Genomic DNA, 65,709 nt, shown 5'->3' on the forward strand with positions numbered 1-65,709 from the left:
TATGAGTCATTCATCAAATTATTCATCCACTAACCTTCAGCATGTTGAAATTAACAACATCCATATGGTAACCTGTACCAACTTTAACTTTATTTCCTTTTCTGCCCTATTACTATTTGTTGCCATTTTTCTAGTATTTACCATGGATTTGTAAATAAACATATTTATGTAGTCCACTCAGAATCACTTGTAAATATTTTTCAACAACTTTCACTCTATATAAAAGTTCAGGTCTTTTACATTTTTTGTTTACAATTGCATGACGCACTTCCCTGCATGAGGTCTTCTACAAGCTCTGCTTTCCCTTCCAGAAGTGTTCTTCCTATTCTTCCTGTCACATGAAGCTATCTTCCACTCCACCCCCATTCTACCAGACCTCTCCACTCCCTGGGGTCTCAAGTCTCTTGACAGTTAAGTGCATCTTCTCTTGTTGTGTCCAGAACCAGCACCCCAGTTTTAGGGGCTTCATATTAGCTGGTGCATGATGCCGCATTGGTGTCTCAGTGTCTAAAAAATCACTGAGGTCCAGGTTAGTTAACACTGCTGGTCCTTCTACAGGGCTGCTCCCCTACTCAGCTTCGTCCAGTTTTTCCCTAGTTTGACCACAGGGCTTAGCAGCTTCTGTTCAATGGCTGAGTGTAATTGTCTGCATGTGACTCTTTCAGCTGCTTGTTGGGTCTTTCAGAAGGCAGTCATGACACGTATGTTGTAGGAATATTGCAAAGCATGAGTAATAGTGTCAGGCCTTAGGGGCCTCTACTTAATCTGCTTCTCAGATATGGCCGGTCACTGGAATTTCTTTTATTCATGCTCTTCTCTGGTTTTGTCCCTGAAGTTCTTTCAGAGAGGATTGTGGATGGCAATCTTATCCCTCACTTGATGCTCTCTCTTCCTCATGGAGTTAGTCTCTACAAGTTCCCTCTCACCACTCCTGGACATTTCACTGAGTCCTGATAGTCTGTTACGTCTCAGGTCTCTGGAATATTCTAGAGATACCACCCACCCCCAACCTTTTAGTTCCTGAAGTTGCCTTTTTCCATTCATTCTGCTGGCACTCAAGGCTTCAGTCCTACTCCCCATCCATACCTGACCATGTTCTCCTCTTTCCCTTACTGTCTCCTTTCTCACCCAGGTCCCTCACTCTTCTCTCCTGGGGTTTATTTCTTCTCCCTCTCATGTGGGATTGAGATTCGTCACTTTGGCTCTTCAGCTTGTTAAACTATTATTTTTTCCTGTTATAAAAATTGGATATTTTTGTTTAATTTCAAATATTATTCACTTTCCCAGTTTTCCAGTCATAAGACTCCTATCCCTTCCCCCACCAGTTCCTCTATAAAGATGTTCCCCCTCACCAACTACTCCCTTTCCCAGCATCCCCTGACATTCCCCTACACTGGGGGTCCAGCTTTGGTAGGCCTAATTGCTTCTCTGCCCATTGATGTCCAAACAGGCCATTCTCAGCTACATATGCAGTTGGAGCCATAGAACTGTCCATGTACAGTGTTTGAATATTAGTTTAGTATCAGAAAGCTATAGGTCATTGTCATTGTGTTCCTATGGGCTTGAAAGCCCATTCAGCCCTGGTAATTCTTTCTCCAAATTTACTAACAAGAGGTCCGTTTGCATTCCAATGGTTTGCCAATAACCTTCACTTCTGTAATTGGCATGCTCTACCTGGGTCTCTCAGGAAAGATCTATATCCTTTTCCTGGCAGCATCCACTTCTTAGCGTCATCAATTTCATGTAGTTTTGTGGCAGATCTATCTATCTATCTATCTATCTATCTATCTATCTATCTATCTATCTCTATATCAATTTCCAATTTCTATATCTTTATCTATATCTTTATCTATATCTATATCTATATCTTTCTCTATATCTATATATGTATATATTTGGTGGGTCCTACAGCTATGTGGTTATGTGGAATTTTAGGATGGATTCTGTGCAAATAGGTAAAAATGTAGAATCAGCAAAGGCCAGTGCCAATGAGATTCCCTCCTGTTATTATGAACCTATTAAAGGTGAGGATTCTCTGGACATCAAGCCATTTCTCTTCCTGCTCATCCCCCTGAGACTTGTGTTTGGCCTGAAGAAAGAATCATGGTAAAACCTCCAAAATCTTTAAGTCTGGCCCTTTGAACATAGGAAGGTAGATATTATAGAACTGATATCTAATGAGACTAGAGACCTGCATTCTATAGTCCATGATGTCCTTTGCTTTACTGATGTCTCATAAATTTTGGGTAAAATAAGTATTTAAGAGTTTATCATTTGAATTAGGTATACAATATTTACACTGTTATATTCACTCTATTGCTAATTCATTTCAAAAAATGGAATTGCAAAACAGAATTTTTGAGTACATATTCAGGAAAAAAAAATATATATATACACACATATAGTCTCTTATAAAGGAAAGGACAATGCAAAAATGAAATACTATTCAATCAATTAAAGGTCTGTAAGGAAAACACTGGACTTTTGGAAAGAGAGAAAACCTAGGAAACTGAAGTGTATGTCACAGGAATGGACCAGGGAATAGAATTATTATCCAGAATAAACTCCTCCTCCCCATGTTCCTAGATCTTTTCCACCCATGGCAAGTGCCTGAATAACTTTCTCCATTCAGAGCATGAAACCACTAATGAAGCAAGAAGAAGTCTCTAGCTTTAGAGTAATGGAGTATGTAAAGTTTTCCCCTGTGTCACAGGAGACACTCCTGGAAAAGGCACTCTCAAAACTGGCCAATGTAAGGAAAGCTTTTAAGCAAGTAGGCCAAGGCAGTTCTCAGAGACATCATCATTAGGCCTTCCTGAAAAATCTCTTTTAACCTGGAGATCCCTATCTTCTGTGATGTCACAAGTGTTGTCCTGACAGCAACTGCCTCTCAGGTATTCCTTCAGAACCTCTAGGGTTTATTACTTGGTCTCTACTTCAGAGTAAACATCAATTTGGGAGGGTGAACAAAGAGGATGAAGAGATCAGAAATGGGGAGAACGAAGGAAGCTGGCCTTCTGTCTTGGTATAAAAAAAGGAAGAAATACCTGGTCCTTGGTACAGCTCAGTGAGTACTTGGTAGGGATTTAGTGGGATTGCTAAAGGGATAGCCTTGAACTGAGCCTCCCACCTATGGGAATCAGGAACTTGGAGTCTCTCAGAAGCATCTGGACTTCCCTGTTCTTACGGTTTCTGGAAATCAGAGAGTTTATATCATTAATTTCTTTATTCCTAAAGCCAAGTGTTGGGAAGGACACAGTTATTTTCCTGAGAGCTCATGGCCGTTACACTTTTTGAGAAGAATAGAATGGTCCTAAGGAAAAATGGAGAGACCAGTATTGTGTCCATAGCTCAGAGTAAACTCTGCCATATTTTGGGTATCTATAGTACAGTCTGGGAAGCAGCAGTATTATTAGTTGTGACTTCATCATGTCAGTCTTTCAACTAATATTTCCACTGACTAACACTTTACTTTTCTGAGTCAATAGGTATGATTAGCTGTCAGTTTCTCTTCTTTCATTTCTTTCATTTTTTATGTTTTAGCAATTTTTATTGCTTTTTTAACTTGATATTTACCTTTAATGTTATTTCATTTCCCATTTTATTACCATAGGATTCCTAACCGTATCCTTCTCCTTCTTCTCTAACCCCCCTGACTGTGCCTTCACATTACCTTGAACTGGGAGACAAACCTAGAGAGGAACAATAGCTTCTTCTTCCATTTATGATGCACAAGGTCATCCTGTGCTACATGCAGTTTGAGCCATAGCTCTGTCAGAGTACATTCATTGAATATTGGTCTAGTACCAGAAAGCATTGACATTATTGTTCTTGTGGGTTTTAAAGCTCCTTTACCTCTTGAAATTCTTTCTCAAAATCTGCCAACAAGAGGTCTGTTTCAGTTCACTGGTTTGCCACTAGCATTAATTTCTGTAGTTGACATGATCTACCTGTGTCTCTCAGGAAATACCTATATCTGGTTGCTGGCAGAATGCACTTTTTAGCTACAAAAATCTTATCTAGTTTTGGTGGCTGATGTACATATATACTTCTGGTGGCTCCTACACCTATGTGATTAGGTGGAATGGTAACATGGATACTGAGCAACTAGGTCAAGAATGTGGAGTTCAGAAATGACAATGCCAAATAGACTCCCTCAAGTTCTTATGAACCAATTGAAGTTGAGGTTTCACTGCTCCGCAAGCCATTCTTCTTTCTGCTCGTCCTCCAGTATCTTATGTTTGTCCTTCAGAGAGAATCATGGTAAAACATCTGACCTTCAAGTCTAGCAATGGGAACCAGGAAGGTAGATAGTGTAGTACTGATACCAAATAGGACTAGAGAACTGAATTCTATAGTCATTTTGTCCTTTGCTTTAGTGAAAATGGAATTGGAAACAGAATTTTTGAGTACACATACAGGAATATTAATAAAGTCTCATATCATGGAATGTACAATGAGAAAGTGAAATACAATATTTATTCAGTTAAGGTCTGTAGGCAAAATACTGTCCTATGGGAAACAGAGAAAAACTGGGATATTGAACTGTATGTCACAGGAATGAACCTGGGAATAAAATGTTATCTAGAAGAATCTCCTCCACTCTATGTTCCTAAATCTTTTCCAGCCATGCTAAGCACCTGACTAATTTTGTCCATTCAGAGCATGTATCCACTAATGAAGCAAAGAGAAAACTCTAGCTTTAGAGAAACATAATATGTAAATGATTCCACTGTTTCACAGGAGACACTCCTGGAAAGGGCACCCTCAAATCTGGTCAAGGTAAGGAAAGCTGGTTAGCAGTTAGGCCATGGAAGTTCTCAGTGACATCATCATTAGGCCTCTCTGAAAAATTTCTTGTATCTTGGAGAGCCCTAGCTTCTTCTGTGATGTCACAAGTGTTGTCCTGACTGCAACTGCCTTTAAGATATTCCTTCAGTACTTCTAGGATTTACTAATTGGCCTCTAATGCCGAGTAAACAGTCATTTGGGAGGGAGAACACAGAGGATGAAGTGATTAGACATGGGGTGTAGGAAGCTGGCCCTTTGTCTTGGTATGAAAATGAAGAAATTTGTGGTCAATGGGAAAGCTCCTTGAGTCTTGGGTAGGGGTTTAGTAGGTTCACTGAAGAGTTAGCCTTGATCTGAGTCTTCCACGTATGGGAATCAGGTATTGGGATCCTCTCAGAAACTTCTGGACTTCCCTGCTTATTATTTAACTTGGAAGTCAGATAGTTTATATAATTCATATCTTTATCCCAATAGCCAGGTGTTGGGAAAGGCACTATAATTTTTTCTGAGAGCTCATAGCTTTTACCCTTTTGCCAAGAAGGAAAAGATCCTAAGGAAGAAAGGTAAGACAAGTAACGTGTCCTCAGTACAGAGTAAACTCCTCCATGCATTGGATTCTAATAATGCAGTTTGTGTGTGGTACTGATATCGGAGACGGAGAAGTGCTTATAGATGAGACTTCATCATCTCAGTCTTTCCACAAGTAATACTCTGACTACCATTCCCTGACAGTGACCCCTTAAAATTCTGAGTCAATAGGTGTGGTTGGCTGGTAGATTTCTTTTCTTTTATTACTTTCATTTTTTAATTTTTAATAAATTTTATGGCTTTTTAATTGTATATTTCTAAATTTACATTTAAAATATTATTTACTTTTCCAGTTTCCTGATTATAAGATCTATTACCAGTCCCCTTATTCTTCTCTTATATACCCCCTTACTGACCCTTGACATTCCCTTGAACTGGGAGTCAAACCTAGGCAGGACCAAGGGTTCTCCTTCCACTGTTGACCAACAAGGCCATCTTCTGCAACACATGCAATCGGTGCCATAGGTCTCTTCATGTACATTCTTTGAATATTGGTCTATTACCAGAAAGCTCTGTTTCATTGGCATTGTTGCTCTTATGGGGTTGAAATCACCTTCACCTCTTCTAATCATTTCTCAAAATCGACCAACAACAAGTTCGATTTCAGTTCACTGGTTTGCCACTAGGGTTCATGTTGTGATTTGCCCTGAAGTTATCTGTGTTTGATGCTAATTCCACTACCCCAAGGTCAGCTACATAGTTCTCTACTCAGAACTCAGGTGAATTCACCAGAACCACCTCCCTATTGAATTTGTAAAGTATATGTGAGTGGCAGGAATAGGATAGAAGGACGGTTATCATGGAGGAGAAGGAAGAATGGGCAGGAGAGATATTTGAAGGAAGAGGAAGAGACAAGAGGAAAAAAAAGAGAGAAAGGAATGTGACAGAGTGAGAAGCCATGGCAGGTGAATTTAAGATTCTGCTCTGTGTATTTACAGGTCTTTATTAATGTTCCTAAGTGATGGATAGTACCCGACGTTGTATGTTTCAGTGGGCAACTATATCTAATCAACTAAATCAAAGATTATTGTGCTGTGTGTTTTTTATGTGAGGGTTTGAGTATAGGAGAGTGTGTGACGGCATGAAACACTCGGTAGCCGAGGAGCAGGGTGGTGTTTCTCCCAAGATATCTAGCAGAGAATTTCAGACTCTTCAGTGCCAGAGTTAGCAGGGTAAAACAAAATTTTACTTTTTTTATTTTATTTTTATATTTTTAAAAGAACACATTCAGTTCTGTGTATAATATGCTCTAGCTGTTTCTCTCAGGAAATATCTATATCTGGTTCCTGGCAGAAAGCACTTCTTAGCGTCATCAATCTTATCTAGTTTTGGATATATATATATATATATATATATATATATATATATATATATATTCTTCTGCTACTTGGGTAGGGGGAATTTTCACATGGATTCTGTGTAACTAATTCAAGAATATAGATTCCACAAAGAACAATGTCAAATCCCTCCTGTTCTTATGAACATATTGAAGTTGAGGTTTCACTGGACGTCAAGTCATTCCTCTCACTGTTCTTCGTCTTGTATCTTATTATTCCTCAAGAAGGAATCATGGTAAAACATCCACAAACCTCAAGTCTGGCCACGGGAACACAGTGAGGTTGATAATGCAGAACTGATATCAAATGGGACTAGAGAACCATTGAATTCCATAGTCCATGTTGTCCTTTGCTGTACTGATGTCTGGTAATTTTGGGATAAAAATAAGGATTTGGAAGTTTATCATTTCAAATAGGTACACAATATTTACACTGTTATACTCATTCTATAGCTGGGCCACATTTGTTGCCAAAATCATTACAGAAAATGGAATTGGATAACAGAATTTTTGAGTACACATTCAGCAATATTTATAAAGTCCCATATCGATTAATGTACAATAAGGAAGTGAAATACAATATTCATTCAATTGACGGTCGGTAGGGAAAATACTGGCCTTTGGGAAATAGACAAACCTACAAAATTGTACTGTATTTTTCAGATTGTACCTGGGAATAAAATTAATATCCAGGAAAATTTCCTCCTCTCCATGTTACAAGATCTTTTCTACCCATTCCTAGCCTTGACTAACTTTTTCCATTCAAAGCATGTAACCATTAATAAAGCAAAGAAAAGTCTCTAGCTTTAGAGAGATGGAGTACATAAAGGTTTCCACTGAATCTCAGGAGACATACCAGGAAAGGGCACCCTCAAATCTGGTCAATGTAAGGAAAGTTGTTTAGCAAGTAGGCCATGGCAGTTCTCAGTTACATCATCATTAGGCCCTGCCTGAAAATCTCTTGTAACCTGGAGAGCTTTATCTTCTTCTTTAATGTCTCAAGTATTGTCAAGTCTGCATCTGCCTCTCAGATATTCCTTCAGTACCTCTAGGGTTTAGTAATTGACATCTAAGTCTGAGTAAACCCCCATTTGGGAGTTAGAACAAAGAAGTTGAAGAGATCAGAAATTGGTAGAAGGAAGCTGCCCTTCTGTCTCGGTCTAAAAAATGGAAGAAATATGTGTGTGTGGGAAATCCCAGTGAGTCCTTGGTAGGTGTTGACTGGTATTGATGGACAGATACCACTGATATGAGCCTCCCACATATGCAATCAGGAACTGGGGTCCTCTCAGAAGCATCTGGACTTCTCTGTTCTTATGGTTCCTGGAAATCAGAGAGTTAATATCATTATTTTTTTTTATTCCAAAGCCATGTAATGGGAAGGGCACTGTTGTTTTCCTGAGAGCACATGGCCTTTATTCTTTTTGACAAGAAGAAAAAGGACCTAAGCAAGAAAGGAAGGAAAAGTATTGTGTCCCTTGCTTAGAGTAATCTCCTCCAAGCTTTATATATCCTTTGGGCAGTTTGTGTCTGACACTGATATCTGGGAGGGAGAAGGACTTCTAGTAGAGACCTCACCATCTCACTCTTTCCAATATTATATCATTTATTTCTCATATTTTTTATTTTTTACAAATTTTATTTGTTTTCTTAAACATATAAATTTCTATATTTACATTTAAAATATTATTTCCTGTAAGAGTTTCCACCCATAGGGGCCCTAACGGGTTCCTCTCCACTTCTTCTATAAACCACCTCACTCTCCCTTCACATTTCTTTTAACTGCGAGACAAACCAAGGGAAGACCAAGGCCTTCTACTTCCATTGGTGCCCAACAAGTCTATACTCTGCTACATATTCAGTTGGATGCAGAGGTCTGTCCAATAACAGTCTTTGAATATTGGTTTAGTGCCAGAAATCACTGGTTTTTGGCATTGTTGTTCTTATGGGGATCAAAGCTCCTTCAGCTCTCGTTATCCTTTCTCAGAATCTACCAACAAGAGGTACATTTCAAGTCACTGCTTTGCCACTAGCATTCACTTCTTTATTTGACATGCTCTAGCTGTGTCTCTCAGGACATATCTATATCTGTTTCCTGGCAGAATACACTTCTTAGCTTCATCAGTCTTATCTAGTTTTGGTGGCTGATATATATGTATGTATGTATGTATGTATGTATGTATGTATGTATGTATGTATATACTTTTGTTGCCTCCTACAGCTATTTGGTTAGGTGGTTAGGTGGAATGTTTACATGGATTCTGTGCAATGAGATCAAGAATTTAGAATTTACAAATGAAAATATCAAATAGAAATCCCTCCTGTACTTATGAAGGTATTGAAGTTGAGGTTTCACTGTTCCTCAAGCCTTTCTTCTCCCTGCTCATGCTCCTGTTTATTATATTTGGCCTTAAGAAAGAATCATGATAACACATCTAAAACCTTCAAGTGTGGCCACGGGAACACAGGAAGTAGATAGTGTAGTACAGATATCAAATGTGTCTAGAGATCCGAAATGTATAGTCCATGTGGTCATTTGCTTTATTGATGACTGGTAATCTTTGGATAAAATAAGGATTAGGAGTTTATTATTTGAGTAGGTACACAGAATTTACACTGTTATACTCACTCTGTACAACAGCCTATTTCATTGCCAAAATCATTGTGGAAAATGGAATAGAAAAACAGAATTTTTGAGTACACATTCAGGAATATTTATAAAGTCCCCTATCAAGGAATGTACAATAAGAAAGTGAAATACAATATTCATTCACCTAAAGGTATATAGGGAATATACTGGCCTTTACAAAACAGAAAACCTAGAAAATTGAACTGTATATCACAGGAATGGACCTGGGAATAAAAATATTATCCAGAAGAATCTCCTTCACTCCAAGTTCCTAAACCATTTCTACCCATGCCAGGAACCTGACTAACTTTCTCCATTCAGAGCATGCAACCACTATTGAACCAAAGAGAAGTCTCTAGCTTTAGAGAGAAGGAGTACATAAAGGTTTCCCATGTGTCACAGGAGAAACTCCTGGAAAAGGCACTCACAAAACTGGTCAATGTTGGAAAGCTGTTTAGAGGTAGGCCTTGGCAGTTCTCAGTTATATCATCATTAGGCCCTCCATGAAAAATCTCTTGTATCCTGGAGAGTCCTAGCTTCTTGTGATGTTACAAGTGATGTCATGTCTGCAAATGGCTCTCAGATATTACTTCAGTACCTATAGGGTTAACTAATTGGCCTCTAGTTCACAGGAGGCATCAATTTGGAAGTGAGATCAAAGAGGATGAAAGGCTCAGAGTTGGGGAGAATGAAAATGGCCTTCTGTATTGGTATAAAAATAAGGAAGAAATATGTCGACCCTGGGAAATCTCACTGAGTCCTTGGTAGGAGCTGAGTAGTTACGTTGAAGAGATAGAATTGATATGTGCCTTCAACACATGATATAAGGAGCTGGGGCCTTTCACAAGCATCTGGACATCCAAACTTCTAGTGGTTCCTGTAAGTCAGAGAGTTTATATCATTAATATCTTTATCCCAAAAGTCAAGTGTTTGGAAGGGCACTGTTCTTCCTTTAGAGCTCATGGCTTTTATTTTTTTTGCCCAGAAGAAAAAGGTCCTAAGGAAGAAGTGAAAGACAAGTAATGTGTCCTCAGCTAAGAATAAACTCCTTGATTATTTGGATACCTATAGTGCAGTTTGTGTCTGATACTGGTTTTGGGAAAGAGACGTGTTTCTAATTCATCATATCAGTCTTTCCTCTAGTATTACTCTGACTCCAGTTGCCTGATAGTGACCCTTTATATATCTCAGTCAATGTGTGTGATTAGATAGCAGTTTTCTTATCTTTAACTTATTTTTTTATTATTTAGCAATTTTTTAGACCAAGGGCATCTCCTTCCACTGGTGCCGTACAAGGCCATTCTCTGCTACATATGCAGTTGGAGCCATAGGTCTATCCATGTACAATCGTTGAATATTCGAACAGTACCTGAAACCTCTGCTTGGTTGGCATTGTTTTTCTTATTGGATTGAAAGCTCTTTCAGCTGTTATAATCCTTTCTCAAAATCTACAGACAAGAGATCTTTTTTCAGTTCACTGGTTTGCCACTACCATTCACTTCTGTATTTGACATGCTGTAGCTGTGTCTCTCAAGAAAGAGCTATATCCGTTTCTTCTAATCATGGAAGTCTATGCTTCATCAATTTTATCTAGTTTTGGTGGCTGATATATATATATATATATATATATATATATATATATATATATATATATATGTGTGTGTGTATTTACATATATCTATATATCTATATTTATATCTATCTATCTATATATATACATATATATGTATGCATATATATGTATGCATATATATATATATATATATATATATATATATATATATCCTATAGATATGAGGTTAAGTGGAATTTTAGCATGGATTCTGGCAAATAAAGTCAAGAAAGTAGAATCCACAAATGACAGTGCCAAATAGACTCTCTCCTGTTCTTATGAACCTAATGAAGCTGAGGTTTCAGTGGACCTCAAGCCATTCCTCATACTGCACATCCTCATGAATCTTATGTTTGGGCTATAGAAAGTATCATGGTAAAACATCCAAAAACCTCAACTCTCTTCCTGGGAATACAGGAAGGTAGATATTAGAGAACTGATATCTAATGGGACTACAGAAACACATTCTATAGTTCATGCAGTCCTTTACTTTAATGATGTTTTGTAATTTTTGGATAAAATAAGAATTTTGGAGTTTATCATTTGAAGAAGGTACAAAAGATTTACACTTTAATTGTTGGTAGCCACCCATACCAGCTGTTGTCTGTTACTACAGGGTACAGCTATTGTCCCCCCCGAAGGACGAAGTGCGCATGCGCAAAGGTTTGTTCACGCCAAGTCGTTGCCCACTCTGGGGCGTTCCAATGAGAATACGGCTATGCAGCCAATCAGGAAGGAACACGTTGCTTTGGGGGATAAAAACTAACACTCTCTGGGGCCGCGGTGCCGCTCCTCTTCAAGATGCAATAAATGCTTTCCTGCACAAGGATCCTTGTGGCCGCGTGCGTTCTTGCTGGCAAGACAATAGCACGGGTCATTTAATATTCACTCTATAGCTGTTCCTCCTTTGTTGCCATAATCATTGCAAAAAGTCAATTGGAAAACAGAATTTTTGAGTACACATTCAGGAATATATGTAATGTCCCCTATCAAGGTATGTAGAAAAAATTTAAATCAATATTCATTCAACTGAAGGGCTGCAGGAAAAAATAGTTGCCTTTGAGAAGCAGAGAAAACTTAGGAAATTTAAGAGTATGACACAGGAATGTATCTAGGAATAAAATTATTATCCAGAAGATTCTCCTCCAATCCATGTTCCTAGATCTTTTGTACCCATGCCAGGACCCTGACTAAATTTCTCCATTCACAACATGTAACCACTAATGAAACAAAGAGAAGTACTTAACTTGAGAGAGATGGAGTATGTAAAGGTTTCCACTGTGACACAGGAGAAACTCCTTGTAAGGGAACCCTTGAAATTGGTCAATGTAAAGAAAGCTGTTCAGCAGGTAGGCCATGGCAGTTCTCAGTGACATCATCATTAGGCCCTGCCTGAAAATTTTTGTATCCTTGAGAGCCCTAGCTCCTTTTGTAATGTTACAAGTGTTGTCCTGACAGCAACTGCCTTTCAAATATTCCTTCAGTACCTCTAGGGTTTACTACTTGGCCTCTAATTCAGAATAAACAGCCGTATTGGAGGGAGAAGAAAGAGGGTAAAGAGAATAGTGATGGGGAGAAGGAAGCTGGCCTTCTTTATTTGTATAAAAGAGGAAGAAATACTTGGTCCATTGGAAAACAGAGTGAGCCTGTTTAGGGTTTGAGTGGGTTAGCTGAAGAGTTATTCTTTATTTGAGCCTTCAACATATTGGAATCAGGAACTGAGAGCCTCCCAGAAACAGCTGGACATCCCTGCTTGTTATGGTTCCTTGATGTCAGAAAGTTTATATCATTAATTTCTTTATACCAAAAGCCAGGTGTTGGAAAGGACCCAGTTGTTGTCTGAGAGCTCATGGCTTTTATAATTTTTCCTAGAAGAGAAAAGTCCCAAGGAAGAATGGAAAGACATGTATTGTGTCCTCAGCTGTGTAAACTCCTCCATGATTTGGATTCCTATAGTGGAGTTTGTGTCTGACACTGATATCAGGGAGAGAGAAGTGCTTCTATTTGAGACTTCATCATCTCAGTCTTTCCACTAGTATTATTCAGACTATCTTTCCCTGACAGTTACCCTTTAGATTTCTGAGTCAATAGGTTTGATTGGCTGGCAGTTAACTTTTCTTTTTTTTTTCTCTCATTTTTTTAATTCTTAAGCAACTTTTATTGCTTTTTCTAATTGAATATATTTAAATTTACAATTCAAATGTTATTTCCTTTCCCATGTTCCTGACCATGAGATCCCTAAACAGTCCCACTAACCTACTTCTATAAGCCCCCTTACTGCACCTTGACATTCCCATGAACTGGGGAGGCAAACCTAGGGAGGAGCAAGGGCTTCTCCATCCATTGGGGCCCAACAAGGCCATCATCTGTTACCTGTGCAGTTGGAGCCATAGGTCTGTCCATACACTGTCTTTGAATATTGGTTTAGTACCAGAAAGCTCTGCTTAGTTGAATTGTTGTCCTTATGGGGTTGAAAGTCCTTTCAGCTCTTGTAGTCATTTCTCAACATCTACAAACATGAGGTCCATTTTCAGTTCTCTGGTTTGCCACTAGCATTCACTTCTGTATTTGACATGCTCTAGCTGTGTCTCTCAAGAAAAATCTATATTCAGTTCCTGGCAGCATGCATTTCTTAGCTTCAACAATAATATCTAGTTTTGGTGCCAGGTATATCAATATATATATATATATATATATATATATATATATATATATATATATATATATATATACTTTTGGTGGCTCCTACTACTATGAATTTTGATGGAATATTTATTGGAATATGTCAAGAATTGAAACCAGGTCAAGTATATAGGATCCAAAAATGACAATTTCAAATAGACTACCTCCTGTTCTTATAACCTATTGAATTTGAGGTTTCAGTGGACCTCAAGCCATTCTTCTTGCTGCCCACCACCCTGAAACTGATGTTTGTCCTGAAGAACGAATCATGGTAAAACATCCAAAAACCTCAAGTCTTTCCCTGGGAACACAGGAAGGTCGATATTAGAGAACTGATGTCTAATTGAACTACAAAACCACATTCTATAATCCATGTTGTCCTTTGCTTAACTGATGTCTGGTAATTTATGGATAAAATAAGGATTTGGGAGTTCATCATTTGAAGGACCTAAACAATATTTACACTGTTATATTCACTCTATATCTGGTCCCCGTTTGTATCCAATTTTATTGCATAAAATGGAATTGGAAAAATGAAATTTTGAGTACACATGCAGGAATAAATTATATATATATGTATATATATACATATATATATATATACATATATATATAGTCCCTTATCAATGAATGTACATTCAGAAAATGTAGCACAAAAGTCACTCAATTAAAGGTCTCTAGGGAAAATACTGACACTTGGAAAACGAGAACACCTAGGGAATTGAACATTATGTCACAGGATTGGACCTGGGAATAAAATTAATCTCCAGAAGAATCTCCTTCTCTCCACATTCCTAGATATTTTTTACCCATGCCAAGCACCTGACTAACTTTCTTCTTTCAGAGCATGTAACCACTAATGAAGCAGAGAGGAAGTCTCTAGCTTTAGAGAGATGTAGCTTATAAAGGTTATCACTGTGTCTCAGGAGACATTCCCGGACAGGGAACCCTTGAATCTGGTCATTGTAAGGAGATCTGTTCAGCAGGTAGGCCATGGCAGTTCTCAGTGACCTCATCATTAGGCAGTGCCTAAAAAAACCCTTGTATCCTGGAGAGCCCTAGCTTCTTCTGTGACATCACAAGTGTCATCTTGACAGCCACTGCCTCTCATATATTCGTCCTTATATCTATGGTTTACTAATTGGCCTCTAATTCAGAGTAAATATCCATTTGGGAGGGAGAACAAATAGGATGAAGACATCATAGATACAGAGAAGGAAGCTGGGCCTCTTCTTGGTATAACATAAAAGAAGAAATATGTGGTTCTTTGGAAAATACCCTGGGAAGATGACTTTAGTTCATAAAAATCTAGGTGCACCGAGCTCTTGGAGAAGTTGCTGAATATCCTTAAGACTTTTGGGCAGAAGAAGACTTTTGGTAAAGTTTGTAGATACCCCTTTTTAGATTTCAATTGTCCTGGGGATTGTATGGCTAATGGTAAGTGTTTCCCAGGAAGAGTGCTAGAGCCCGATTGATTTTTAGATGTTTTAGAAGACATGTGATTTTTCTAGTATACTTAGGCTAATGGCATAAAGTCCAAATGATTTTCTTTTCGATGTGGACATTCCTTCAGACCTTTGGAAATATAAAAAAGTTTTGTATTTTTGAAGTGTAATTTGCACAATGAAAAAATCACTTTGAGCATCATTGGACGACATGGGATGTCCAGCATTCCCTTGAATGGACTGGTAACTTTTCACATTTCCTTCGTCATTTTTTGAAAATCCAAAGGCCCTTTGGACAGATGGAGAAGGTGTGGGACTCACCTGAAGAGTAGTTGTAGCTTTTGGTGTCTCTTTTGCAGAAAAAGATGGCACAAGATTCCTTTTGGCAGAAGGGGAAAGTTGAAACTGTCTTCCTTAGAGGAGAAATTTTTCAAGACTCCATAAGAAGAATAAAATCTTAACCCTTTGTTTCTAGAAACTGGATGCCTGTGGTCCACTTTGGTTGAGGGAGGATGTCGACTATTTCTCCCCAGAGTGAACATGTGAAATAAATCTACTTGGGTAAATGGGGATAGTTGTAAAGAATGGTGTTCAGACTCAGTAGATCCTAAGATATCCTCCTCAGGTGAGGAAGGTCTTAATGTACTGTGTATATGTGGAGAAATCCTGACTGAAGTCAGAATGGGGGTTAGGTATTAGAGCTTCCTCTGAAGAGCTGACCTCTCCTAAAGCATCATGGACATATATGAGAAGTCTGAGAGTCTCATGAGCAAATAAGGATGTTTCTATATATTGTTCTGAAATTGAGGAAGTTCCAAGAAAAATTACTTCTGCTGGAAAAGAGGAAACAGACTTTAGTATAAAAGAGTCAGTTTATCTAGCCTGATTGATAGGCAAAACAGGTTCCAAGGCCCCTTCAGGAGATTAGGTAAAATCCAGAGACTTTGAGATATTTGGCAGATGTTCTGGGTCCCCTTGTGGGTATAAAGAAGGACAGGAAACCCTTTGTGCACATTTGGAAGAGTGTGTAGCATCTTCTGTAGTTGGGGAAGATGGCTGATCTTGAGGAGACAAGGAAGTTCCCATATCCTCCTGTGAAATTTGCAGAGGTCGTATGCATTCTTTTGCACAAATGGAATCCAAGGATTTGGTTTCCTCAGATGTCGAGGATGCTACAGACACGTGTGTTCGCATATTATGTTCCACCACTACTCTTTCACATATGGTTGGATCCATAATGTTCCCTACAGATGGAATATATCCAAGAAAATCTTTTGTATACGTGTCACATCCACAAGCCGTTTCTTAAGATGTGGCTGTAGGAAGAATGCCTTTAGTAGATGTTTCTTGTCCCACAATCTCTTTATGAGATAGAGTACTCCTCAGAGTATCCTGCTTAGTTTTGAGAAATTCTAGCATCTCTGATGTATATGTGGAAAATTTTGGAGCCTCTCCTTTTGGACAGAATGACCTAGAGTCCCCTGTGGAGAAAGGGGATATTTACTCTTCTCTATGCATTGTGTAAATATGGAGTCTGCATGGCTCATTGACTGTGTGTTGTGATAAACTTGTCTCTTCCTGGTCTAATGACAAGTCAGGAGGGTCCTTTTGGGTGGTACAGGATATTTGAATGATTCTCTGATGTATAAGGATATAGGAAGCACTGGGGGAGATGGTGAGGGCAGTACATCCCATTTCTTTATGAGCACAAGGCACAAGAGACCCTTGGGTAGACTCAGAGTTTTCTACCACATCTTGCGTGTTGTGGAAATCTAAAGAGCCCCTTCTAATTGGCAATGGTCCTTGATCTAATGGTGTACATGCAGAAAGGTTTCTCTCTTCTTGGGCTTGTATGTGTCTTATGAGGTTCACTTGGGGATTTGTGACTGCATTTTGTCCCCCTTGGACCATAAGTGATGATTTAAACCCATTTTTAATAGTGTAGTACATTGAAAGTGCTCTTTGTTTAATAGGAAATTTCTGAAATTCCCTTTGTCAGCAGAATCAGGTTTCAAACTCATTTAACCGAAAGCTGATTGCTTATGACACTGTGGTGGAGATGGGGAACATCTTAGACTGTCTTTCTGAGTGAACATAGCTCTGCCCTGCTTTGACAGGTGGCAAAGGTATTAAAGTCTCTTGTGGAGAGAGGCAGGAATTAATCCATTTGTGGAATATGAGAAATCACTGAAATTACCTTTAAGAGAAGAACTTTTGCAGGCGTCTTTGTCTGATGGGGCCTGTTGTACCTCCCCTTGATTAGAGGGGTCTTCTCCAACACACTATGGAGGAGAATTGGAAAGACTGGAGACCTGCAGGATAGGTAATGAACATTTGAACCTCCTTTGGAAACTCTGTGGGACAGAGAGCTGATCACCCAGAAGAGTGGGCAATATTGAGATCTCAGGGAAGGAGAGACTCCCACTTCTGTGCACCTGTGCCCACATCCCTATCCCAAGAGGAAACTGCATAGTGCCTCTGGACAGATGAATATAGGAGCAGTCAAGCTGCAGGAGCCTTGCAGTCCAAACTGCTCCTGTATATGAACTGGTCCAAACAATATTCTACACCCTAATCTCGTGTGGGGTGAGGAAGTCTTAGACCATGAGATGGGAAGAAACTCCTGAGAACTCTGCTCACTTTCCTGAATCAAGAAAAAAATACCTAGCTCAGTGTGGGCCTCCTGTGCGTAGGGACCTAGGAGCAGTAGAGGCAGAACATTTGTGGTTGCAGCCCTCATGGAAAGCTGCAAGTCAGCCCAATGAGCGAATTCAGGCCTGCTCAAAGTGAGCTGACTCGTGCGCTCAGGACAAGCAAAAGAAAAACTACCTCAGGACCAGGCACTTCCAGTTTCTAGCTGGCTCCTGAACCTCTGTGATCCCTGCCCAGAGCCCCCGATCCTAGATGCTGTGGGAGAGAGAGCTGATCACCCAAGATTTTGGGCAATACCGAGCGTACAAGGCACAGAGACTGCCACTTCTGCCCACCATTGCCCACACCTCTAGCCCAAGACAAAACTGCCTAGTGCCTCTGGACACAGCAATGTAGGAGGAGTAAAGCTAAAGGAGCACCATGTTCCAGACTGTGCCTGGATATGAACTGAACTGGTCAAACAGCTCCCTGTACCAAATCCTGAGTGTGGGGGAACTAGACCTTCAGAGAAGTAGACACTCCTGGGAATCAAGAGTGGACTACACTCTGCCCAGATTCCTGACTAAAGAGGAAAACATTTTGTGCCATCTGTGACCCCATCCTCTACAGAGGGACCTAGGAGAAGTATGGTAATTTCCTTCTGGTTCCCGGCCACAGGGACAGTTGAAAGCCAGTGGACAGGACCACCTACATGCCTGAGAGCAGAATAATCTGTTCCCATAACTAGGTTAAAAAAAAACTGGAAAACAGGTCTACAGCAATCCTGACACACGAGCCTAAAGGGCAGTCCATCATTATCAGAAAGACCAAGACATGCTAACTCTAGAGACAACCTGATGGCTAGTCAGGAACACAAGCAACAGAAATCAAGACTATTTAGGCACAACAGAACCAAATTCCCCCATCAAAACAAACACTGTATATCTAAAGAAACCAGAAAAGCAAGATCTAGATTTAAATTCACATTTTATTTTAACGATGGAGGATGTTAAGAAGGTCATAAATAACTCCCTTAAGAATATACAGGACAATAGAAAATTCAGAAGTAAACAAGTAGAATCCCTGAAAGAGAGTACTCAAAAATACTTTAAAGTACTTCTGGAAAAACAGCAAAACAGGAGAAGGAAATAAATAAAACCATCTAGCAGTTAAAAATAGAATTAGAAACAATAAAGAAAGCACAAGGAAGACAACCATGGAAATGGAAAACCTAGGAAAGAGAACAGGAGTCACAGATGTGAAAATCACCAACAGGATAAAAGAGATAGAAGACATAATCTAAGGAGCAGAGGATTCCATTGAAATTATTGACACAACTGTCAAAGATAATGTAAAATGGAAAAGAAGCTAGCCCAAAACATACAGGAAATCCAGGACACGATCAGAAGATCAAACCTAAGTATAACAGGTATAGAAGAGAGTGAAGACTGTCAACATCAAGGGACAGTAATATCTTCAACAAAATTATACAATAAAACTTCCCTAATCTAAAGAAAGAGATACCCATAAACATACACAAAGCCTACAGAACTCCAAATAGATTGGAACAGAAAAGGAAATCCTCCCATCACATAATAGTTAAAACAACAAAATCAAAAAAATAAAAATATTAAAAGCAGTAAGGGAAGAGGTCAAGTAACATATAAAGGCAAACTTATCAGAATTAAACCAGAATTCTCACCTGATACTATGAAAGCCAGAAGATTCTGGACAGATATCATACAGACACTAAGAGAACAAAAACGCCATTCCAAGCTACTGTAATCAGCAAAACTGTCAACTGGAGAAAGCAAGATTTTCCATGACAAAACCAAATTTGCAGAATATCTTTCTACATATCCAGTCCTACACAGGACACTAATGGCATAACCCAAAAAAAAGAGGCAAGTAAAATTATAGATAAAACAAGAAATTAATATTTTCAGAACAAAACAAAGATAAGAGAAGCACACAAACATTAACTAACCTCAAATTATGAAAATAAAAGAAAGTGACTGTCACTATTCCGTAATATCCCTCAACATCAATGGACTCAATTCCCCACTAAAAATACACAGATTGACCCACTGGATATGTAATGAGGACCCAGGGTTTTGCACTACAGGAAACACACTTCAGAGACAAAGACAGACACTACCTCAGAGTAAAAGTCTGGAAAAAACTTTCAAAGGAAATGGTCTGAAGAAGAAGCTGGAGTAGCCATTCCAATATCATATAAAATTGACATTCAACCAAAAGTCATCAAAAAGCATAAGGAAGGACACTTCATATTCATCAAAGGAAAAATCCACCAAGATGAATTCGAAATCATAAATATATATGCTCAAAATACAAGGGCACCTGCATACATAAAAGAAACCTTACTAAAGTTCAAAGAACATATGGCACCGCAAATAATAAGAGTACGAGATTTCAACACCCCATTCTCACCACTGGACAGATCACGGAAAGAGAAATTAAACAGAGACATAGACAGACTACCAGAAGGTATAAACCCAACGGACTTAACAGATATTTAGAGAACAATATATCCATAACAAAGAATATACATTCTTCTCACCACCTCATACCACTTTCTCCAACATTGATCATATAATCAGTCAAAAAGCAGTCCTCAAATGATACAGAAATATAGAAATAGTTCCATGCACTCTATCAGACAACCATGGGCTATCGCTCTTCTTCAATAAAAATTAGGAAGGAACACCTACACATACATGGAAGTTGAGCAATGCTCTACTGAATGATAACTTGGTCAAGGAAATTTTAAAGGAAGAAATTAAAGACTTCTTAGATTGTAAAGAAAATGAAGGTACAGTATACCCAAACTCTTGGAACACAAAAAAAGCTGTGCAAAACGAAAACTCATAGCCCTGAGTGCCTGCAGAAAGAAACAGAAGAGAGCATACATCAGCAGCTTGACAAGACACCTAAAACCTCTAGTACAAAAAGAAGCAGATATATGCAGGAGTAGTAGAAAGCAGGAAATAATCAAACACAGGGCTGAAATCAACCAAGTAGAAAAAAAGAGACTATACAAAGAATCAACAGAACCAATAACTGGCTCTCTGAGAAAATCAACAGGGTACATTAACCCATAACCAGACTAGCCAGAGGATACAGAGAGTGTGTCCAAATTAAGAAAATCAAATATTAAAAAGGGAGACATAACAGCAGAGTCAGAGTAAATTTAAAAAAAATATTATTGTACTACAAAAGCCTATGTTCAGCAATACTTGAAAATCTGGAAAAAAAAGGAAAATTTTCTAGACAAATACAATGTACCAATGCTAAATCAGGAAAAGATAAACCATTTAAACAACCCAAAACTCACAAAGGAAAACAAGAAATCATCAAAACTCTCCAAACCAAAAAGAGTCCAGGATCAGAAGGGTGTAGTGCAGAAATCAATCCAAAATTAACTGAAAATTTCATAACAATACTGACCAAACTATTCCGTAAAATTGTAACAGATGGAGTACTACCAAATTGCTTTAATGAAGGCACAATTACTCTTATAACTAAAACACAGAAAGACCTAACAAAGAAAGAGAACTTCGGACCAATTTCTTTTATCAATATGGACGCAAAAATACTCAAAGAAATTCTTGCAAACCTAGTCCTACAACACATTAAACAATAATCCACTATGATTAAGTAGAATTCATCCCATGCTTGCAGGGATGCTTTAATATACAGAAAACCAACAACCTAATCCACTGCATAGAAAAACAAAAAGATGAAAACCACATGATCCTTTCATTAGATGCTGAGAAAGATTTTGACAAAATTCAACATCCCTTGATGATAATAGTCCTGGAAAGGACAGGAATTTATGTCCCATACTTAAACATATACAGCAAATCCGTAATTAATATTAAACTAAGTGGAGACAAACTTGAAGCAATCACACTGAAATCAGGAACTAGACTAGGCTGCCCACTCTCTCACAACTTATTCAATATAGTTCTAGACATCTTAGCCATAGCAAGCAGATACTGAAGGAGGTCAAAGGGATATAGATCGGAAAGGAAGAAGTCAGAATAACACTGTTTGTAGTTGATATGATACTATACTTAGTGACCTCAAAAGTACAACCAGAGAATTACTAAGCCTGATAAAATAATTCAGAAAGTGGATGGGTATAAAAAAAAAAAAAAAAAAAAAACTCTGCAAAAAAGCTAAACAAGTGGAGAAAGAAACTAGGGATATGACACCCTTCATAATAGCCCGAATAATATAAAATATCTCAGGTGACTTGATCCAAGTTAGTAAAAGATGTGTATGAGCAGAACCTCAAGTCTCTGAAGAAACTGAAGGAGATTTCAGAAGATGGAAAGATCTCCCATGCTCATGGACTGGCAAGATTAATACAGTAAAAATGGCCATTATACCAAAAACGGTCTACAGATTCTTTCCAATCCCCATAAAAATTCCAATCCAATTCTTCATGGAGTTATACTGATCAATTCATAAATTCATCTGGAATAACAAAAAATACAGAATAGCTAACACTGTCCTCAACAATAAAAGACTTCCTTGGGAATCACTATCCCTGAACTCAAGCAGTATTACAGAGTAACAGTGATAAAGACTGTATGGCATTGAGACAGAGCCAGGCAGATAGACCAGATGAATAGAACTGGAGACCCAGAAATGAACCCACACACCCATGGTCACTTAATTTTTGAGAAAGGAGGCAAAACCATCCAATGGAAAAAAAGATTGCATTTTCAGCAAATGGTGCTCGTCCAGCTGGGAGTCAATATGTAGAATGCAAATTGATCCACACTTACTGCCCTGTAGAAAGCTTAAGTCCAATTGGATCAAGGACCATCCCATCAAACCAGATACACTCAAACTAACAGAAAAAAAGTGGGGAAGCATCTCGAACACATGGGCACTGGAGAAAATTTCCTTAACAAAACACCAAAGGTTCATGCTCTAAGATCAAGAATAGACAAATGTGATCTCATAAAACTACAATGCTTCTGTGCGGAAGAGGACACTGTTGTTAGGACAAAATGGAAACCAACAGATTGGAAAAAGACCTTTACCAATCGTACAACAGAGAGAGTGCTAATATCCAAAATATACAAAGAAATCATGAAGTTAGACTAAAGGGAGACAAAAAACCCTATTGAAAAATGCGATTCAGAGCAAAACAAAGAAATCACAGCTGAAGAATTTAGAATGGCAGTGAAAAACTTAAAGAAATCTTCACCATCTTTAGTCAAAAGGGAAATGCATATCAAAACAACCCTGAGAATCCACCTTATACCAATCAGAATTGCTAAGATGAAAACCCAGGTGATAAAAGATGCTGGTGAGGAAGTAGAGAAAGAGGAACACTCCTCCATTGTTGGTGGGATTGCAGACTGGTACAACCATTCTGCAAATCAATCTGGAGGTTCCTCAGAAAATTGGACATTGAACTATCTGAGGACTCAGCTATACCTCTCTTGGGCATATACCCAAAAGGTGTCCCAACAAATAACGAAGACACATGCTCCACTATGTTCATAGCAGCCTTATTTATAATAGACAGAAGCAAGAAAGAACCCAGATTCCTTCAACAAAGTAATGGATACAGAAAATGTGGTACATCTACACAATGGAATATTATTCAGCTATCAAAAACAATGACTCTTCTAAATTTATAGGCAAATGGATGGAACTGGAAAATACCATCCTGAGTGAGGTAACCCAATCACATAAAAACACACATGGTATGTACTCATTGGTAAGTGCTATTAGCCCAAATGGTCGAATTACCCTAGACACACAGAACACATGAATGTCAAGAAGGATGACCAAAATGTAAATGCTTCACACTCTTTAAAAATGAGACAAGAATACCCTTCTCAGGGAATAGGGTGGCACATTATAGAACAGAGGCAAAAGGAACATCCTCTCAGAGCCTGCCTCAAATGGGGCCCACACATATACAACCACCAAACGAGATAAGATGGATGAAGCAGGAAAGAAGTGCAGGCTCACAGAAACCAGATGTAGATCTCTACTGAGAGACAAATCCGGAATATGGGAAACACTTAGGCAAATGCCAGCAGCAAACCACTGAACTGAGAAAGGGATCCCAGGTGAAGGAATCAGAGAAAGGCCTGAAGGAGCTGAAGGGGCTTGAGACCCCATATAAACAAAAATGCCATCCAAGCAGAACTTCCAGAAACTAAGCTAGTACCCAAAGACTATACATGAACTGACCCTGGACTCCAAATTCATACGTATCAATCAATGCCTATTAGGGGCACCATTGGAAGGGGAAGTCTTTGGTCCTCCCAAGACTGAACACCCCGTGAATGGCATTTTTGGGAGAAGGGCAGTAATGTGGGGAAGGATCGGGAGAGGAACACCCCTATAGAAGAGTAGGGGGAGGGACTAGAAAAATGTTAACGGGGAAACCTGGAAAGGGAATAACATTTGAAATGCCCCAAGTTAATAGTTCCCAAGTTAATAATGATTGAAAAAAAAAACACTCCTTCTGGAAGAGGAGAATGTATGATTTTCCATTCAGGATGTATGGGAGGAATTTTGGACACCTTGACAAATGTGGAAAAAACCTATAGAACATTGGAAACATTTAGTTATTTCAGGAAAGTCTTGGGTGGGTAGGAACATCTTGGGGAAAAATGGGAGATCCAAGTTCTCCCTGTCTAGATAGGGAAGGATGTTGGGAACCTGTAATGTGTGGGGAAATTACCTGTGCCAGTTTTTCAGTAGAAGAGTCAGCAGATGGTGGCCCAGGCACAGTGTGATCTTCTTTGAGACTTTCACTGCTCTCTCCACTAGTGTGTTTTGTAGATGTTGCAGGCATTCTGGCTACCAACTGGTCATAGTCACATGTTCTTCAAACCCAGTAGACATAATCTGCCTTTTTTTTTAATCTTCCCAAGAATGGGCACTAAAGATGAGGCCACCCTTTTTCTAGTAGCAGGATGTAAAGCAGATGTTCTGGTATCCCTGGCCATTGGTTTACTCAGTGATGTGCTAACCTTGGTCAGTGGATTACTCATGCCCTCAGAAACCCTCAAAGGAAGTGGAACTGTCCATTTCTTGTACTCCGTCAGTTCCCTTCTGGGGTTTAGGGCCCTCTTATTGACTGAAGCCTTTATATGATCTTTGAGTTTCTGTAGCTTTTCTGTAACACGAGCATCAGGTTTTTTTAATCTCTGGTCTTCATAAGGTTTTGTGCATCTGAACTTGTGCCGAGTCCTTCTAAGATGTCCCGGAGGTGCAAAGTCCCTCGGGTTTCTGCTGTTCAAGTGTTTCCCCAGTTGGGATAGGATGTTGCAATCTGGTTGGTGGACACTGAAGGGGGTCCAGGCGGCGGTGGCTGGGAACCCTTCAAGTGCTTCCACCATTGGAGTCCTATGTTATAATCATCTTGGAGGGCACTGAAGGGGTTCACAGGCTGTGGAGGCTGGGATATAGGCGGTGCATGGTCTGAGGGTAAAGTCCGGTATGAGGCTCGCTGGTCCCTCTCCACACGTTTGCCCATTGAGTCATTAAGGAAATTGAACAAGAAATGTCAAGTGGCCTACTACCCCGTGAAGGGGCAGTGAATGTGCTTTCCAATGGTGAGTCGTGGAGAACATCAGTTAAGCTGTACTCTTTGAGTATGGCTCTCTCTCCCAAGAACCATGGACACTTCCTGAACTGGAAGCAGGCCGAACTCGAATGTACATTGATCTCGAGAAACAAGCAAAGCTCGAGAGGGACTGTTCTCGAGACTGCACCGGCAGTCAGGAGCTGCCTCACTTGACAGTTCTGCTTATAGTAGCGGGGCGATCATCCAAGCTTTCTGAATAAGGGGGAACCCTGTCGACTATCTTCCTTTGAGTTCACCACAGGAGGGATACGGATCACCTCATTATTCTACAGCTGCCCTGGCAAGGGGACAAGCCTGCGCATGTGGGATAAACTGATTATTACCAGACAGGACTGGATGTGGGCACCATCTTTATTTTACCGAGCCGCTCCCTACCCTGAAGGGTGGTTGAATTTTGTCAAATGCTTTCTCAGCATCTAATGAAATGACCATGTGTCCTTATCTTTGAGTTTGTTTACATGTTAGAAAACATTGATGGTTTTCTGTATATTAAAACATCCCTGCATTCCTGATCAAGATGGATGATTGTTTTTTAGATTCGGATCGCAAGAATTATATTGAGTATTTTTGCGTCAATATTCATAAAGGAAATTGGTCTGAAGTTATCTTTGTTGGGTCTTTGTGTGGTTTAGGTATAAGAGTAATTGTGGCTTCATAGAAGCAATTTGGTAGCGCTCCGTTACAATTGTGTGGACTAGTTTGCACAGTATTTGTATGAAGTCTTCTATGAATGTTTAATAAAATTCTGCCCGGAATCCTTCTGGAACTGGGTTTTTTTTTTGTTTTGTTTTGTTTTTTTGTTTTTTTGTTTTTTTTTTTTTTTGCTTGGGAGACCTTTAATAACTGCTTCTATTTCTTTAGGATTCATGGGGCGTTGAGATACTTTATTTGATCCTGATTTAACGTTGCTATCTGGTATCTGTCTAGAAAATTGTCCATTTCCTCCATATTTTTCAGTTTTCTTGTATATAGACTTTTATAGTGGAATCTCCTGATTTTGGGAATTTCTTCAGATTCTTTGTTCTGGATCCATTTCATTTCTGATTTAGTCAATTTGGATACATTCTCTGTGACCACGGGTTAGTCTGTCTAAGGGTTTATATATCTCAAAGAAACAGCTTCTGGTGTTGTTGATTCTTTTAAAGTCCTTTTTGTTTCTACTTGGTTCATTTCAGCTCTGAGTTTGATTATTTCCTGCCTTCTACACATCTTGGGTTTACTTTTTTCTTTTTGTTCTAGAGCTTTTAGGTGTGTAGTCAACCTGCTGATATAGGCTCTCTCCTATTTCTTCTAACAAGCATTCAGAGCTATAAGTTTTCCTCTTAGCACTGCTTTCATTGTGTTACTTATGTTTGGGACTGTTGTATCTTCATTTTCATTAAGTTCTAAGAAGTCTTTATATTCTTTCTTTATTTCTTCCTTGACCAAGTTGTCATAAAGTAGAGCATTGTTCAATTTCCACATATACGTGAGTTTTCTGACATTATTGTTATTGTTGAAGACCAGTTTTTGTGTGTGGTGATCTGATAGAATACATGTGATTATTTCTGTCTTCCTGCATATGTTGAGGCCTGTTTAGTGACTGATTATATGGTAAATTTTGGAGAAGGTTCAATGAGGTTCTGAAAATAATGTATATCCTTTTATTTTTAGGATGGAATGTTCTATAAATATCTGATAAATAAATTTGGTTCATAACTTCTGTTAATTTCTCTACATCTCTGTCCAATTTCTGTTTTCATGATCTCTCCAGTTATAAGAGTGGAGTGTTGAAATCTCCTACTGTTATCTATCATGAGAAGTCCAATGTATGCTTTGTACTTCAGTAAGGTGTCTTTTATGAATGCAGGTCACCTTTCATTTGGAGTATAGATACATACGGTTGAGAGTTCATCTTGGTGGATTTTTCCTTTGATGACTATGATGTCATAATCCTCCTTTTCCTCCTTAGAAAGCCATGTCCTTCCTTATCTTTTTCTTAAAGACTTTTAGTTGAAAGTCAATTTTAATTGATATTATAATCTAACTTCAGTTTGCTTATTCAGGCAATTTTCTTGAAATTTGTTTTCCAGTCATGTACTCTGAGGTAGTATCCGTCTTTGTCTCTGAGGTGTGTTTCCTGTCTACAGCAAAATGCTCGCTACTCTTTATGTATCCATTCTGTGAGTCTGTGTCTTTTCATTGGCGAATTGAGTTCATTGATGTTGAGAGATAGTTATTTTCCTAGTCAGAGGTAGAATTATGTTACTTTGTCTCTCTTTTCATTTCATTGCAAGGAAATTATATTCTTGTTTTTGGTATGATGTATTTTCTCTCGTTGTGTTGGAGTTTTCCATGTATTTTCTTTTGTAGGCCTAGATTTGCTGAAAGAGATTTCATAAATTTGGTTTTGTCATGGAATATCTAGGTTTCTCTGTCTATGATCCTTGAAAGTTTTACTGGATACAGTAACCTGGTCTGGCAATTGTACTCTCTTAGGGTCTATTTGAAATCCGTCCAGCATATTCTCACTTTCATTGTCACTAGTGAGAAGTCTGGTGTAAATCTTATAGATCTGACTATATATTTCACTTGGACCTATTTCCCTTACTGCTTTTAATATTCTTTCTTTGCTTTGCACATTTGGAGTTTTGACTATTATGTGATATGAGTAATTTCTCTTCTGCTCCAATATATTTGGAGTTCTGTGGGCTTCTTGTTTGTTTATGGGCATCACTTTCTTTAGGTTAGGGAACTTTTCTTTTTTAATTTGGTTGAATATATTTACTGGCCCTTCAAGTTGGGAGTCTTCTCTTTCTTCTATACCTATTAACCTCAGGTTTGAACTTTCATTTTATCCTAGATATCCTGTATGTTTTGGGCCAGGAACATTTGTTTTCCATTATCTTCATCAGTTGTGTGGATGATTTCTATGGAATCACCTGTCCATGAAATTCTCTTTTCTATATCTTGCATTCTTCTGGTGATTCTTGTATCTACGGTCCTTTGTCTCCTCCTTTGTTTTCCTATCTCCATCTTTGTCAACATTTACTTTCTCTATTATTTCTATATCTATTTTCAAGTCATCTTCCTGTTTGGTGATGTTTCCTGTAATTCTTTCATGGATTTTTTTTTCCTCTTGAAGGGCTTCTACTTGTTCACTTGTGTTCTCCTGCATTTTTCTAAGGGGATTCTTTAGGTTCCCCTCAAAGTCCTCCATCATTGTCAACAAATGTGACTGTAAATCTAAGTCTTGCTTTTCTGGTGTGTTTAAATATCCAGTATTTTCTTAGGTGGGATAACTGGGCTCTTCTGATGCCAAGTAGTATTGGTTTTTGTTAGTTAGGTTTCTTCTCCTGCCCCTAGTTATTGGGTTGTCTTTGGTGTTCACTTGCCTTACTGTTTCTGTGAGTGACTTGACCCTGCTGTAGCCCTCTGTGTCAGCACTGTGGTAGAACTCTTTTCTTGTTTTCTTTCAGCCTTTCCTGCGAACAGGTGTTCTGTTCCCATATGTGTAGGCACTCCTGGAGACCTTCTTCCAGCTCTAGGAACAGGCAGGAATCAAATGATCATGACCCTGACTGTTCCTGTATGTGCTTACCCTCCATGGGAAAAGTTGGCACTGTGCAAAACCCTCTTGGGTCTTTATGGTGGGAAGCTGGGTATTCTCCTCTGACATCTCAGGATTATCCACACTCCTGAGGGTCCAGCTCTCTCCACTAAGGGATTTGCGTACAGGGAACTGTTTGGCCATTCAGTGCAGGCCTTGGTACAGACCCGAATCGTGGGTACCGGTGGCTGACTGTTCCTGTATCCCAGTGTCCAGAAGTACTGTTCAATTTCTCCTTGCATCAGGGATGTGGGCTGAGGTTTGTTTTAATTTAATATTGAGAAATATTTACAGTACATCAAAATAGGTGTGAAATGCATCACAATAGAATCCTCTGCATTCCAGCAATTTTTATACAAGACCAGAGTTTACTGAGAGGTCTGTACAACAGACCTCCTGCTTTATAATTGTCAGAGCTTTAAGTCTGTCTCGTTCTCTACACTTAGATTTTTATAACTTTTGCATGAATGGGTGCAGATCTAATCTAATAGATGTAATAAGCTAGTATACCTGACTAAGTCTCCAGCCCCCATGAGGGACTATGTATTGTTTTGCTTTTTTGTTGTTGTTGTTTGGAGAACTGTGTTTTTCAGTATCCCCAATAGAAAATTAATCTAGTGATGAATTAGTGAATAGAAACGAAAATTATGAATGATTATGAGGAATTCCCCAAAACAGAGTGAACACAAAGGTAAATCTGAAATGTGTGTGGGTAGACATGCACACATGCTCATGACCCATGTATCTGACAAGCATTCAACACCAGACCAACTTGAGTGATTTGGGAAATTAACTTATTTCACACACAAGCAAACTCATTGGGAATACATTGTTTTCTCAGTCGCGTCTTTAAGTGACCAAATGGTGAAACAGTATGTAAACAAATACTGTTACCCTGCTTTGTTGTTTATACTAACATTTTAATTCATGTACAATCTTCATGTGCTCTTTCTCTATTGTGTTTCTCTGTGTCTGTGTTTCTGCATGAATATATAGGAACACATGTGTATGTGGCATACATGTGAGTGTTTGTGCATGTGTGTGTGTATATGTGTGTGCGTGTGTGTGTGTGTTTTATGGAATTTGTAAACATAGGTAACATGTGTATTTATAATTTGGAAATACTGAAACTCACATTTGATTTGTTGATCAACCATGCGACTGATCTACTCACATATCTCTGAAATTCCATTATATCAAGTGAATAGAGAGAGAACTTAATAGGCTTGTGGTATCTCCAATTCTACCCTTGTCAGGAAAAAAATATTTTTTGGCAACAAAACCCAAACTTCAACAAACACATATACACCCTACAAAACAGGAAAGGTTATGTCATTTAAAGGGAAAAGATATCAGACTGGGAGAAAAATGAGTAAGCCACATCTCCAATACTTGAGAGACATGAGATTGAACTTCAGAAGATATAACGGGAAGGGACAGGCAGAATCCCTAAGAAGCCAAAATAAGCTAAACACTGGAGCTTCTCATTACATGACAGCTCATGGGTTGGTAAGGATGGTAGACTATACTCAGTCTCCATATAAGACTACAATTTGAACAAGGTGAAAAGCCTACAAAGTGCTAACAGGTACTTTACAAGTTACAGTGTGAAAAACAGAATGTAACTGTAGAAAGAAGAGAAGGATGATATCTGAAAACAGACCAGGCTGTGGTGGAATTGAACAGCTTTCCATGTAAGTAACCAAGCAACACAGCAGCTGCCCTATGCAAAAGTGAGCAAAGAGGAATGAACAGTATAGATACTATGTGTATATAAATACAGGCAATTTGGTAGATTTTTAAGATGTTGAGATGAAAGAATAGGAAGAAATTTCTATCAAGCTCGGCACAATGTCTTGCTCTTAGAATACTCACATTTGAGAGACTGAGGGAGAGGAATAAGGAATTTCAGGTTACCCTGGAATACATATCAAGACAACACCTCTTTTTTTCTCTTTTTTTTAATTCAAATCACTAGTGTGATTGATAGAATATCATGAACAATTTTAAGAAAACAGAAATGTAATGTCTATGCAGTGATACTCTCACTAAGAAAACATGTTCTATAAAGAGACAGGTATTATTAAGTTACAGATAACAGCTGCATTATTGAAGGATGTAGCATGAAGGGTTATGATCCTGTTTGATTGATCCTTCTTCTCTTTCATGGCTCAGCATCTCTGACCACGTCATTGTTGTGCAGACATCTAGATGTTCCCTGGCTTTAAATTTATGTATGTAAACCAGTAATCATTTATATATCCAATGATTTTTTGATTTTACTTTATCTTCAAAAACGATGAGTCTTTAGGAAATGATACCTTTATTGTGTGGGTTTGAATATACATAATTGCAATCAGAGAATAATCTGGGCTACACACACACACACACACACACACACACACACACACACACACAGGATGGTTGGAGATACTATACCTGTGGCATCAGGAAAGCATAGAGATGAGTGTTTTGATCAGGTTTTCTGTATAATATTGATGACAGGTTAATGATAAGACTGGGTAAAAAATTGAAATACAGTCAAGGTTTTTTTTTCCTTCCTTTGATTGATAGCTTGTACAGCATGTGAAACTGAACTTAAACGCAAGGTAAATCTTGAGCCTGAGCTTCATTAGTGGCAGGACTCCATGTTTCCACCTTCTCTTGTAAATATATGGACACTTGGCTCAATGCTTAGCACACTTTAAAAAAATCCCCTGGTGTTAAGAGAGAAAGTATTAGATATGGAATTATGTGAGAAAAGATCTTTTCTAAGCTTTGATTTTTGTTACTGCAGAAGAAGACTTTGACTCTGATGTAAATGAGGCTCTAAAATACTAAAAAAATAATATCTCTCATCTGCAAGAATCCTACTGATTTCTTACTGCTCTGTGTTTCCGGAGATGAGTGTCAATTGTGTCAATTGTTCTTTGTGGCAGGAAAAGGTATTGTCTTTCAAATGCTTTGCAAGTGCCAAGTTCTCTGAGGTCCCTGGAGAATGTTTCCTCCTGTTCACCCTTATCCTGCTCTCATTGTCTTTGCTATCTGCACCAGTCCATCTCTACGCACCCCATGCACTTCTTTCTGCTCAACTTATGTAACCTGGAAATTGGCTACATGGGCTCTGTCATACCCAAGATATGGAGAGACTTGTCAGTGTGATCTGAGGGCTCTCTTAGGAGGGATGTACCACACAGATGTTTTTCTCCACACTTTTTAGTATAACTGAGTGTTGTCTATTGGCAGTCATGGCCTTTGGCTATGGTATTGGCAAGATTAACTATGCAATCCAAATGAGTCATGGGGTATGTGTCCATTTATCAATTATTTCATGGGAAATAGGTTCCATTGTAGGGTTTGGACAAAATTACTTGAGGCCCAAATATAACCACACATCAAGATTTGATAAACTCTTGGTCTATACAGCAGTGATATCCATGCTGAACCTCATCATCTATAGCATAAGGAACCAAGAAATCAAGGAAGCACTAGGAAGAAATCTGGGTTTGAAGAAAATTGTGATAATAATTATGTGCATAGTCTGTGAAAGAAAGAAAACAAAACACTGTGATCTTTCTGGCTGTTTTGAAAGAAACTTTAAGAAACATAACTTAGTTTTAGAGTGTTCTCTATATTCACCACCATTCTTAATTGTAAACAATATTAATGTTTGCTTGCTATTAAATAACTTTAGTAGATTATTCCAGTACTTAAAGATTTTGATATGGGCAGAGTTTAAACCACATGCTAATGTCTCAGGGGCTTGAAAGTCCTCTGTATCCTTTCTTACATATTTGGAAATCTTCCAAGAAAATACTTCAGCACATTATGTTTCAATTCCAAACTCTTCAGTACATGTAAATTCAGTGCATTCGACTGGAACTGCTAAGTAGTTCTCAGGTCAGTAAATTGTTAGTCTCTGCTTTTTGTACTATTAGGTGAGTCCACATGTCAGATTTGGGCACGCAGGGCCTATTACTTTGGAACAGGAGTAATCTTTCCTCCCTTTTATGATTTCTAACAGGGCGGTGGAAAAGAATTTCAGCCAGGTGATTCTCAAAATCAACATCCGTGTTTCAGATAAACACACACACACACACACACACACACACACACACACACACACAAACACGCACACACTCACACACACACACACACATACACATGCATTTATCTGCACATTATACAGAAAATTAAGTGGGTTTACAAGTGACAGAAGACTAATATAAATGGTCAGCTTGTGTCAGATAATTAGATTCTGGTTGTTATTCCCAAATAAAATAAAATAAAATAAAATAAAATAAAATTAGAATAGTGTATAATGAAAGAAAAATAGAATTCTTTTCAAGTGTGCAGAAAATATGGAAGACTTTAAAATATAAATTACAATGACACTAAATCTAGGGTATTATTTTAGGCATGAGTCACCTATACAGAAAGACAATGATTAGATTCTCCTCAGAATCATTGTTCTCAGTCTACTTACACGCAGTAAGGACCATTAAGGCCAGAGAGTTGGAAAAAAATGACGGAGAAGCTGAAAACAAAGCCTAAAGTTTTGAAGAGACACACAGTCTTTCCATAGTCTTCAAGTACTTCTCCTATAACTTCTATTACTTTAAAAGAAAATATAAAAGAAAAATACATTAAAATATTTTAAACTACAAAAGAAAAATAATTTAAAATAATTTCATTGCTCCTTAATTGGGTGTTATTAAGATGCCAGTCATCCACCTAATGCTGAACTGAGATAAACAAAGCAGGAAACACTTTTTGGCATCTCTGCCAAGTACATAGAATCTCGACCTAAAAGAGAAAAAACACTAGGCAAATCCAAATTCAGAGACATTCTAGCAAAGTAATTATTTCACTTCAAAGGTGTAGTCACAGAAGATAAAAATAGTAATGAATTATCAAAGAATAGAATAAACAAAGATATGTAATGATTAAGGGTCAACTGGATTTCTGGATTTTATACGGGCATAGAACATGTACAGTAGTAGAACCATTGCTTTTATGATTTGCTCAAATCACTGTGGTACTTGTAATATGTTAATGTTTTTCAATTATCTGATTTTTGAGAATTACTCATTAGATGGATTATGGAATATAAAATTGAGGAATTAGATTACGATAAAAAAGGAGTACTGTTTCCTATCAATTACATTTGATTTTCCTGTACATTTTGACTTCAGCTTTATTTTTGGTATTTATTCATTTTTTAAATTTATATCTCAAATGTTTCCCTCCTTCCTGTCTTCCCCCACAGAGTCCTTTACCTCAACCCCCATCCCTTTCTGATTTCTTCTTCTAAAATGACAGAACAACAGTAGACATAAGGCATGATTAGTTCCTGAATAGCTGTTTTACATGTATTTGAAAATCTACAACACCGATAGTACAGACATCAGGAAATAGTTTCAAAAATGATCTTCAAAAATTAAATATTCTCAAGTTATCAGCTATAAGCTATCAGCTTGACAATACTGGAAAGATCCAAGAACATAAGTATCTTTGTCATATACATAGTTAAAAATGATCAGACAAGAAGAAAATCATATTGCAACCTTCCTAGATTCAACATAAGAGAGCCTCAACAAAGATTATGGGATAATACCTTGAAATGAACTCCTACAAAAACCAAGAACAAACTAACCACAAACTGCAATATTTATAAAAGCCAAACAAATAGGTGGAAAGTATTATTTTCAGCTCTATATGAGAATATTAATGTTTATTAATTTGTATATTAATAAAATTTTAATTTCATGACTGCAAATTTTTATTGCAAATTTTTAAATCAATAGATTTTAAGTGACTCGTGATCATTAACTTTAGTGGCTTTGATTGCATTATAGATTACTAAAGTGTTTATTTGACTGTGATTATCACTATGAATATTCACAAAAATCAAATTATGTCAATCAGGAACTGCTCTTCTGTTTTTATACTTTTTGTTCTACATATGTAAGAGTTTTACCTGCTTGTTCACGTGTGCAACTCATCCATGCCTAGTGTCCAGGAGGTTGAAGAGCGTGTGAGATTCTGTGATGCTGAAATTACAGCCACTTGTGAGCTGTCACTTGGTAGTGTATATCGGCACTGGGTTCTCTGGAAGAACAGATAATGCTATTAATCACCGAATCATACCTTCATCTTCAGCAACGCCATTTTTTTCTTAATATAGTGCCTAAACTGTCCTGTCTTCTGCATAAACCACTATTTTCTCAATTTTGATAAGTTAATATTAAACACATAGTCACCTGCTTCTTGCCATCATATATATATATGTATATATGTGTATATATATATGTATATATATATATGTATATATGTGTATATATATGTATATGTATATAATATATACACACAGACACACACACAGACACATGCACAACTGCTCTTACTTTCAAGTTTACTTACTTACACACATACACAGACACATGCACAACTGCTCTTACCTTCAAGTTTACTTACTTACTTACATACACACACACACACACACACACACACACACACACACACACACACACTGCTTCTTACCTTCAAGTATACTTAGGTATTTTCAAAGCTATTTGTTTACTTATTCACTTTACATACTGCACACTGCCACCCTCCCGTTCACCCCTCTCACAATTCTTCCTCTAGCCCTCTCTCCTCTGAGCAGGAGGGGACCTCACAGGTATCTCCTCTGCTCGCATATCTAGTCTCTGTGATCACATCCTCTGCTACAGAGGACAGACACAGCAGTCTACATGGATAAGGGTGGTAAGGTAGATGTCATATCCAGAAAGAGGCAAAGAGCTGGGGTAAGAGATGCCCTTGAATCAATGGGTGTTTCCTTAGCTGAGACTCACAGCCTCAGTGATATCTACATGAAGAAGACATCTCCTGTAGCCAGAGATCAAACCAAATGAAATGATAGAGACACCAACTTTTGACCCAAAATTTATTCTTACCACAAGAAATAAAAAGGCAGTGCATAGAGCAGAGAGAGTGGAATGATTAACCAATGGTTAGTGCAGATTGAAAACCACCCCATGGATGAGCCCCAATCCCTGATACTATTAATGACACTCTGTTATGCTTGGAGAAAGGAGTCTAGCATGGCTTCCCTCTGAGAGGCTCCACTAAGCTGCTGACTCAGTCAGTAGCAGACCTCAACTAGCCAAGCTATGGGTGGAGCTTTGAACTCTGATTGAAGAACAGAATGAAAAGGATTATGGCCTCTAAGGGTATAGGCACTCCACAGGCTTTGTCTTCATGTGGGTACCAAACAACTAGAATTGGGCTTTCCCAAACAAGTTGTCTATAGATGAGACATCTGTGTCTTTAAAATTTATTTATTTATTTTCTCACTTTACATCCCATCTTCAGGGTACACCAACACCCATTGTTGGGGGAACCCATAAAAAGAAAAAAAGCTACACATTTCCTTCCTATGTCCTAAGGGCTCAGGTTCAGTACAAGTTCACTCTCTGGTTGGTGGTTCAGTGTTTGGCAAACCACAAGAGTCCCTGTGAGTTGACTTTATTGGTCTTCCTGTGGAGTCCCTCATAATATCTGGGCCTCGATTCTTCACCTGTTTTTTTTAAAGACTCCCCAAGCTCCAGCTAATGTTTGGTGGTGAATCTTTACACTTCTTTCTCTCAGCTGTTGGGTGGAGTCACTTAGAGGACAGTTATGCTAGGATTCTGTATGCAAGCATGATAGAGTATCTGTAATAGTGTCAGCGATCGGTGATTGCCCACGGGGTAGATATCAATCTGTGCTAACCATTGGTTGGAAGTACCTACCATGTCTGCTCTATCTATCTTTGTCTCTGAAGGTCTTGTAGGTTGTGTTCATTTTGGACTGAAGGTTTTTTGGTTGTTGTTGTTTATTTTTTTTTCTTGTCACATCACTGGTAGTCATGTGTGGCAACAGAAGTGGCATTTTAAGAATCCTTATCCCCATTGCGAATGTCAACCCAATAGACACCCTGGGGATTTGCCTTTCCCAGGTCTCTGGCACTTCCTAGAGATGCACACCCCACACTTGTGAATTCCATTCCCTTTTCCCTTCATTCACTATACCTAGTTCCTCCAAACCCACTATATCCAATTCCTCCTACACATTCCCTTCTCTACCCCCCCTCCCATTCAGTTTCCTCCTTTCCTCCATCCGCCTCAATATCTATTCTGCTGAATGCATTTTAAAGTCAATATTTAGGAAAAATACTGAGTAAGTATAGGAAGAATTTCAGTAATTATGGCCGATGTTTAGGCAAGATATGAACATATTAAATTTTATAGAGGCCACAATTACTACATATATTGATATAAGAGTCACTGTCTTTATTACATTCAACTTGAAGGAAAACCACTTATATATTCTATTAAGTTATACAAGGGAATCTGTTAAAAGAGTTACATACATCACACAACTTTATTACTTTGAATGCTCTCTTTATTGCAAATATTTACGAAATGAAAAGTACAACGGTTTAAAGTCATGTAAGTGTACTTTGTTGTAAAGTTAAAGTTTATATATACAGGTTGATTTCAGTCATCTCAGATTCACAGGAGATAAATACATCAGGGAGTCATGCTGAGTGTCTACAACCCAGTATACAACGATAGAAAAGATAAAAGACAACATCTCCAAATAGTATACACAATCGAAACTTTCTTGTAGATCTTGAAACAAAATGCAAAGAACAAACCCACATCTTAGGATATTACCACATATAGGAAACGGTAGCTGGAGGAAGCATTCTCAGGGTATTTTAAACATTTGCACCTAGGAATGAAACTGGCTCCGTGAACATGAAGATTTACTCTTTTGGCAAGAAAGTCAGTCTGTCTCCTGATAGTCATGTCATCTGTCCATCACTGGAGCAACGGCCATGCTTTATGAATGTGTACAGATAAACACATACTGGTTTCCACGTTTTTCAAAGAATTACAAGAAGAACCTGAAAAAGAATACATAATTTTCCAGAGATGAAATATGGAATTTAAATTAGTCATCATACATATGTTGTTAAATTTTTCAGCCTACTATTATTTAATAATTATGACTATTCCTGCTATGAATGAAGAGATGGTTATTTAATGTCTACCGATCCTCAAAGCCTGAAACATTGTGAAAAATTGTATTATTTCTCCCTACCTTGTGTCTTTGGTCACCAACCTTTCCATTGCTCGTCCAAATACTCTTTCTCAAATAGATCAGAGGACTACGTGAGGGTGTCTGTCTCATGAAGAAGACCAAGGAACTTTCTGTACTTGCATGTATTTGCTCTACGGAACATGTAAATAAAACTTTCAGTTTCAAGAACTAAAACATGGCCGTCCATTGGGGCCCACATGAACCATAACCTTCCTGGCATCAGTGAATATTAGCAAACTAGTAACAGCGCAGACAATAATATAATGGAATAATTCTGGGATGATAATAATAATAATAATAATAATAATAATAATGATATATAATGATGATGACAATAATAATAATAATAATAATAATAATAATAATAATAATAATAATAATAATAATAATGGAATATTCCCCTCAAGGGATCACAGACTAAGGAAAGTAAATGTAGAGACTTTTTTTCAAGGGTTATTGTATCAATTAAAGTAATTCTCACTAGGACAGACTCCTCATACATGAAAATCACTCAACCTGTCATGTCTTCACAGAGAGTTGAGAACCAGGGTGGTCTTTTCTTAGGACAAGAGAAAGATTTGCCAACCTTCCAAAAAGAAAAGCAAACCAGACAGTCTGTGTGAGGATGGTTAGCTTGTGCATGACTAACACACACACACACACACACACACACACACACACACACACATGCACACACACACACAGGCACACACACACACATGCACACAAACACAAACAGACACACACACGCATACACAAAGATACACAGAGAGACACAGACCGATAGACAGACAGAAACACACACACAGAGACACAGACACAGAGACAGACACACATACACACATATACAGACACACATAAACACAGAGAGACACACAAAGAAACACACACATACAAACTCTCCAACACATAAAAATACACACACACAGCCTCACAGAGAGACACAGACACACAATCACACATAAACACTCACACACATAAAAATACACACACACAGAAACACACAGACACAGACACAGACACAGACACAGACACACACACACACACACACACACACACACACACACACACACACACCTCTGATGTATGCTTCCTAGAGTGTTTAGGTGCAAAAGGATGAAGTGGCCCCAGGAACTAGTCGGTCAACACAATATTGGTCAGCCTGTAAGTGAGTTGGGGGTTGCTCCAAGGTATTCAGTGTCACAACTCTCTTAGAAGGTATTCAGGGACGTGCTGTGTGCATATATTTTACTCAGGTTGAACAAGGGCTACACAAATCTTGGAGAGGGGGAAGGGGTTTTCGGGTGCATTTACATCGATAAGAGGCTTAAGGTACCAGGAAGGCATCATTTGCTTGAGCTTTTATAATCTCTGTCCCAGCATCCGTCTGTTGTTCAGGGATCTCCATTTGACTTCCTCAGAAACGGATTCGACTGAATGTGACCATCCCCAATCCTGAAGTCCTACTCCCTTGATTTCAAAGGATTGCAGGTTCGGACTCTGCGTTCTCTATCAGATTACATCCTCGGGAGGTTGCCCTCTAGATGCCGTGAATAAACCAGTTCATCCATCAAGTTTCTGCACTAACCCGTATGTCCCCTAACTCTGGCCGGTTCTCTTTGCACCGCGCTATCTCTCCTTCTTCCCCTCTGACCTTCTGTTCATGTCCTCAGTCGCCCTCACTCATCCACAGAATCTGTTCCAGTTTTCCTTTCAGAGAGGTCAATGCTTTCCCCTCACCGGCCTTCACCTTTCCTGTGACCTCTCTCCATTTGTGGATTGTAGATAGAATAAGATTTATCTCACAGCTGATACTATCCATAGGTAAACGTGCGCCATGTTTGTCTCCCTAGGTCTCAGTTCACTCTCGGGGTGTTTTTTTTTTTCCTAATTTCAACTATTTTCCATGATGCTTCATGATATCATGCCCTCATCACGATGATATCATGCCCCCACCTCCATGATGTCATGTCCCACTCTCATGATGTCATGTCCCACCCACATGATGTCATGCCCAACACCCATGATTTCACGCCCCCATCCCAGTGATGTCATGCCTGCGCCCCTTGCTTGAATAGTTGCATATATTCAACAGGTAACATTCTGAATGCTGCCCTTTCACCACACTCCTCCAGGCTCCACCCATTTACAGCCCCTCCTTCTATTCACTCCCCTTCTTCTCTGACAGAGTGGAGGACCCCTCTTGGTGCAACCTCTCCCCTGGCACATCAAGTCTCTGCAGAACTAGATTCATTGTCTCCCATCAGGTACTGAAAACGCAGCCCGAGTAAGAGAACAGGATCCACAGACAGGCGACAGGTTTAGTGAACACACGTGAAGACCATTGTGCTCCTCTACTTTGTCAGTCCTTCCTTCAGCTCTTCAGTGAGAATCACTGAGCTCCGTCCGGTATTTGGCCGTGCACCTCTGCTTCTGTGTCTGTCGGCTGCTTGATGGAGCCTTGCTGAGGACATAACGCGACCCTCCCGTCTGCAAACACAAGAAAGGACCATTAATAATGTCAGTGTTTGTCGTTTGCCATTAGGATAAGGCTCACATCCGGGCACTTATCCTTTGGCCATTCCCTCATTTCCTTTTCTATTTCTGTCCATGTGTTTCTTATGGTGGAGGCAATTTCTGAGTCAAAATTTTGGGGGTGGCTTTGAGTCCTTATCCTTCCACCTTGGGTCCTCCCTGGCTGAAGAAAGTGAACATTTCAGTATCTGTATCCCCACTGTTAAGAGTCTCAGCTAAAGTCACTCTCATGGATGCAGGGGTAGTCTCACCCATCCCAGATTGCAGGGAAATCACAGAGATAGCACCCACCCTGCCCAGTCTTTGATTTCAGTTTATTCTCTTGGCCCTCTGTCCCACTTGCCCGTCTCTCCCAAGAAATGATTCTCAAACCCCATTTCCCTTCCCATCCCCTTAGGCACACAGTCTTTTCCTTCCATCTGCCTCTTCTCATTAGTTTATTCCTCCTTCTGAGTGAAATTAAAGAATTTTTCTTGGCCCTTTCTTCTTCTTTATCCTCTTTGGTTCTGTAGATCTTAGTGTGTGAATTCTGTAGTTTATGCCTAACACCCCCTTTAAGTGAATATGTACATGTTACTTTGGGTCTCAGTAACCTCATTCAGGATAATACTTTCTCATTCCATCTACTTGACTGCAGCTTCTCAATGTCCTTATTTTTAATATATGTGTAGTATTCCATTGTGTAAAGGAACCACATTATCTGTAGCCATTGTTTGGTTGAGGGGCATCTGGCTTATTTCTATTTTCTGTTCATTATGAAGAAATCCACTATGAACATAATGGAGTACATGTCCTTGCGGTATGGCAGAGGTCTTTTCAGATATAAGACAAGATGTAGTATAGCCGGTTCTTTAGGAAGAATATTCCCCATTTTATCAGAATCCACTGGATATATATGGAAAGCATTATAAGTATTTGCTCTTCCCCCAGCAAAAGTAATTTGTATCCTGATATTTATCTGCTTCCTCAAAGGAGGTTTCCCCCCGACTGGCCCTCTGTCATGGACTTAGGAGATGGCATATGAACCTTCTTCCCATTATAACTGGTCAGTAAATGCTAGAGCCTATTACTGAGAGCCAGAGGGGAAAGTTGGTACTGGAGGTTTGGCTGCGGGGTTAGGTAGAGAGGCAGAAGAGGGTAAGAGGGAAAGGCAGAGGACTGAAGAAAAAGAGGAGGAAGTAATGATGGAAAGAATCCATATGTCCTTGAGAAAGCACATGTAGCAACGTGTTTTCTGGTTGGGGAATACATTATGATAGCGTTAGATCTGCCCAATACACATGTATAGATTGTAATTATAATAACCAGATTGTGTGTTTTCTTATGGGTTCATTGGGTTCAGAAATTCCAACAAGTTTTCCTCAACAGTATTTCTGGATTAAATTTTCTGTTAATAGAGATCTCCCCTTGTAGGGTCTCTAACCATTGCTCCATAGTCCAGTAGACAAAGTTGTTCCTTCTTCGGTCATGTCTCTTGTAATTTCTATGGAATTCTGTGTCTTCAGTGACCCAGGCCCAGTGTTCCCTTTTCTCGAGGTCTTCAATGATCTCACTCAGAGGTTTCAGGTTTCTCAACTCGTTCCATCTAGTTGACTGCAGCTTCACAATGTCCTTATTTTTCACAGCTGCATAGTATACCATTTCAAATATTTCCTGATAATAGTGAACCGTATCAAGCAGCTAAAATTTCCCAAGAAAACATTAAACATTCAGTATCTAAATCTAGATCTCCTCATCCAATGATGCTTGGGCTGATTGAATGGTGTGGCATGAGCAGTTTGTTCTTACAGACGCCAAATCCATTTCCTTCTCCAGTAGTGGCTGCCATCCCTCTGTTAGAGATTTTTACCCTGGTTATTTTCGGTGACTTATGTGATTTAGAAATTGTGATACCATCTGCATGTTAGAAAGCTAGAGATGTTTCAGGTTGACCCTGCCTCCACAGCCAATGAGGTAACATGTGCTCATTGGGCAACCATGTCACACCCAAATAGCAAGATGTCGTCTTTGACTCCACACATGACTGCAAGATTGCGTCTTGTCGTGCATGCACTTTGGCAACCATGTCACACCTGACAGTGAGATAGCAACTTTGTATCTTCACCCAAAAGTAAGATGGCCTCTTTGAATCTCTTAATCCTACCTGTCCATGAGCATGGGAGGTCTTTTTGTCTTCTGCTACCTTCCTCAGTTTCTCTCTTCAGAGACTTGGAGTTCACACCAGACATGTTTCTGATGTGCTAGGTTAGAGTTATTTTATATTTCATATATATATATATATATGTATATATGTATATATGTATATATATATATATATATATATATATATATACACATATGCCCATTGTGAATGGCATTGCTTCCCTAATTTCTTCTCAGCCTCTCTGTTATTTGCATGACAGATTATTTTCATTTTATTTTTCATCCGTCCACTCGGCTGAAGGTGTTATTCATATGTAGGTCATTTCTGGTAAATCTTTGGGATCACATATGTTCACTATTATATGATGTGTGAATGGTGATACACTGAGTTCTGATTTTCCAATATCATCCCCTCGACTTTATTTGGTTGTCTTATTGCTCTAGCTGGGAATTTAAGGACTTTTCTGAAAGGATGCTGCGAAATGAGCAGTCTGTTCTCATTCTCCAATTTAGTCGAATTGCCTTTTGTTTCCCCCCCATATTTGGTATTAACTGGTGGACTGCTTTATTTCATTTTATGTAATATTTTTGTATTTATTTTAGTATTTTATTGCATTATGTATGTGCCTGTCATCCCTGGTCTCCCTGAGACCAAAAATAGCGAAGGACGATTTATTCTGTCAAAGGCTTTTTCAGCATCTAAAGAGATAGTCTTGCATTTTTTTCTTTGTTTCTTCAATTCTGCTCCTTCACACCATTGTGTAATAGTGCATATTAAAAATTCATATTAAATATATTAATAATTAATATATTAATTTTGAAATATTAATGTAATATTTCATTTAATTTATTATATCACTATTTATTAATTTAATATTGTAACATAACATATCAATATTAATTATATTTACCATATTAATATAATTTAATGTATAATACAAAATGTTAATATTAATATAATACATTAATATTAGTTATATATTATAATATTAAGATATAACAATTTAATATGTTACTGTATATATATATATATATATATATATATATATATATATATATATATATATATATATATATTGCATGATATGCAACTACCAAAAAGTAAAATCAAAGGAGAGCTCCCACGTTAATGGAAAGTGCTGAGGGCAGAATTTTTTTTTCAGTTCAGTTTGTTAATATGGTGGATTTCTTTGATCAGTTTTCATCGATTGATCCACTCCTGCATCCTCAGGAGCAAGCCTACTAAATGTCGCTGGATGGCGGATTGAAATGTCCTTGGATTTTGTTTTCAAGCATTTTACCTAGTCTTTTTTCCACCAATGTTCGTCAGGGAATTCGTCTGAAATTCTTTCTTTGTTGAGTTGATTTGTGATTTTGGTGTCAGGGCGACAATGCTGTCATGGAATCAGTTTGGCTATTTTCCTTCTGTGTCTGTGTTTAGGCGTAGGTTGAGATATCTTTGAAAATCTGGTAGAAGTCTGTGCTCAATCAATCTGGCCCTGGGAATTTTACAGTGGGGAAACTTTTAATTACTGTTTAAAGGTTAAATTACTCTTTAAGTGTTGTAGAGCTATTCACATAGTTTATCTGACCTCAGTTTACCTGTGGTCAGTGTTATCCTTCGATACAATCATCCATTTAATTCAGAGATTCTAATTTTGCAGACAGCAGGTTTTTGACACCTAATGATTCTGTGACTTTCATCAGTGTCCATCTATGCGGCTCCCTATTCATTTCTGATTTTGTTATTTGGATGCTGTCTTACCTCCTATTACATTATTTGTTTAGGGCTTTGTGTGTCTGCTTGATTTTCCCAAGGAACTAGCTCTACTTTTTGTTAATTTTTGTATTCACTTTGTTTCTGATGGATCACTCTCACCCCGAGTCTGATCATTTCTTTCTGTCCCCTCCTTTAATATGTATTTGCTTCTTTTTATTTTAGAGATTTAGGGTATGCTGGGAAGTTGCTAGTGTGAGGTCACTCTGATTTCTTTATGAAAGCTCCCTGTGCTGCATATGCATGTTCCCCTTAACACTGCTTTCGTTATGTCCCTTAAGTTTGGGGAAGCTGTGCCTTCATTTTCATTAAATTCTAAGAACGCTTTTTCTTTTTCCTGTCTTCTCTGAACTTGTGGTTCTTCAGTTTGGAGCTATTGAATTTCAATGAGTTTATATACTTTTTCTTATTGTTGAAGTCCAGTTTTAATCCCTGGTGATCTGAGAAGATCCAATGCTTAGCATAGTCTTTTTGTATCCGTTGTGGCTTGTTTAGAGTGGGAGAACAAGGTCAGTTTAGGATAAGGTTACATGAGGTACTGAAAAGAGAGTGTGTACTTTTGTGTTCATGTGAACTATTCTGTAGATATCAGTGTGGTCAATTTAATTGAACCCCGTGTTAGGGACATCATTTATTTTTTTTTTTGTTTCTGTTTCAATGGTCTGCCCTTAGTGAGAGTGGGACATTGATGGACCCCACTATTAATGTGTGAGCTTCAATGTGATATTTAAACTTCAGCAATATTTCTCTCACCAATATTACTGCTTTTGTCTTTGTCTTATAGACATCCAGAATCGAGATGCCATTTTGGTGGATATTTCCTCTGATGCATAATAAGTGTCCTTCCCAGTCTCTTTTCATTACTTTTGGTAGAAAGTCTGATTTGCTGGATGTTAGAATGGTTACACAATCTTGTTTCTTGTGTCCATTTGCTTGGAAAAACTTTTCCAACCCCTTGGTCTGAGGTTGTGTCTAGCTCGGTACCTGGATTGTGTTTCTTGGGTGCAACAGAAGGATCTTTCCTCTTTTTAAATCCATTGTGTTATCCTGTGTCCTTTTACTGTTGAGTAGAGGACATTAATGCTTAAAGTTATTAATGAGATGTTGCGGAAGCAGGGTTTTTTTGCTTGCATGTTTTTTGGTTTTGTGTTTTCGATTGGGATGTTTGAGAAGGTATGTGAGTATTACTTCTCTTCAGTGGGGTGCATGTTTTTTTTGTTTGTATTTTTTGTTTTTGTTTTCTGGGGAGCTGTTGGAGTATGCATGTAAATGTGAGATACTTTCTGTACTTTATGCTGTGTAATTATTAATTTCTAGTGGGAGGCAGGGATGGTTCAATTTCTGAAAATCCATCAATATAATTCACTATAAAATGAAACTGAAAGAGAAAAATCACATGATAATCTCATTATATGCTGAAAAAGCTTGCAAAAATATTCCAACACCCATTCATGTTAAAAGCATGAGACCAATCAGGGATACGATTCCTATGCAGAAACATAATAGAGGCAATGGACAACAGGCCGGTACCCAACATCAATCTAAAGGGAAAGAAACGTAAAGCAATTCCATTAAATCAAGGACAATGTAAGGCTGCCCACTCTCCCTATTCTTTATAGTATTTGAAATTCTATCCAGGGTAAAAGCATAGTTCAATATTGATTCTGACATGGAGTATGGCCAAGGCCTGTGAAGGAGGCTTTACACACAGCTTTAGAACTCCTGGGGTATGGCCCACTCTTCAGCACAGTCTCCCTGGACCTTGGTGAGTCATGAACCCCACGAGAACTTCACACAGAGTGTCACTCAGTTATTGCAATCATTCTCTCTTAATCTAAGAAGAGCATGAAAATCCTCATGGAGCTTCCCACCACTCAGAGGGCAGAGCCATTGGCATTTGCAATAACCGTGGTCCAGGTCTTTTAGCAATTGCCCCTGGGGTAGATCAGTGCTTCTATCGTTGACCAAGGAAATGTAGAATTGTCACAACCCTTAAAAAGGACCACAACCCTTAAAAAGCATTTGGAAAAATAAAATTGATTGTGAAGCTGGCTAAGATCTTTTCCGTACTGACTCTGTTATAAAAAACAATGTATGGAACAATTGGTAGTTCAGAAAGGCTGGGATCTTTTAAGGTCAGGGATCAAGAACAATGGCGGCACAGACTTATGGTGTGACTGTCACAAAGGCTGGAATGTTGATGACTGATTTCTGAACCAGTTTTACCCTCTGCTTCCTGATAGGATTTAATAATGAATCCCAATCACAGATGTGCATTCTGATAATTTGAAGCAGATGACATTTTTATACAGATGTTTATATTACTGTTTTTTTTAAAGATTCTTATAAGAGTATTTTTGAAGATAAATAATACAATACTTAACCATTTCTCTGTAAAATCAAATTGCTTACTAATGAAGTTATGTTGGCCTTGGGAATAATTTGTTTTCTTTAGGTTACTATGTAATATTTGTTCTAATACTGTATTGGGTATCACTTTTTCAACACTATGCAAGAGAAGAAAACTAAAACATGATCACATTTTTTGTAATACAATATTCAATAATTTAATGGTCTATAGGGAAATACTGCCCATTGGGAAACAGAGAAAACCTAGAAAATTTAACTGTATGTCACTGGAATGAACCTGGGAATAAAAATGTTATGTAGAAGAATCTCCTATACTTTATGTTCCTAAGTGATTTCTACCCATGTCAAGTCCCTGACTAACTATCTTCATTCAGAGCATGTAACCACTAATGAGGCCAAGAGAAATCTATAGATTTAGAGAGATGTAGTATGTAATGGTTTCAACTGTTTCGCAAGAGACTCTTCTGGAAAAGGCACTCTTGAACCTGGTCAATGTAAGGAAATCTGTTCAGCAGGTAGGCCATAGCAAGTCTCAGTGACATCATCATTAGGCCCTCCATTAAAAATCTCTTGTATCCTGGAGAGCCCTAGTTTCTTCTGTGATGTCACAAGTGTTGTGACATCATCTGCCTCTTAGATATTCCATCAGTACCTCTAGAGTTTACTAATTGATCTGTAATTCAGAATAAACAGCCATTTGAGAGAGAAAAAAAAGAGGATGAAGAGATCAGAGATGGGGAGAAGGAACCTGGCCTTCTGTCTTGGTATAAAAAAGAAGAAATGTGTGGTCCATGGTAAAGTTACGTGAGACCTTTGTAGGGGTTGAGTGGGTTCTCTTAAGAGACAGCCTTGACCTGAGCCTTCCACATATGGGAATCAAGAGCTGGGAAACTCTCAGAAGCATCTGGACTTCCCTGAATATTATGGTTCCTTGAACTCAGAGAGTTTCTATCATTACTTTATTTCAAAAGTGTTGGGAAGGGCACAGTTTTCTTTCTGAGAGCTCATGGCTATTATTCTTTTTGACAAGAAGAAAAAGGACCTAAGGAAGAAGGGAAGAACAAGTATTTTGTCCCTACCTCAAAGTAAACTCCTCCATGCTATTTATATCTATTGTTTAGTTTGTGTCTGACACTGATATCGGGAAAGAGAAGTGTTTCTAGTTGAGACTTCACCATCTCAGTCTTTCCAGTATTATTTCTCTGACTACCATTCCCTGAGAGTGACCCATTAGATTTCTGTGTCAATAGCTGTGTTTAGCTGTCAGTTTTCTTTTCTTTTATATCTTATTTTTTTTAATTTTTACAAATTTATTTGTCTTTTTAAATGTTTATTTCTCTATTTACAATTATAATATTATTCCCTTTAAGAGTTTCCTCCCATTAGATCCCTAACCGGTCCTTCTCAACTTCTTCCATAACCCCCCCTTACTGTCCCTTCAAATTCTCTTTAACTGTGAATCAAACCAAGAGAGTACCAAGGGCTTCTTCTTCCACTGGTGCCCAACAAGGCCATTCTCTGGATTTGGAGACATAGGTCTGTTCACGTAGAGTCTTTCAATATTAGTCTCGTACCAGAAAACTTTGTTTCATTAGCATTGTTGTTCTTATGGGGTTGAAGGTTCCTTCAGCTCATGTTAGCCTTTCTCAAATTCTACCAAAATAAGGTCCATTTTCAGTTCATTGGTTTGCCACTAGCATTCACTTCTTTATTTGACATGCTGTAGTTGTGTCTCTCAAAACATATCTAAATCCGTTTTCTGGCAGAATGCACTTCTTAGCTTCATAAATCTTATCTATTACTGGTGACTGATATACACACACATACACACACACACACACACACACACACACACACACACACACACACTTTTGGTGCCTCCTCCAGCTATTTGGTTAGGTGGAATGTTAACATGGATTCTGCACAACTAGGTCAAGAATGTACCATTTACAAATGACAATGTTATATAGACTCTTTCCTGTACTTGAAGTTGAGGTTTCACTGTTCCTCTAGCTTTCTTCACCCTGCCATCTTCCTGTTTCTTATATTGGCCTTAAGAAAGAATCATGGTAAAATATCTAAAACCTTCAAGTCTGGCAATCAGAATACAGGAAGGTAGATTTTGTAGTACAGATATCAAATGTGACTAGAGAACTGAATTGTATAGTCCATGTGGTCCTTTGCTTTATTGATGTCTGGTAATATTAGGATCAAATAAGGATTTGGGAGTTGATCATTTGACGTATGTACACAACATTTCCACTGTTTAGTCACTCTATAGTTCGGCCAAGTTTGTTATCGAATTCATTGCAAAAAAAATGGAATTGTAAAAATGAAATTTTTGAGTACACATGCAGGAATATATATGTCTCCTGTCAATTAATGTACAATCAGAAAATGTAAAACAATATTCACTCGATTAAAGTTCTGTGGGGAAAATACTGGCATATGGAAAACTGACGAAACCTAGGGAATTGAACTATATGTCAAAAGATTGGACCTGGGGAAATAATTAATCTCCAGAAGAATCTCCTTCACTCCTTGTTCCTAGATCTTTTCTACCCATGCCAAGCCCCTAACAAACTATCTCTATTCAGAGCATGTACCCAATAATGAAGCAGAGAGACGTCTCTAGTTTTAGAGAGATGAATATGTAAAGGTTTCTACTGTGTCACAGGAGACACTCTTGGAAATGGCACCTCCAAATCTGGTCAATGTAACGAAATCATTTAGCAGGTAGGCTATGGCAATTCTCAGTGACATCATCATTAAGCCCTCCATGTAAAATCTCTTGTATCCTGGAGAGCCCTAACTTCTTCTGTGATGTCACAAGTGTTGTGCTGACAGCAACAGACTCTTGGATATTCCTTCAGAACCTCCAGGGTTTCATAATTGGCCTTCAATTCAGAGTAAAGAACCAATTTGGAGTGTATTTGTATAAAAAAATAAAAAAAAAATACTTGGCCCAGAGGAAAGCTCAGTGAGCCCTGTTTATGGGTTGACTTGGTTTGCTGAAGAGATAGCCTTTATCTGAATCTTATCATAAGGGAACCAGGAACGAGGGCTTCCCAGAAGCATCTGGACATCCCTTCTTGTTATGTTTCCTTGATGTCAGAGGGTTTATATCATTCATTTCTTTATTCCAAAATCCAGGTGTTGGAAAGGGCCCAGTTGTTCTGTGAGAGCTCATGGCTTTTATAATTTTTCCCAGAAGAGAAAGGTCCTAAGGAAGAAGGGAAAGACAAGTATTGTGTCCTCAGCTCAGAGTACAGTCCTCCTTGCTTTGGATTCCTATAGTGAAGTTTGGGTCTGACACTGATAACTGGGAGAGAGAAGTGCTTCTATTTGAGATTTCTTCATCTCAGTCTTTCCACTAGTATTACTCTGACTACCATTCCCTGACAGTTACCATTTAGATTTCTGAGTCAATAGGTATGATTAGCTGGCAGTTAACTTTTCTTTTTTTCTGTCATTTTTTTTTTATTTTTTAAGCAATTTTTATTACTTTTCCTAATTGGATATTTTTATATTTACATTTCAAATGTTATTTTTATCCCAGTTTCCTGTCCATGAGATCCCTAAACAGTCCCACTAACCTTCTCCTATAACCCCCCTTACTGTACCTTGACATTTCCTTGAATTGGGAGGCAAACCTAGGGAGGAGCAAGGGCTTCTCCTTCCATTGGGGCTCAACAAGACCATACTCTGATACCTATGCAGTTGGAGCCATAGTCTGTCTATGCCCAGTCTTTGAATATTGGTTTAGTACCAGAAATCTCTACTTAGTTGAATTGTTGTTCTTATGGGTTTGAAAGTCCATTCAGTTGTAATCCTTTCTTATCATCTTAAAACAAGAGGTCCATTTTCAGTTCTCTGGTTTGCCACTAACATTCACTTCTGTATTTGACATGCTCTAGCTGGTTCTCTCATGAATTATCTATATCCAGTTCCTGGCAGTATGATCTTCTTAGCTTCAATCATCCTATCTAGTTTTGGTGCCTGGTATATCTATATATCTATATCTATCTATATCTATCTATATCTATCTATCTCTATCTCTATCTCTATATCTTTATCTATATCTATATCATCTATATCTATACCTAAAATATATATCTATATCATCTATAACTATATCTATATCATCTATATCTATAACTATATCTATACCTATTTCTATATCTATCTATACCTATATCTATATCTATCTATCATATATATATATATATACTTTATATATACTTTTAAACTTATATATACTTTTGGTGGCTCCTACAACTACGATTTTTGATGGAATATTTACATGGATTGTGCCTAACTAGGTCAAGAATATATGATCCACAAATGACAATGCCAAATAGACTCCCTCCTGTTCTCATAACCTACTGAAGTTGAGGTTTCACTGGACCTCAAGCCATTCCTCTTGCTGCCCATCACCCAGAAACTAATGTTTGGCCTGAAGGAAGAATCATGGTAAAACATCCAAAATCATCAAGTCTTTCCCTGGACAAACAGGAAGGTTGGTATTAGAGAAAAGATATATAATAGAACTACAGAACCAAATTCTATAGTCCATGCTGTCCTTTGCTTAACTGATGTCTGGTAATTTATAGATAAAATAAGGATTGGGGAGTTGATCATTTGAAGTAGGTACACTATATTTCCACTCTTATATTCACTCTATAAGTGGGCCCCATTAGTTGACAAATTCATTGCAAAAATGGAATTGGAAAAATGAAATTTTTGAATACACATGCAGGAACATAAATGATGCCCATGGTCCATGAATTTCCAGTCACAAAATGTAGCACAATATTCATTCAATTAAAGGTATGTAGGGAAAATAGTGGCAACTAGGAAACAGATTAAACCTAGGGAATTGAAATTTATGTCAGAAGGTTGGAAATTGGAGTAAATTAAATCTCGAGTAGAATCTCCTTCCTTCCTTGGTCCTAGATCTTTTCTACCCATGACAAACCCCTGAATAACTTTCTTCATTCAGAGCATGTGATCACTAATGAAGAAGAGAGAAGTCTCCAGCTTTAGAGAGATGTAGCATGTAAAGATTTCTACTGTGTCACAGGAAACACTCCTGGAAAGGCCACCTCCAAATCTGGTCAATGTAAGGAAAGCTGTTCAGCAGGTAGGCCATGGCACTTCTCAGTGACATCATCATTAGACCCTCCATGAAAAATCTCTTGCATCCTGGAGAACACTAGCTTCCTCTGTGACATCACAAGGTTTATCTTGACAGCAACTACCTCTCAGATATTCCTTCTATATATCTATGGTTTACTATTTGGCCTCTAATTCGGAGTAAAGAGCCATTTGGAAGGGAGAACAGATAGGATGAAGAGATCAGAGATGGGGAGAAGGAAGCTGGCCTTCTGTCTTGATATAAAATAAAAGAAGAAATATGTGGTTCTAGGGAAAATACCCTGGGAAGATGACTATAGTTATTTTGTTCTCTAGGTGCACCGAGCTCTTGGAGAAGTTGCTGAACATCCTAAAGACTTTTGGGCAGATGGATACCCCTTTTTAGATTTCAATTGTCCTGGGGATTGTATGGCTGGTGGTCAATGTATTCCAGGAAGAGTACTAGAGCCAGATTGATTTTTAGATGCATGGGCTAATGGCATAAGGTCCAAATGATTTTTTTTGATGTGGACATTCCGTCAGACCTTTGGAAATATAAAAGGGTTTTGTATTTTTGAAGTCTAATTTGCACAATAACAAATCACTTTGAGCATCTTTGGAGGACATGAGATGTCCAGCATTCCCTTGAAAGGATTGGTAACTTTCCACATTTCCTTCGTCATTTTTTGAAAATTCCACGGCCCTTTGGACAGATGGAGAATGTGTGGGACTCACCTGAGGAGTAGTTGTAGCTTTTGGTGTCTCTTTTGCAGAAGAAGATAGCACAAGATTTCTTTTGGCAGAAGGGGGAAGGTTGAAACTGTCTTCCTTAGAGGAGAAATTTTTCAAGACTCCATCAGAAGGAACAAACCTTAAACCACTGTTTCTAGAAACTGGATGCCTGTGGTCCATTTTGGTTGAGGGAGAATATCGAGTATTTCTGCCCAGAGTGGACATGTGAAAGAAATCTATTTGGGTAGATGGGGATAGTTGTAAAGCATGCTGTTCAGATGCAGTAGATCCTAAGACATCCTTCTCAGATGAGGAAGGTCTTAATGTACCTTGTACATGTTTAGAAATCCTGACTGACATCAAAATGGGGTGCAGGTATTAGAGCTACCTCTGAAGATGAGACCTCTCCTACAGCATCATGGGCATATGTGAGAGGGCTGAGAGCCTCATGAGCGGATAAGGATGTTTCTACATATTGTTGACTAATTGAGGAAGTTCCAAGAAATATTTCTTTTGCTAGAGAAGAGGAAACAGACTTTCGTATAGAAGAGTCAGTTTCCCTAGCCTGCTTGACAGGCAAAACAGGTTCCAAGGCCCCTTCAGAAGGTAAGGAAAAGTGCAGAGCCATTGAAGTATTTTACAAATGTTCTGGGTCCACTTGTGGGTATAAAGAAGGACAGGCAACCCTTTCTGCATATTTGGAAGAGTGTGTAGCATCTTCTGTAGTTGGGGAAGATGGCTAATCTTGAGGAGATAAGGAAGTTCTATAGACTCCTGTGAAGTTTGCGGAGGTCATATGCATTCTTTTGCACTAATGGAATCCAAGGAATCCCTTTCCTCAGATTTCGGGGATGCTACAGACACTGGTGTTTGCATATCATGTTCCCCTACTCCTGGTTCACATATGATTCGACCCATAACCTTCTCTACAGATGGAATATGTCCTAGAACATCTTTTGCACATGTGTCCAATCCACAAGCCAATCCTAAAGATGTGGCTGTGGGTAGAACTCTTTTGTAGATGTTTCTTGTCTCACAGAATCTTTATGAGATAGAGTACTACTCAGAGAATACTGCTCAGTTTTGGAAATTCTAGCATCTCTGATTTATATGTGGAAAATTTTGGAACCTCTCCGTTCAGGACAAAATGACCTAGAGTCCCCTGAGTATGTAGGAGATGTTTTATCTTCTCTGCACATTGTATAAATATGGAGCCTGCATGGCTCATTGACTGTGTGTTGTGATAAACCTGGCTCTTTTGAGCCTAATGACAAGTCACGTGGGTCCTTTTCAGTGGTAGAAGATATTTGAATAATTCTCTGTTGTATAGGGACATTTGCAGTACAAGGGGAAATGGTGAGGGTGCTAGAACATATTTTTTTATGTTCGGAAGGCGTAAGAGTTCCTTGGGTGGACTCAGAATTTTCTAACACATCTTACGTGTGTTTGGAATTCTCAAGAGCCCCTTCTGAAACTGGCAGTGGTCCTTGAACTAATGGTGTAAATGCAGAAAATTTTGTCTCTGCTTGGGCTGGTATGTGTGTTATGAGGTTCACTTGGGGATTTTGTCCCCCTTGGACCATAAGTGATTATTTAAGCCCATTTTTAATAGTATAGGACATTGAAGGTCCTCTTGGTTTAATAGGGTACTTCTGAAATTCCCTTTGTCAGCAGAATCAGGTTTCAAACTCATTTTACCCGAAGCAGATTGCATAAGGCACTTTGGTGGAGATGGGAGGCATATTTGTCTGTCTTTGTGAGTGGACATGGCTCTGATCCCTGCTTTGGCAGCTGGCCAAGGTAGTAAAGTCTCATGGGGAGACAGGGCAGGATTTAATCCATTTGTGGAATATGAGAAATCACAGAGATAACCTTTAAGAGAAGAACTTTTGCAGCCCTCTTTGTCTGATGGGATTTGTTGTACTCCCCTTGAACAGAAGGGTCTTTTCCAATACACTTTGGAGGAGAATTGGAAAGACTGGAGACCTGTAGGATAGGGAATGAACATTTGAATCTCCTTTGGAAACTCTGTGGGACAGAAAGCTGATCACCCAGAAGAGTGGGCAATACTGAGACCACAGGGAAGGAGAGATTGCCACTTCTGATCACCGGTGCACACATTCCTAGCCCAAGAGGAAACTGCAGAGTGCCTCTGGACACATGAATATAGGAGTAGTCAAGCTTCAGGAGCCCTGCAGTACAAACTGCTCCTGGATCTGAACTGGTCCTAACATTATTCTACACCCTAATCTCATGTGGGTTGAGGAAGTCTTAGATTGTCAGAGGGGCAGAAACCCCTGAGAACTCTGCTCACAGTCCTGACTCAAGAAAAAACACCTAGCTCCATCTGGGCCTCCTGTTAATAGGGACCTAGGGGCAGTAGGGGCAGAACATTTTTGGTTGCAGCCTTCATGGAAATCTGCAAGTCAGCCCAACGAGTGACTTCAGGCCTGAGACAAGAGGTGAATCAAACTTTTCTGCTTGAAGTGAGCTGAGTGGTGGTCTCAGGACACACAAAGGCAGAACTGCCCTGGGACCAGTCAGTTCCAGTTTCTTGCAGGCTCCTGAACTTCTGTGGTCCTGGCCCAGAGCTCCCTGATTCTAGATGCTGTGGGAGAGAGAGCTTATCACCCAGGAGTGTGGGCAATACCAAGCGTACAAGGAACAGAGACTGCCACTTCTGCCCACCATTGCCCACACCTCTAGCCCAAGACAAAACTGCCTAGTGCTTCTGGACACAGGAATATAGGAGGAGTAAATCTAAAGGAGCACCATGTTCCAGACTGTGCCTGGATCTGAACTGAACTGGTCAAACAGCTCCTTGTACCAAAATCCTGAGTGTGGGGGAACTAGACCTTCAGAGAAGCAGACACTCCTGGGAAACCAGAGAGGACTACACTCTGCCAAGATTCCTGACTCAAGAGGAAAACATTTTGTGCCATCAGTGTCCCCACCCTACAGTGGGACCTAGGAGAAGTATGGGAACTTCCTTCTCGTTCCCGCCCACAGGGAAAGATGAAAGGGAGTGGACAGGAGCAACTACATGCCTGAGAACAGAATACTTTGTTCCCATAACTGGGTAAAACAAAACAGGAAAACAGGTCTACAGCAATCCTGACACACAAGCCTACTGGGCGGTCAACCACCGACAGAAAGACCAAGAGAAGCTAGCTACAGAGACAACCTGATGGCTAGTCAGGAACACAAGCAACAGAAATCAAGACTACTTAGGCACAACAGAACCCAATTCTCCCATCAAAACAGTGTATATCTAAACAAAAGCAAGATCTAGATTTAAATTCACATTTTATCATGACGGGGGAGTGTGTTAAGAAGGTCATAAATAACTCCTTTAAGAATACAAAGGACAATAGAAAATACAGAAGTAAACAAGTAGAATCCCTGAAAGAGTGAACTCAAAAGTACCTTAAAGAACTACTGGAAAAACTGCAAAACAGGAGAAGGAAATATACAAAACCACCCTGGAGTTAAAAATAGAAATAGACACAATAAAGAAAGCACAAGGAAGACAACTCTGAAAATGGAAAACCTAGGAAAGAGACCAGGAGTCACAGGTGCGAGAATCACCAACAGGATAAAAGAGATTGAAGACATAATCTAAGGAGCACAAGATTCCATAGAAATCATTGACACAACTGTCAAAGATAATTTAAATGGAAAAGCAGCTAGCCCAAAACATAAAGGATATGCGGGGCACAATGTGTAGATCAAACCTAAGCTTAACAGGTATAGAAGAGAGTGAAGACTGTCAACATCAAGGGACAGTAATATGTTCAACAAAATTATAGAAAGAAACTTCCCTAATCTAAAGAAAGAGATGCCCATAAACATACACAAAGCCGACAGAACTCCAAATAGATTGGACCAGAAAAGGATATCGTCCCATCACATAATACTCAAAACACCAAAATCGAAAAACAAATAAAAATATTAAGAGCAGTAATGGAAGAGGTCAAGTAACATATAAAGACAGACCTATCAGAATTAAAACAGAATTCTCAGCAGATACTACGAAAGCCAGAAGATCCTGGACAGATGTCATACAGACACTAAGAGAACAAAAACACCATCCCAGGATACTGTATCCAGCAGAACTCCTAATTAACATAGATGGAGAAACCAAAATATTCCATGACAAAACCAAATTACAGAATATCTTTCTACATATCCAGTCCTGCAAAGGACCCTAACTGGCAAGCCCCAAAACAAGGAGGCAAGTAACATCATAGATAAAGCAAGAAATTAATCTTTTCACAACAAATCGAAGAGAAGCACACAATCATTTTCTAACCTGCAATTATGAAAATAACAGAAAGCGACCATCACTATTCTTTAATATCTCTCATCATCAATGGACTCAATTACCCACTAAAAATACACAGATTGACACACTGGATATGTATTGAGGACACAGCGTGTTGCACTACAGGAAACACACTTCAGAGACAAAGACAGACACTACATCAGAGGAAAAGACTGGAAAAAAACTTTCCAAAGAAATGGTCTGAAGAAGCAAGCTGGAGTATCCATTCTAATATCATACAAAATCAACTTTCAACCGAAAGTCCTTCAAAAGCATAAGGAAGGACACTTCATATTTATCAAAGGAAAAATCCACCGAGATGTACTCGAAATCATAAATATCTATGCTGCAAATACAAGGGCACCTATATACAAAGAAGAAACCTTACTAAAGTCAAAGAACATATGGCACCGCAAATAATAAGAGTATGAGATTTCAACACCCCATTCTCACCACTGGACAGATCACGGAAAGAGAAATTAAACAGATACATAGAGAGACTAACAGAAGGTATAAACCAAATGGACTTAACAGATATTTAGAGAACATTCTATCCAAAACAAAAGGAAATACATTATTCTCACCACCTCATGGCCCTTTCTCCAACACTGATCATATAATCAGTCAAAAAGCAGGCCTCAAAGGATACAGAAATATAGCAATAATTCCATGCACTCTACCAGACTTCCATGGGCTAAGGCTGTTCTTCAAAAACAATCAGGAAAGAACACCAACATATATATGGAAGTTGAATAATGCACTACTCAATGATAATGTGGTCAAGGAAACATTAAAGGAAGAAATTAAAGACTTCTTCTAATTCAATGAAAATGAAGGTACAATACACCCAAACTCTTGGGACACAATGAAAGCTGTTCTAAGATGAAAACCCATAGCTCTGAGTGCCTACAGAAAGAAACAGGAGAGAGGATACATCAGCAGCTTGACAGCACACCTAAAACCTCTAGATTAAAAAGAAGCAAATACACCCAGGATGAGTAGAAGTCAGGAAATAATCAAACACAGAGCTGATATCAACCAAGTAGAAAAAAAGGGACTATACAAAGAATCAACAGAACCAATACCTGGCTCTCTGAGAAAATCAACAGTATATATTAACCCACAGCCAGACTAAACAGAGGATACAAAGAGTGTCCAAATTAACAAAATCAAATATTAAAAAGGGAGACTTAACAGCAGTATCAGAGGAAATTTAAAAAAAAATCAATCTACTACAAAAGCCTATGTTCAACAAAACTTGAAAATCTGGAGAAAAAGAACAATTTCCTAGACAAATACTAGGTACCAAAGCTAAATCAGGAAAAGATAAACCATTTGAACAACTCATAACTCCCAAAGGAATACAAGCAATCATCAAAACTCTCCCAACCAAAAAGAGTCCAGGATCAGATAGGTTTAATGCAGAAATCCATACAAAATTCACTGAAATTTTCATAACAATACTGTCCAAAGTATTCCATAAAATTGAAAAGATGTAGTACTACCGAATTGCTTTCATGAAGCCACAATTGCTGTAATAACTAAAACACAGAAAGACCCAACAAAGAAAGAGAACTTCAGACTAATTTCTCTTACCAATATCGACACAAAAATACTCAAAGAAATTCTTGCAAACCTAATCCTACATCACATTAAACAATAATACACTATGATTAAGAAGGATTCATTCCAGACTTGCAGGGATGTTTTAATACAGAAAACCAACAATCTAATCCATTGCATAAAGAAACTCAAATATGAAAATCTTTCATTAGATGCTGAGAAAGATTTTGACAAAATTCAACATCCCTTGATGATAAAAGTCCTGGAAAGGACAGATATTTAAGGCCCATACCTAAATATATACAGCAAATACATAGCTAACATTAAACTAAGTGGAGAGAAATTTAAAGCAATCACACTGAAATCAGGGACTAGACAAGGCTGCCCACTCTCTCACAACTTATTCAATACAGTTCTAGACGTCTTAGTCAGAGCAAGCAGACACTAAAGTAGGTCAAAGGGATAAAGTTTGGAAAGGAAGAAGTCAAAATAGCACTCTTTGCAGATGATATGATAGTATACTTAGTGACCTCAAAAGTTCCACAAGAGAATTACTAAGCCTGATAAACAATTTCAGCAAAGGGCCTGGGGATAAAAATAACTCTGCACAAAAGCTAAACAAGCGGAGAAAGAAACTAGGGATATGACACCCTTCAAAATAGCCTCAAATAATATAAAATATCTCAGGGTGACTTTATCCAAGCAAGTAAAAGATATAAGCACATGAGCAGAACATCATGTCTCCGAAGAAAGTGAAAAAGATTTCAGAAAATGGAAAGATCTCCAATGCTCATGGACTGGCAGGATTAATATAGTAAAAATGGCAATTATACCAAAAGCAACCTACAGATTCATTCCAATCCCCATCAAAATTTCAGTCCAATTCTTCATGGAGTTAGACAGAACAATTCATAAATTCTTCTGGAAAAAAAAACCCAGGATAGCTAAAACTGTCCTCAACAATAAAAGGACTTCCCTGGGAATCACTATCCCTGAACTCAAGGAGTATTACAGAGCAATAGTGATAAAAACCATATGGCTTTAAGTCAGAGTCAGGCATATAAACCAGTGGAATAGAATTGAAGACCCAGAAATGAACCCATGGTCACTTAACTTTTGAGAATGGAGCCAAATCCATCCAATGGAAAAAAAGATAGCATTTTCTGCAAATGGTGTTGGTTCAACTGGAGGTCAGCATGTAGAAGAAGGCAAATTGATCCATACTTACTGCCCTGTAGAAACCTTTAGTCCAACTAGATCAAGGACCTCCACATCAAACCAGATACACCCAAACTAAGGGAAGAAAATTGGGTAAGTATCTCAAACACATGGGCACTGGAGAAAATTTCCTGAATAAAACAAAAATGGCTCATGCTCTAAGATCAAGAATTGACAAATGTGATCACATAAAATTGCAAAGCTTCTGTACGGCATAGGACATTGTTGTTAAGACAAAATGGCAACCAACAGATTGGAAAAAGATCTTTACTAATCCTATAACAGATAGAGAGTTTATATCCAAAATATTCAAAGAATACATGAAGTTAGCCGGCAGGGAGACAAAGAACCCTATTGAAAAATGGGGTTCAGAGCAAAATAAAGAATTCACATCTGAAGAATATCGATTGGCAGGGAAATACCTAAAGAAATGTTCAACATCTTTAGTCATAAGGTAAATGCAAATCAAAACAACCCTGATATTTCACCTCACACCAGTCAGAATGGCTTAGATCAAAAACTCAGCTGATAGCAAATCCTGGCGAGGATGTGGAAAAAAAGGAACACCCCCCATTTTTGGTGGGATTGGAGACTGGAACAACAATTCTGGAAATCAGTCTGGAGGTTCCTCAGAAAATTGGACATTGATTTATCTGAAGACCCAACTATACCTCTCTTTGGCATATATCCAAAGATGCCCCAACATGTATCAAAGACACGTGCTCCACTATGTTCATAGCAGCCTTATTTATAATAGGAGAAGCTGGAAAGAACCTAGATGCTTATCAACAGAAGAATGGATACAGAAAATATGGCACATGTTCACAATGGAGTGTCATTAAGAGATACCAACTAAATAACGATGGAGAAACTTTACTGGCTCTTTATCTGATGTATGGATCATATCTATAAGACACAAAATACCTTATTCATCAGAAATAAAGTAATGCAATTAAATATGCAATATGGTTGATTAAATGCTTAAAATAATGGCACAGTAATTATCAAAAATTATATGAAAATTACTAAACCCACAAATCGTTGATGAAATACAAATACAAATGACAGTGTTTGAATAGTGTTGCTGGAACAAAGAACCCTGGTATATGTTTGTTGGATCTAAAATTCAATATAGCTACTAAAGAAATTAATATAAAACTGAAAACTGAAATTATTTGTGATTCAATAGTAACACTGAAGGAATATGTACCTTGAGGAATATGTCTATTCCAGGTATAACTCCATGACTGTATTTACCTTCTCACTGTTCAAAATATCCATGTTACAAAATTGGAAAAATAATTTATATAGGCACCAGACCTTTTTTTTAACCATAAAAAGAGCAAAATTATATCATTGGCATGGATATTGATGAAACTAGATATCATTGTGCCAGTTGAAAATCCAGAAATATGAAGACAATTATATAAATTTTATGAAAATGGCCAACTGCTGTTTGTTTGACTTTGAAGCCTCTACTATAGAAGGAAAGTCAGATGTCATGTTGTAAACACGGTCACATTTTCCCCATGGCTCACATGGCCATAGAGAGGATCCTACTATTCCTGTTTTGCTAAATGGCCATGTTGTTAAACTGCCTTCCAATACTAACTGTTTTTATCCATACATTACTACTTTTATGATCTGTGGTCAGAGAAATGTATAGGTGTACTGTGCAGTAATCACTGTTGATCTGTGTAACTTATATAAGTGCTAAGACCATGAGAAGAAGAAAGCTGAGCATAAGGATGGGGAAACAGCAGAAAAGGAGAAGGCCAAATTGGGGAGTGAGAGGATCCAACCGTGACATCTAGAGATGAAACAGTTGTCGGACCAATGGACTCACTGCATCTACAGTCGTATGCACAAGTCCTGTACACAGTTAAGACAATGAATTAGGGAAGATCCCAACAGGCAGTAATCAGTGAACCAATAGATTATAAAGAAAATAAAACAGGAAAATATAAAGAAAATGAAGCTGGAAATGGAATGAATCCAGAGAGAGTAGAACCAAGTTAAGGATCGGTGTGATCAAGGTACATTGTATTCGTGTGTGAAGAATAAATAAAATTCTAAAATAAGGAAAAAGTTCTGAAAATATATTAAGGATTTTTATATCCTATGGAAGTCATTTTTTCCCAAAAATAGAATGGAGAATCCTACCTTTTTGTAAGTTGCAGAAAATTCAGTGAAAATATGTAGTTACATTAGTTCAGTGCATGCTGTCTGCATTATGGAAATATCAAACTGAGACTCATTAATCTGTACAGTTAACTTATATCACCTGTTCAAATAAAATAAAATAAAACACTGTGTAATGATCCACCAAAACCAAACTGCACACTAGAGATTGAAATGCAAACCTAAAAATGCCCAGTTCTTAACCTCAACAATTTTACTCTTTGAAACTCCAAATACTTATGAATATAAAAGTTCTAACCTGATAATCAGCATATCTTATGGTGTCTCTGTGACTTATATAGTAAGACTTTTAGAGTTGCACATTGCCATCAATTATGTCATTCACTTTTAAAATCCTAGGACAACAAGATCTAAAATTCATGGGCTTTGGTCCTGACAGCCAGGGAGTGCACTCTGTACATGATCACTTTATATTAATTAGCTAAACTCTGAAAGGCAATTTGCTGCCTCACATAATTAAATTGATTCATTGCTATGGTTATGGTAAGGGTTTCATGTGAATATATATATATATATATATATATATATATATATATATATTTCTCAGGACAAATTTGCTTTCTCTTGTAATGGATAGTGGGCTATTGATGAGCTTAAACCTCTTCCTTCCCAACATAGCACTTACAATAGATTATTTTTCACTCTCGATCCTAGACACAATAAAGATAGGAAAAACACTGAATATATTATGGGCTTTGTTCTCTGCCCCAAAAGATCGTTTTTGACTTCTTCATCATATTCACCACCACAACCAACACCACCACCAACACCACCACCCCCTCCACCACCATCATCAACATCAACATCATCATCTTCATCTAATTTACATGAAATTGAATTTGGAATCTTGTTACACCAAAGGATGAAATGAGAAGTATTTTGCTTGAAGAAGAGATGTTGATTAACACTAACTCCTGTACAGTCATTTTAATGTTATAAAGACATTATCAAGGTTTCTTCAGATGATTGATTGAAATGCTAGCATGCTGTACATCAGGGTTTGAAATTCCTGTTGAGAGAGAATGATCTTTTACAGCAAGGCCTTCATTATCAAACTTTAATTTAACCCATCTACCAACGAAGTGAAATTGTCCCAGAAATAAAATAGTGCCTCTCCAGAAACAGCTTTTATCCACTGATACACATCTACTTCTATTTCTTAATTGTCATGCTGATGTGGGCTTAGGATACAATATATTCTGAATTATTAATGGTATTTTAGTATTATTTGGGTTAATTGTGAAAATTTCAAAGGATCATACCTCTTCCTTGATTGTATCCCATACATTTAATTTGATCTTGAAGAGTTGCATGAAAACTGAAGTATCGAAAATGTATATCTTCCCATTGAAAATTTCTAACATCCATCATGTGAAACTCCCACTGGACTTCCGTGGATTAATATCTCTGAAAGCATTTAAAGAATTTCCTATTGCAATATTGCAACTCTACAGAAGCTTCACTCCCATAGTTGCAGTTCCAGATTGGCTGTAAACAAATAATTTTCCTTGCCTTGGAAAGGGTTTAAAATATTTTTATTAACTTTTAATATAAAATTTGTTAAGCCTTTGAGAAAAGTGGGCAGACAGGCACTAGAAAGTATGTTTTTTAAAATTCTTTTCTTAAAATTTGACTTTTTCATGCAATGTATTTGAATTATGATTTCCCTTTCCTCTATTCCCTCCTTCTTCTATTCCTCTCCAGTCATCTGTATCTACATTCTTCTGACTCTCACTAGAAAACAAACAGTCATCTAAGGGATAAAAATAAAATGAAAGTTCATGAATTTGAATAGAACAAAACAACAGATAGAAAAGAGCCAATGCAGGCTACAAGAATCTGATACAGACACAGAGACACAGACTTCCATTCACACAATCAGGTATTTCATGGAAACAGAAAACCAAGAAAAAATATATACACAAAGCATACAGAGTAAAAATTAATAGATAAATAAATAAATAAATAAATAAATAACAAAAGGAAAAAGACATTCCGAATAAAAACTCCTGTCATATTATGAGACAAGGATCCCCCAAAGATGTTGTTCAGTTCCCTTATTTCTTTATACGAATTCTACCCTTAAAATTAGTTTGGTTACCCAGTGAGATTCCCTTGGAGAAAACTAAGTTTTCATTTTCAAATGATTATCCACCGGAGATAACTTCCAGTGTAGAGATAAGGTGATATGCAGGGCTTGGCCTCTTTCAAGGGCTAATTAATAGGTAAGGAAATCTGTGAGGTGCTGTCTTCTGAGCTTGATACAGTTGTGGCACTCAGGAACTCAGAATACTTACATCTATCTGAACAGACCCTATATAATATTGACCCTGCCTATTCAAAGGAACTAAGCGAAGTGTTGGAGAATAGAAAATGATGTAGCCACTGGTGTCTTACAAGTTGTTAAGTGTATAGCTTCATGGTCTTTTTCACAAAAGTGACTCAGGTTAAATCCAGGGGGTCATGAAGGAAAAATAAAAGATATGCATGTGCTGAGGGGATTTGGTCTAAAGAGGATATGTTGGTTGGGGAAGATAAGATATTGGGAGTGTAGTGGGCTTCCATACATGTGTTGTGCATGTATGGAATTGTCAAAGAATAACTTGCTTTCTTAAAACTTCCAAATGTAACCACTAAGATCGGTTTGGCAGATATTCTTTCAAATCAGATCTATTTGTTTTTAAAATTGGATCTCATTGTGTAGCTCAAAATGACCTAGAACTCCCAGTGTTCTATCTACTGCCTCCCATGCTCGTGTATCAGGTTTACTCTACATTGACAAAATTATAGAATATATGTTAATCTTTTGTTTATAAAGTTTAATTACATAATGCAATATTCTCTCATTTGTTTTTCATTTAACAATATATCTTGAATACATGTGCATGAGGAATTTCTTCATGGAATATCATGCATTTAATAAATGGTAGATTACTCATTTGTTTAAATAATAACCTAATTGTGGCATTCAGATTATTTTCATTTTCATTAAGTAAAGTTCGCTACAGAAAATCAGCATGGACACTGACTTTGGCACTGTACTCAGTGGTGATTATTTACAATATATTTTGTTTAAATTACAAAACACATTGTTGGAATGATCTCAATGCTGTAAAGTAATGAAATACTTGTATAAATACTGCCAAATTTCCATCTCTGAAGACTATAATAAATACATAATGCTATCAATTTTTTGTGAAAGAACCCATAGTGTACCATTCAAAATTAAATGATACATATATTTTAAAACGGTATCAGTCTCTGATTTCTGTCAGTTGTTGGATTAGGGGAAGGATTGACGAAGTTGAAGTGGGGGGCAACCTCTATAGGAAGACCAGCAGTCTCAACTATTCTGGACTGTTGATATCTCCCAGACACTGAGCCAACAACCAGGCAGCATACACTATCTGCTCTGATGCCCTGACACATGTATAGCTGACGACTGCCTGATCTGACCTAATCCTTGAGAGTTTTGAGGCCCCAGGGATTATGGGGCCTGGCAGAATCTGGGGAACATCGTCTTGGAGTCAGGGAAGGAAGAGGTGGAATGGGATGAGTAACTGTGTGAGGGGACAAGGAGATTGTACAATGGAAGGAATGTAT

At 38.2% G+C, this 65,709-nt stretch overlaps 1 long non-coding RNA gene across 1 annotated transcript; it reads left to right on the top strand.

Moving 5' to 3' along the window:
• The first annotated feature begins 2,778 nt into the window (after nucleotides 1-2,778).
• LOC120099675 (uncharacterized) lies at nucleotides 2,779-60,142 on the top strand. Its single transcript, XR_010062046.1, has 3 exons — nucleotides 2,779-3,067; nucleotides 51,254-51,450; nucleotides 52,404-60,142. It is a non-coding gene; the product is annotated as an uncharacterized LOC120099675 (long non-coding RNA).
• Nucleotides 60,143-65,709: the final 5,567 nt, after the last annotated feature.

The sequence above is a fragment of the Rattus norvegicus genome, assembly GCF_036323735.1.
Source record: "Rattus norvegicus strain BN/NHsdMcwi chromosome Y unlocalized genomic scaffold, GRCr8 chrY_unlocalized_11, whole genome shotgun sequence".
In the NCBI taxonomy this organism is placed as follows: Eukaryota; Metazoa; Chordata; class Mammalia; order Rodentia; family Muridae; genus Rattus; species Rattus norvegicus.